General features: G+C 37.4%; 1 protein-coding gene across 3 annotated transcripts; it reads right to left on the minus strand.

The window, feature by feature from the left end:
• Positions 1-17,832: 17,832 nt before the first annotated feature.
• Positions 17,833-43,539, minus strand: LOC125692272 (uncharacterized). Of its 3 annotated transcripts, none has more exons than XM_048942666.1 (2): positions 43,385-43,539; positions 17,833-18,423 (listed from the first exon to the last, which is right to left on the minus strand). In XM_048942666.1, the coding sequence occupies exons 1-2, from the start codon at positions 43,516-43,518 to the stop codon at positions 17,859-17,861; spliced, it is 699 nt and encodes a 232-aa protein (XP_048798623.1). In that variant the 5' UTR covers positions 43,519-43,539; the 3' UTR covers positions 17,833-17,858. The 3 variants fall into 3 exon arrangements, 2 of the variants coding, with proteins under 2 accessions (XP_048798623.1, XP_048798544.1); XM_048942587.1 differs by having other exon boundaries at positions 17,833-18,339; positions 43,301-43,539; XR_007376608.1 differs by lacking the exon at positions 17,833-18,423 and adding an exon at positions 35,436-35,662.
• Between the last annotated feature and the right edge of the window lie 28,550 nt (positions 43,540-72,089).

The raw sequence follows: 72,089 nt of genomic DNA on the forward strand, positions 1-72,089 counted from the left end.
TTTTGCCTCAAAAGGAAGAAATTGTAATGTGAATTCAAGTGCATTTGGTTATACTATACAATTTATAACCATAATTTTGTTAAACGATACTTTGTGATATTTTCATCAGTAAGAAGAATTTCATTCTATTAATATGTCAATATTGTTGAATATTACCATACATAAAAATTATGTGCCAGCTAAGAAAAGGAACCATCGCATCTTACAAATATTGTCTTCTTTATGGAGACTAGTGATAGGACCTGAAGGAAAAACAGGAGTTTGTGTTGGGCTGGACATTAGGAAATGGCTCTTCACCAAGAAGGATGTCAGGCACAGGAACTGGATGCCTGAGGCAGTAGTCATGGCACCAACCCTTCTGGAGTTCAAGAAACATTTGGACAATGCTCTCAGACAGATGGTTTGATTTTGGGGCACTTCTGTGTAGTGTCAGGAGTTGGAATCAATGATTCTTGTGCGTCCCTTCCAGCCCAAGGTGTTATATGATACTGCAATTCTATGAAATATTGAGTTAAAAATGACTTTAGTTCACATTAACTGAATAGCTGCAATAAAAATACTATGATTTCTATGGATCTTTTTGAAACAGCAGAAAATCTGCATAAGTCACTGTGAAAGCAATGCCTCCTTATTTATATTGTATTTCCATGGAAACTACAACAAGGAACACAGTAACACTAATTGAAAAAGCAAATCTTCAGCTACAAAACATTGTTTTTCAACATAGTCACCATCACTGGCCAATTTGTGTGAATGAGCTGATAAAGATGTACTTCATTTTGTGATGTGCCAGCTGTGCATGGCCATGCTGAACATGGCTTATGTTCCTCACTGCTGTCACCACTGCTGAAACACACCACCCACTGCCTCACTGTGCTCACATCCACTGTTTGATCTTCATAACTTCTCAGTAATTGTCGATGAATGTCAGTGGGTGCAATTTTTCCCACATAGAATAACTCAGTGACACACCTTTGTTTCATGCATATGTCCATGTCAGATGCCCTTTTGTCAGACTGCCCTTCTGGTTCCACCTATTGCATGGCAACAAAATGCAATGGAATATTGGTGGAAAGGTTCAGCTTCTGCTGCCATACCTCCAACAACCACCTCTGATATCATGGGCCAGCATAATAAAACAGGAAACTGATTTTGGAGCAGCCCTCATATGTTTCTTACAAACAACACATCCAGTCTAATTCACTGCCACTAATTTCTTGATATTCTCATATCCAGTGCTTTATTCAAAACTTTTTCATTATCCCTGTAAAATATCTTAGTAGAGGCAGGTAGGTCTCAATCACACAGAGTAATTTCATTACATTACCAAGGGAAAGGTCAAATCAGAATAAATATTTGGGATGATTAGGAAGAAAAAGGGGACAAAAGGCAAGAAAATGGTTTGGGTCTTAACTGTAAACAGTTTGATTTTGTCTTTTATGAAAACTCTCTAGTTCCTCACCTGACTTGCCTCTGCAGTTGCTGTAGCTATTGTTACTTTGAGAAGCATTCTTCTTCTCAAAGAAAAACTGTGCAAGTTGAGCTTTGCAATTTTAAAAAATAATACCGAAAAGTTGCTGAGACACTTCATATTATATTTTATTTTAATGTGCACATGTGTGCATGTATGTGTGTAAAAGAAGAAGGAATCTAAATTAAATATAAAACTTGAAACACTTATTATGAGATGCCTCTTATTGGAGGAGCCAGTAGTTTTTGAGTAGTTTAAGATTGCAGCTTTGCAAAGATAGAAATGGAAAGATAACTGAAGGAGATCTTTAAAAGAAGATTGTTTGAAGGGTAAACTAATGTCCTAGAGGGAAGAGGTGACAAGACACAGAGTGGCAAAGTTATAAGGATAGTCTCAAACTGGAAGCAAGATCATTATTCTTTCAATCTCCCTCGACTTCCCTGATTTTGATTGTGACCTCAGGGTATGTTTGCAACATACACAGTAAATAATAAACAATGCAATAGGTCTTCAAGGCATTCTCTATTTCAGTAGAGCTCTTGACCTATGAACATCCTGGAAATAGTTTTCTTGGCACTGTCATAAATAAATTGGGTCATTTATTGCTGGAGGGGACCATTCTGGCAAGCTTTTTCAGGACATAAAATAGGCTATGGTTGTTGGCAGTGGTTCAAAATGCCATTTTGCATGCACTGAAAAGACATCAAAAACCCAAATGAATGGGACTGGGGGAAGAAAAAAAAAAAGAAAGAAAAAAAAAAAAAGCACATATTGAAAAAAAACAATATTTATATTCCTCTCATTCATCAAGTGTAGGAAGTATTCTAGAGAATTCTTCTGACTTAGAATCACACAGAATCACAGAATCACTGAATTGTAGGGGTTGGAAGGGACCTCCAGAGATCATCGAGTCCAACCCCTCTTCCAAAGCAGGTTCCCTACACCAGGTCGCACAGGTAGGCGTCCAGGCGAGACTTGAACATCTCCAGAGAAGGAGACTCCACCACCTCCCTGGGCAGCCTGTTCCAGTGCTCCGTCACCTCACTGTAAAGAAGTTCTTGCGCACATTTGTGCAGAACTTCCTATGCTGCGGCTTATGTCCGTTTCCCCCTGTCCTGTCCCCCCGTCCATGTACCACTGAAAAGGAAACCCATGCAACTTTGATTTGCACATTTCCTTCTTCAAATGCAAAAACTCCATATTGAGAACAAAAGTAGTTTATAGATTGCCCCACCCACTCATCTTGACTACTTGGCAGATTGAACTGAAGCTGGAGATCCAATAAACACCAGAAATCTCAGCTATCTGACAATTTATCAGAGCAGTTATTCAAAAATCACAGAATCCAAGGACTCCTGTAGTTGATGCAATAGTCTTCTCAACCAATCATGTAAAAAATTCAGAACTTTGTTCAGAAGAATGTTAGCCTGCCTCGATGTTTTCTAATGGAAAATTTTCATGAAATGACAATTCCCTGACATACACAAGTTCTGCAGGAGCATACAAATTTCAGTGCATGTTTACTTGTTACTGCAGCTAATATTTGTATTCCCTGACATGATTTCCAAAGAATGGAGGTACTCATCCAAGTAATCCCTTTTTTTTTTCTTGTCTAGGAATCCAACTAGTCACCCAACTTCAGATATGAAAGCTTGTATTTGCTTGCTTGGCTTAGACATACTATCTTTCTATGTGAAGGTCCTCTTTATTTGTGCAAGTGAGACTGGCCTCTTCATCCAAACTGTATTTTCCAAAAGTTCAAAAATCACTTGTTATAGCCTACAATACAGCAAAACACCAAAATCACATTGTTTGGCCATTCCTTTGAAAACCTAGCAGTAAGAACATGTGTCTCATGAAATTGATAGTGCTGCTCAGAAACATCCCCTTGAAACTTCTTTTAAAAATCCATAGATTCAGTATAATTAGAAAATTTGCAGGGTAGTCCAGCTTCACAGAGTACTTGCCAAGTCTCCTGCAGCAGTTTAGTTCAGAACTGGGGATTCCAAGCTTGCCAACGTACATGTCAGCTGGAAAAGATATAAATATAACATGTTGGGAAGGAGGATGGGAGAAAGTTGCTGCTCCTTTCTTGTGCATCCCTGCAGTGGCAAGCACACAGAAGTTTGTTTTTTTGGTTCTGTTTTTTGTTTTGTTTTGTTTTGTTGTTGATTTTTTTGTTTGTTTGTTTGTTTGTGCTATGCTTTCTAGGACTAAAGAAGTTTTGGTATTTATAGTAACAGAGCAGACAGCAAATATGAAATTGCATTCATCACATAATTAGGAACATTTATGTACAGCGTAAACTGAAATAAAAGTATTTCACTTGTGCACAACCTGGGTAATAAACCTACCATCAGTAGCAGTGAATTTAGACAATGTACAATGGCTAGATGAGGATTCAGAACTCTGCCAAGCACATTCTTCCTAATCAAAATATTCACTATTATTGGAATTTACTAAACTTTACCTGTTTTTACTGCAGCATTCAGTGCCAGGTATCTGCTCAAATCTGATTCATTTCAACGTTTCTGCAAAATTGGCATGGTCATTTCTGAGAATAATAGCAGAGGAGAGAACATATATTGACTATTTTGAAAACCTCTTACATCTCTTTCAAATAGAAGTAGCTCAAGCACACATTTTCTTGGTAAGTGATGCACAAAATAGAATAGGAGAATAGAAATGAGGAGGAAAGAAGAAGCAGACCTGGTGGAAGTGCTCACAACTATTTCCAATAATTTATAGTAAGTCTTGGTCAACCAGAAATGTTCCAGATGACTGGAAACTTGCCATTGTGATGCCTATCTACAGGAAGGGTCAGAAGGAGGATCTGGACAACTACAGACCTGTCAGCTGATCTCAGTATTGGGTAAGGTTATGGAGCAAACTATCTCGAGTGCAATCATTCAGCATGTGCAAGACAACCAGGAGATCAGGCTTAACCAGCATGAGTTCATGAAAGGCACGTTCTGCTTGACCAACTTTGTCTTCTTTGACCAGATGAGCTGATTAATGGATTTAATCTACCTTTTCTTCAGCAAAGAATTTTACACTGCCTTCCACAATATTCTCATGGTGGAGTTGACAGCCTGTGGCTTGGACAGGTGTACTCTTTCTTGGGTAAAAAAAACTGGCAGGATGTCCACGCCCAGAGTGTGGTGGTGAATAGAGTTAAATCCAGCTGGTGATCTGTCACTAGTGGTGTTCCCCGGTGATGAGTATTGGAGCCTGCCCTTCTTAATATCTTTACTGATGATCTGGATGAAGAGATTGAGTATACTCTCCGTAAGTTTGCATGAGACATCATACTGCAAAGAACTGTTCATCTGCTCAAGAGTAGAAAGGCCCTACAAATGGATTTGGACAGGCTGGATCAATGAGCTGAGGTCAGTTGTATGAATTTCAAAAAGCTCCAGCTTCTGCACCTTGGTCACAATGACCCCAGACATTGCTATAGGCTTGGAACGGAGTGGCTGAAAAGCTGCATGGAGGAAAAAGATGTGGAGGTGTTAGTCAACATCCATCTGAATATGAGCACTGAATAAAGCAGTGTGTTCAGGTGGCAAAGAAGGTCAGTGGCCTCATGGTTTGTATCAGAAATATTGTAGTCAGCAGGCCTAGAGAGGTGATTTTTCATCTGTACTTGTCACTGGTGAGGCAACACCAAGGGTAATGTGTCCAGTTTTGGGTCCCTCATACAAGAAAGACATTCAGGCCCTGGAAGGTGACCTGAAGGTCCCCAAATGTTCAAGAAACATGTGGTTGTGGCACTGAGGGGCATAGTTTAGTGAGCATGGTGCCGATGAGTGACAGATGGACTACATGTTCTTAGGGGTTTTTTACAACCTTAAAGGTTCTATTTTTCTACAAAGAGAAAATAGTAAAATAAAATCTATCTTCCTGTTCTAGATTATTCTTTTTATATATGGTATTCAATATGTTAATTCCCTAGAATCCATGGCATAAATTTATCAGATCTTACTTTAAATACTGTACAAGAAAACAACCTCCCCAAACTCTATTTTATTTTCAGGAAGATGTATTTTCACATTGTTTTCTGGTAGTATAAGAAAATTTGCGTGATGTGATCCTACTAGAAATAGTGTTATGATTTTATATGCCACTTGCATATTAGCCCAATACTTAACTGGTTGATAAACAGATATACTCACTAGTCATAGTGGACTGTGCCAAACTACCAGTGTTTGTTCTATAAACATACGCCGGCAATTAATAATGATGATTTAATACAAGTATCTATTGCAAGTACTTTTCAGTTGCCTTGAATTTGTACAAGGTGAGAAAGTACATTCATATTTTCAAGGTCTTCTGCATCCAAGAGAGAGGAAATGGACCAAAGAAACTGACATAATACGGGTGTTTTCCCTTTATCAAATGAAAAGAATGAAGAAAAAAAAACCAAGCAAACACAAGGAGATCTGTCCAGCTTTGGGATATATTGAGCCATACAATTTCTATGATAACAGCACTAAGAGACTGCATTAGCACAGTCAGAAAATACAAGGAGATAATCAAATGACAGTGAAAATGGCAGGGTGGATAAATCTGGTCCAACAGGGAGTCTTTATTCAGAGGGGCTGATGCTGCTCTGCCATGACGCAGTTCAGCGGGCTGCAGCAAGGCCAGCATGTGGCTTGGTGAGAACAATAGCGATTGACTACAGATGGGCACTTCCTCTCCAAGAACACTCCTTGCAGCTTGCTGGCAGTCAAGGATATGCAGACATACGCTCAAATCTCCATGGCAACGCCTTACTTTGGTGTGACATCAAGCCCAGATCAAAACTCCATAGGCGTCAGATAGTACATGCTGTTTCTTTTCTTGAATTAATAATATTGATTTAAAAGGCAGGTTCCATTAACTGTTTCCTCTCTACACTGGGGATAATTACTGTCTGTGGTGCCTGTATTATTCCAGTGATTTAAAAACAGGAAGTGCAGTTTCGAGTTAAATAATTCATGCTGTGCTGCTGCTCAGTCTGTTCTTAGAGGCAGAGTTATTGCCAGCTGGGCAAGGTAATTTCAGCGCAAGGGTGATAGGATTATGAAATGTCTAATTACCCTCTCATGTGATAAGATTACTTTTCTGAAAATGCTTTAATTCTTCCAAGCAGAGGCAAACAATCCAGATAAGTGACCAAACAAAAAAAGCCTTCATGCATATTGCTGAGATTTTCTTTCTGAATGCGAGGAAAATTGCATTCTAGGCTCCACTTTCCTTTACTCCCCTGAAAAAAAAAAAAAAAAAGCAGCGTGAAGAAGCTTTTTTGAAAGTAAACATTCAATCACGAGACTCGGGTGGTGAGGAAGTTCCTCATACTACTCCTTGTAGTACCCCTTCAGTCAGTTTTGAAATGTTATCAGTCACTGTGGGATTCTCAGTTAATATTTCAAAGCTACAATGTTGGTAGATGCAATACAGTGTCTCAGGATGGGCTTGCTTGTAACACTGGAGGAAAATGGAACAGAAATCCTCAGGTTTCTGATATGCGCAGAATGCCTCAAGGAAAAAAGCCTGAATAAACCAGGACATTATCACTTCTGAGCAACGGGTGGGAAGCAATGATCTTTTATTAACTAGGCAGAATATTTTTAGCAGCTGAACAAGTTTTTTTTTTGTTCACAAAGGGAAACAAACTGCTTTGAGGATATATTAGGAGGCTCAGTATGTGATAGCATTCAAGAATGTCAAAGTAACACACATCTGTCTGGAAAGCAGGTCAGCTACTCCTACTCTCTGTGAAAGGTGTTGATTAGCTAACTTACTTGGGAATCCTGAAGTAGAACAGATTTCTTGAAGGAGTTGGAGTCTTGTTTAATTCTAACCTTGCACTGGGAAAAGACATAACACAATGAACTTCCATGTCATGCTAGAAGGTGCATATAGAACTTAGATTCTTACAGGATAAGCAGTTAAAGAAGTCAAGAACATATGTATTGCTTCAAATCAACATTTCATCTAACCCACTACCCTGCTTACAAGAATATCCAGAAGCTTAAGTCAACAGAACAGAAGAAGAGGGCATGGGCAAGCACCCAACTGTAAAAACAGGGAGATAGCATTTTCCCCATTTTTTCCCACACAGATTTCTCTGCTGTGTGCTAATGGGGAGCTGTTAAGATTGAAATACTTTGTCTATTTAATAATTAATAATTTAATAATTAAAAAAGAATATTTATTTGTTCTGTACAGTTTCCTATTGTTTTTATCCAGAACATCCTTTGGCAATAAGTTTGTTAGAGTTAAATATTTATTGTAAGTAAAGACATTTTCTTTTGTCTTGCTTTGAAAGGGGCACATTCTAAATTCATTCAGGAGTCTGTATTTTCTAAATGGAGAAGCTGAAGAGCCAATCTCTGCAAACCCCTTCCATGTCATTAAGGAGCAGAGTTTCCATTCATGAATGGTGTGGGAAAAGGCAGTCTGAACTTCTTTTGCTGGGTTTCTGAGTACAAGTCATAGAATCATAGAATAATTTGAGTTGGCAGGGTTCTTTAAGATAGACTAGTTCCAGCCCTCCTGCTATATGTAGGGACACCTCCCACTAGACCAGGTTTCTCATAGCCCCACCCAGCCTGGTCTTGAATGCCTCCAGGGAGGGGGCATCCACATACAGAAGAAGTTTATGTAGGAAAAATTTGTTCAGTTCAAATAAAACTTTAAGTTTTATGTTATATATTGACCAACAGAGCTAGCAAGATGTATCTTTGTCGTAGAGGTTAGCAACCAGCCTTCACCATGGAGTTTGTTATGGTGGCTGTTGCTGTGGTGTTCTTTCAGATATCCTCTAATGATTCAGAAGTAATAAAAAAAAAAAGGTTAAGGATCTTGCTAAGAGCTTGTAAGAGCACAGTCGTATATACAGGACACAAGTAAAAAAGATTCTGCGTTGAGATTAAGAAATAAGACATTACAATTTATACATTTTTATTGTCTTTCCCTGTAACAGCATTGCAAAACTAGACAACCATATATAAGAAGCTCATGACCAAATACTTCAAACAAACAGGATTGATCTATGAAATGATACAGTAGGAATAGTTCCATTTATTTGAAAGGCAAGGAATAAAAATTTAAAAATTGAGCATTCTTAACTATGGAAAGCCAGGACCACTTTAAGAATCAGAATATGTTGAGACACTGGGTGCCATGTCTAATTTAAAGGCATTTCAGATTAATGTAATGTGATACCTCAATCTGTATTTCATGAATGATCTGGACTGTGCACACATGTAACATAGCATGTAACCTATCACGGTGTTTCCCCCCAGTTACGTGTAGCATGAGAAACTGTCTGAGCTGTTGGCATTGTGCCTGTTATGTGTTGGCAGCTGTTAGTCATGGCCATCTTTCAAATTCAGAATTTGGGTCTGAGCACTGTGAGGGGCTGTTTTCTGCATAACTCAGAGCAATTGGCATTTCTAAAAATGGATTGTTGAAATGTGCTAGTCATAACATTCTGTTTTCTTCTCCCCAATATCATGAAGCACATGCTTAAACCAGCCACTTAGTCTAAATGAATTTTGCTGTGAAGATCTGTGTCTTTCTCCCAGCTGTCTGTCAGCAGTACTAATTCTGTTTACACAGCTTTGGAATGAAAAATCAGAATAACAGTAACTGATCTCAAGGAAAAGTGAAGGATATCAAGTATATTTTTCTCCCTTACATACACAGAGGTATATATGCACACATATATCTTATGTATTTAATGTATATATAATAGCATAGAATGTGAATACACATATAATGTATATACCTATGTATATGTGTAGATATGCCTGAGAAAAAATGGATGAGAATTTTTCTATCTTTTAACAACTCTAGGGTTTTGATTTTATCCTATCTTTCTTTTTCTACTTTCACATGCTGTACTCATGGACTGATATATCTATCATAGACTAAACCCAGGCCTATTGTAATGAGCAATATGCAAACATGAGACAGAAAGATGGAGTGTAAAGAGATATTAATATATAAATAAAAATAAAAGTAGATGAGATAAAAAAGGAAACTAGAAAATTATTAATTAATTTTAAAGACAGTTTAAATACCAACATATCTTCTGACAGCCAGAAATACAAGAGAGAATCACAGAACCATAGAGTCATAGAGTTGAATAATAGGATATCCTGAGTTGGAAGAGACCCATAAAGATCACTGACACCAATTCCTGGCTCCACACAGGATAACCCAAAATTAAATCATATTTCTGTGAAAGTTGTCCAAATGCTTCTTGAACTCTGGCAGGTTCGGTGCCATGACCGTGACAGACTCTGGGGAGACTGCTCCAATGCCTGACCACCCTCTGGCAAAGAAGAACCTTCTCCTAATACTCAACCTGAATTCCCCTGTTGCAGCCCCATTCCATTCCTTCAGGTTGTATCACTGGTCACCAGAGAGCAGAGCTCAGTGCTGCCCTTCCATCACTCTCATGAGAAGCTGTAGTCCACCATGACTCCTCCCCTCAGCCTCCTCTTCAGTAGGCTGAACAAAAAAAGGGACATCAGCTGCTCCTCATATATGTTGCCCTCTAGACCCTCCACCATTCTTGTAGCCCTCTTTTGGATACTCTTTAATAGTTATATGTCCTCATATTCTGGTGCCTAAACCTCCACTGTTTGTTCAAGGTGAAGCTACACCACTGCAGAGAAGAGCAGGACAATCACTTCTGTCACCCAGTTGGCAATGCTGGACCTGATGTACCCCAGGGCTCACTGCTGATTCATGTTCCACTTGACATCAATCAGAACCCACAGACCTCCTTCCACAAAGGTGCTCTCTAACTTTTCATCCCTCAGTCTGTACGTATATCCTGCTGATGATTACCAAGCCTTCTAACAGACCCTGTCCCTTCCACACAAGCAACTTATCCAACGGGTAGGTTGCAATACAAGAGTGAGTGAAACTGCTTTTTCAAAAATATATGCATTGGGAGGAATATGAATTGGGAGGAAAGCTCAATAGCTGTTTTATTGTGAAATTTTCATTTTCAGAATAATTTTAAGTGGTGCAATAGCCATCCTAAGCTACATCCAACCTTGGAAATCAGGAAAACAGTTAACCTGTTTCCCCACACAGTGTAGCATAACTTAGAACTAGACTGCACAGACAGACATCAAACATTAGTGTTATAGCCAAAACAGTTTTAGATTTATGAGAAGAATAGTCTTTGTAGGAAGAAGCAAAATATTTTCTCAAACCATATTGTATATGGAAACCAAGCTAAGGAACATAAAACCTTTCAGAGCAGGTGAGCAGACTACACTGTCTTTATTCATATGGAGCTTCTCTTGTAAGATTTTTATAGCGCCTATAATTTCAGGCAGTTAGCTAATGAAATATTTATATAATGTTGATTAATAGCATATTAAAACAATATTAGCATAATAATATTATCATTGCCTTAAGTTAAGTGATCTGCAGTAGAAGATCTAGGAAGTGGATAAACTTTCATAAAACTGCATGAACAACAACAACAAAAAGCCATGGAAGTAATACCCCAAAACAAAAGATATTGAATATCTTTTCAAAACCAGATTGCTCAAATCTTTCCTCTCAGGTGTTTCAGGAATCATATAAAAAATGTATTTATATTCTTAGCAGCAATGTAGAATACACCGACAGTTAGGAAAAAGTCTCTTCCCTACATTCCCTTTTCAATCTGTATTTTGACATTGGTTTCACAAGGCTTATACCATTGATCTATTTTGGACATTTATTTGTCAGACTATCATATTTTCATTATAGATTAATTTTGAGCGCACTGGAGAGAAGATTTGAAGTCTCAAAGGTAATGAATTTCCTTCAAGTTTCATGAAGAGTGTTGGCTGACTAAAGGAGAGTACCAAGAAGGGAAAGACAGGCAGAATTTATCTGTTATACATCCTGTTTTGGCAGCAGAATACATGTACCTGTTGGTCAGCTAAGCATACTGACTAGAAAACAAAAATGTGCACAGCTTTGGGTAGTCACAGCTAATGACTAATTTCATCTGTTCTGTAGTTCATGGAAAAACCTACTCTTATAGCCTTAAATGCAGAAGTGTCGTAATACAAAAATTTAGCAAAATTGTCAGTAAAGAAATGTTTAAAACATATGTTATTCTCTACTGTCTGACTGATGTATCTTCACTTTACAGATAGACATGTAAATACGGGAGAGGTCCATTTTATATAGAGTGACATCTTTCTAAAAACATTGCTGACAGGCTACAAAGGTATATTCAAAATACAAATTTTACTTTTTCATTTCATCAAATGAAAACTAGGGCTCAGATCAATGGAGAATACAAGCAGTAATCATCCTGTGCCTTTACTTGGTGTGTTAGGAACACCGGAGTGCTGGAAAAGTACAAAAAGAAAAGTCTGAGGGTGCAGTTGCCTGATGCTGGAAGCTGATCTGAAATCTTTGATCCAGACTACTCTTCATCATGTTCCTGCACATTTTTCTGCTCTCTATCCCCAACTGTATCACCAAGCAATCAGACACGTCAGGGACTATTCTACTAAAATCAGTTCTCTTTCCTTTGTGGATGGCTTTTAATGGGATGAAATCTGTGATTTGGTTGAGAACCACACACTATGTGGAAGTTTTCATCTGGAAGGAAACAGAGAGGTGATCCAGATATAGCTAGTGAAACCATGTCTCTGACATACTTCACCAAACCACAGCTTGTGGTATTTGCCATGAGTGCTTTGCTGATGATAATTTGCCCTGAGTACCTTGTTAAAAAGGCATATTGGAAAGCTAGGACTCTAAAAGAGGTGCTAAGATAATTTATTTGCCCTGATTTATGATCAAACTAGAATCTGCATCTTATTCCCTGTGCAATAGTTGTCCTAAAGGGGCATTCAGTACAGCAAAGCATTTTACTAGTATATGAGAATGAGATTAATGCAGGAAGAATAATTCTTTCCCGGACAGAAAAATACTTTGAACACACATTTACTAATATCTCCATTGCAGCAGACAGGTGCAGTGATTTTGGAGTTATTTTTTGTTAGAAATCATAATTTGGCCCAAATGCTTCTTTGAAATATGCTAGAAGATGTGCTAACTTCATATACAATGTATAAAACACATATATATTAGTACTCATTTGACTGTATTAGTTATTCCTTTATATCTTAATTTATAATGTTGTGTATATGAATTCTAACGCTGCAATAACAAATTGTGGCACTATAAATACACTGACTTGCAAGCCCTGATTTTTTAAAAGCACAGTTCTATTCTGAACTGGAACAATATGCTGCCCTTGGAAGCCTATTTTGAAGCTTTTCTTTCAGTACAGGTTTTCTTCGCTCAATGTTTTTTCACCAGTGCTCATATTGACAGTGGCAGCAAGAGCAGAGAAGGCTTTTTGTGCAGAAGGGCTTTTTTGTTTGTTTATTTGTTTGTTTGTACAAGTAAATAGCACTGAATGCCTGCAATTTCCTTTAAAGGACAGCAAGAGGTCTTCAGCTCCTCACACAAAGTGCTATAAAATTGTTGTTCTTATAGCACGCGCCTGTCTGCCCACTTATCTCTTACTCATTTTTTCCTGTTTTTATTCAGATTCTGTTGTTACCGAGTAACAGTTTTCCCTGATGGAGGGAAAAAAAAAAAGAAAAAAAAAAAAAGAAAAAAAAAGAAGCTCTGCAGTGATTTATTAGCTCATCAGGATTATTAGATAATACTATTTTCCTTTAATTTCATACTACATGTCATTCTCAAACAATGTAAGCAATAAGAAAGAAAAAAAAAACACACCACAATTTAACAGAAAATCCCCCTCTTATGTACTGCATTTGCGTGAGGGTAGCCAGGACTTGTACAGCACAGAAGTCCCACGTGCGTGCAGTCAACATGCTTCCAGCTGGAGACATCCTGCTAGCCCTTTGGAAATGCCACCTGCATGTTAATGGGGCAGGCAGTCTCTGGAGGTTGCCTCTCCATCTAGGATTTTTACTTAACAAGAAGGGGGAGGGAAGGAAAAGCTCTGGATTATAAAAGCAGAACAGGAAGCCCCCGCAGTGACAAAACACTGAATTATTCATTGTGCAATTTCTAATTGTTCTTGAAGTTAGCTGAACCATTTGTAGCTAATTCAGCTCAATTTACTGTTTTCCCTTCCTCTTTTCTCTTCCTCAGGACTAGAGGAGAGAGATGGAAAGACATCCCTGAAAATGCTCCTATCAGTCCTAATGCAGCTACCCTCACATGCTGAGTAAGAACTGAGAATAAAATGCTCACTAAAAGTCAACTGTTGCCAGTTATTTATAGGTACAGTATAACCACAGTTCTTATACTTTAGATTTTCTCACTAAAGGTCATAGTAATTGCTGCTCTAGATCATACCAATCTAACACAGTGTCCTTCCAGTTTTTCACAGTGGATAGATAGCAGTAGTGCTTCAGGTACAGCAGCAAGAAACCAAGTGCTGAACAATTACAAAGTAAGCTGTCCATGAGGAAAATATTTTCTTATTCTTCATGAGCTAGTGGCTTGTCAGTGTCTACCTATACAGAGATGTGTAAAGAAGAAAATCAGCATTTACACACGTCACTATCCAGATTAACCTGCAGTTCCAGCTTGAAAGTGACTGAAGTTACATCAGACAACAGATAATTCCATAAGTATCCAGCATGTGAGGAAAATTACAATTTAAATGTGTTTTTATTTGTCTGTTGTTTTCTACATAAGTAGAACAGCTAATTAGGGACATCCAGTTGACATCAACTTTCCCTGTCATTAATACATACACATATTGAAACAACATTTCTCCATCTAATTTAACCATTACCAGCCTCTGAATCCCACGTTTCTGTTTTTGGGGGTTTTTGTTGGTTTGTTTCTTTTTTTTTTTTTTCTTTTGAATTATTTCTGTCATCTAGCTCTCAACTCCTTCTGGTTTTACTCTAACCTTTGAAACAGGAAGATTAGAACTCATTGATTCGTGTAATGGCATTATACACGCTAACATGTTGTTTCCTTTCTGACCACCAACGCGCAATGGCACAATGTGCAAAGGTCAATTAATCTGACACCACTGCTTATCCTTCCAATCAATATTGCTTCATTGTTTCCTTGTTCTTCCACATCTGCCTGTCTGTTGTTACACTTGGTTTGCAAGGCCTTTCAGGCTAGAGAGATTTTGCATTCTCTGTGCAACACATGAGCATGGTAGAGGCCTAATCTGCATCTGCAAACTCTGTTGCAATACAAACAGTTAATACAGCCATAGCAAATAATGAGTTCACATTTGTTCCCTAGTTTATATGTATATATATTATATACACACGCACACACTTTCTTAGATTACTCCAAATATAGCACCTCCTACATATTTTCATGGAAATTGCAAGAGATACTAAGAGCACAGTAGTACTATTTGGTAAAGTAAGTTCTCAACTGTTAGCTAAATACTATTTATTAACATGGTCACCACCACTAGCTGTGCTTTTTTGCCAGAAATGAACAAGAGCTTGCACGCTGCACTCATAAAAATCTGCACCAGTGGAGGTGAGACACTAGTTCACAGCTGCTATGATGGCATAGCTGCTTGGAAAATTTAGCCCATACAATCCATCCTTCATTGTCATCTGTCATGTAGCAACTTAATGTAGCAGATATTGATGGGAAGGTTCACCCTCTGCTGCCATCCCACTGATATCTGCCTATGATGTCATGGGCCAATATCACAAAGCACACATGTGTGTGTACATATATGTTATATATATATATATATATTCTTAGCAACTCCTCAACTGAAGGGTTCTATGGAAGACCAGGCAAGGTAAATAGCTGTTTAATTTCCTCTATCTCCAAGGCAGCTATACCAAAAGCCCACTAATACTGTTTTGGGTCCACAAAGTGCCGTCTTGAGATAATCTATACCAAGGATGCACAGGCCCTCTAGGTCAGTCTCAATGGGCTGCTTTTGCTTCTCATCTCCAGTTAGGCTCACTTCAGCCTCCTATACAATCACTCTTGGGATCTCCCTGTTACTCCAGAAATACTGTATTTGTATACATATATATGTGTGTGTGTGTATATTTCACACTTATTCCCTGATTTTATATATATAATTTCCCTCAGAGATGCTTCAGTTAATTTAGAACTCACTAATTTGTACAAATCAAATTATTTACAGGAATATATATTAGATAGCATTTACTGAATTTCACATGTCATCAAGCTGTACATCCAACTCATTAGATTCCCTGAATTTTTAATATGCATAGAAAGTCTTAATGTTTTCCTTTCTTCTTAGTATGGTCTTTTCCTAAAAGTTTGTTATCAAAATTAAGTTATTGGATGAAGATTTTTAACGATCAGATCCATCATAGCTGTTCTTGTGTTCTTCAGGGCTTTTCTAAGCTGATTAATTTGGGTAACTGCTGTACAGACAGACCTTAGAATCAGAGAATCATAGAATCCTTTGAGTTGGAAGGGACCCTGAAGGCCATCTAGTCCAACTCCCCTGCAGTGAACAGGAACATTCACAGCTAGATCAGGTTGTCCAGGGCCTGATCCAGCCTCACCTTTAAAGTCATCAAGGATGAAGGAACCATCTCTATGGACACCCTGTTCCAGTGTCACACCACTTACTGTAAAAGCCTAATTCCTTCTATCCAATCAAAATCTCCCCTCTTTTCATTTGAAAACGTTTCCCCTTGTCCTGTCATCCCTGGTGGACACTGCTTGTCACTGATCTCCATCCAGACACATCCAGTCACCTTGTTATTCCTTCCTGTTACATCAATGTGTTTAGCTCTATGTAAAAGAAATTAAAAGGTTAGGCAATTCAACTTTTTTTTTCTTTTTTCTTTTCCCCTTTCTTGATGAAGTTTGCATTTCTTTTCTATCTCTTACCAGAGCTTTAAATTATCACACTTTTACAGTAAACAGATCACTACTTAGCTTCCCTGAGCTCTTCCTTTGTAGTATCTGAAAACTAAATAAAGTGTTACAAGTCTTGCTTAGCTTAGTTTTTTATTCACTGGCAAATCTTTCAGACCAAGAATACACTGTACTCATGTGTGAAGTCCATATTTTTTATCTTGCTAATAGCAAGAAATTTTATAAGTTATATTTTAAATATTATTTCAACCAACATACCTGTTTTCCAAAGGGTACTTGTCATTGTTCAATGTCCAAGATCTCCCTCAAAACAATGTTATGTGGACATATAGATAAATTTCACTACCTGAAATACTCACACAGGTTTAAAGATTGAAAACTGAAGAAGACTTTAATGAGCCAGTGCAAACCCTTGTCATATATAACTGTCTTCAGTCTTAGGCTCAAGGACTCAGATACTTGTGCTCTTCAGTGCTGTTGCTTCTTGCCAGTTTATTAATTTTTCCAAGTGTCTATTTTTCTATATGTCTTTATTAGTTTTTGAGGGGTGATCTATAACAGTAGAAATCCTTTTTTTTTTTTTTTCTGCAGTATTCTTTTTAATTGCTATTCTCTGGTATTCATACAAACTTTCGAATTAACTCCCTAGAAGCCTTCTTCTTTACGGTTTAGTACAAAAGTATTATTTATTTTTCTCCACTCTGCTATTTGCTGTTTATAATCCATCTTATCTCTCTGACTTTTTATCTTGTGCTTTATGTGTGCCATTAATTTAGTTCCATATTATGAGAGATATCTGACTGGAGTAATCTTGATTTTCCTAGTACCCACGCTATTCAAAATGTAGGCACCCAAATTTTTGACCGTTTGCCAATGCTGTAGACTCTGCTGATTATTATCTGCAGTTACCGCACATGCAGGTTGATATTACAGTCTTCCAGGATACTAGAATCATTACTGTTCTATACACAAAAAATATATATTGACCATGGAAGAACGATCCATGCCGGCTATGCATTAGAACCATTTTCTAATACAAAATCATAGGTATCTTCTTCATTCTCTAACGTGTTATTCATGAAAATTCTTTAAAGCTGCGTCATTTTGAGGGCTACTCTTTCTCAGATGTAAAGAAACATCTGTTCCCAACACACGCTGCACCAACAACGTTCATTGGTTTCTGTCTGGAAGGGCTGTTCTATTTTATTGGTCCAAACAGTGGATAGCTTGAACAGAATCAGTAGATTTCATCAAATCAATGAGAATATCTCTAAATAAGCATATTCTGACTCTGCAGGTTGTCCACTAACTGATTCATTAATTAGAATAAGGCAGAGCACTACCTTCTGTTGCAAAGCAGAGTTTATTATGAGTGCAGATCATTAAATAGATAAGTATAAAATCACTCAGAGCACCATAAAAATCACAGAATCACAGAATCACAGAATCACAGAATTGTAGGGGTTGGAAGGGACCTCCAGAGATCAACGAGTCCAACCCCCCTGCCAAAGCAGGTTCCCTACAGCAGGTCGCACAGGTAGGCATCCAGGCAGGTCTTGAACATCTCCAGAGAAGGAGACTCCACCACCTCCCTGGGCAGCCTGTTCCAGTGCTCCGTCACCCTCACTGTAAAGAAGTTCTTGCGCATGTTTGTGCGGAACTTCCTATGCTCCAGTTTCTGGCCGTTTCCCCTTGTCCTGTCTCCACTCACCACTGAAAAGAGTCCGGCCTCGCCATTCTGCCCCCCACACCTTAGATATTTATAGACCTGGATCAGGTCCCCTCTCAGTCTCCTTTTCTCAAGGCTGAACAGACCCAGTTCACTCAGCCTTTCCTCATAGGGGAGATGCTCCAGGCCCTTCACCATCTTCGTGGCCCTCCGCTGGACTCTTTCCAAGAGATCCCTGTCTTTTTTGTACTGGGGAGCCCAGAACTGGACGCAGTACTCCAGATGAGGTCTTACCAGGGCAGAGTAGAGGGGGAGGATCACCTCCCTCGACCTGCTGGCCACGCTCTTTTTAATGCACCCCAGGATGCCATTGGCCCTCTTGGCCACAAGGGCACACTGCTGGCTCATGGCCAACCTGTCGTCCACCAGGACACCCAGGTCCCTTTCCACAGAGCTCCCCTCCAGCAGGTCATCCCCCTACCTGTATGCTTCCCTAGGGAGCTTCATTGCTGGATATCTTAAATCAGAAGGGCAAAGATTATTATTTCTAACCTCAACATTTTATTTTCAAGAAAATAAGCTTTTATGCAAATCTAGGAAAAAATGATTCAGAGTACAGGCAACATTAAGCTGAAAACGTTGTCTGCTGAAGACTTTTTTCTTCACATTTTTTTTGTGCTGGCCATAGCTCTACTGGCTGCATCTGCACCAGTAAATTAAATGATCCATGGATCTTTCTATGGACCTGAGACCAGCTGGCACTGCACTGCTCATATCAATTGAAAGAGCTAAGCTCTCTACCCTCCTAGAACAAGGTAGAACAGAATGGTCCAAATGGCCTATTAGGAATGATCTGCTGTCCCTGGTGGCCCCCCTAACTATGCCCAAACACAGTTTTGGCACAGATCAAAACCAAGTTAGGGATCATGCTAACAATTAACAGTATAGTCAGTCACAGTGAGTGCTTGAACCCATGCCTGAACTGTTCAGTTTCCCAGTACAAACACTACCATTGTGTTTCCAACAGGACTGAACAAATGATACTTTTAATATATTCACAGTTTCTTGAAGAAAAAAAAAAAAAGAAAATAGAAAAAGAAAAATATTCACTTAATTCTTCCTAGGAAAAAAAAGAAAAATCCAAAAAGAGAGAAAAGGAACAACTTATCTGGTGTTATATCAAACAGGTAAGCTATCAGTTTTTCCATAATTACTTACAAAGAGCAGGCAAAACACTACAAGAGTGGCAATTGCAAAGCATATATTTCCTGATCCACAGTGTATGTTTGTATATTTTCTGCTGCTGCTACCTACAACTTTGAAAAATCTAAATTCAAACAACATTTCAGCTGGAAACATTTTCAAGAATTTATGGGAATAACAGGTCTACTAGATGTAAAGTACATTACCAATCAATAGATGATCTGCCAAAAGCCAGTGGTTGTGGAGATCAGAGGTGGGGTTTGGTGCATCAAAACCACAACATCTCTGCCCAGAATTTGCACGGCTATGAACTGTCATCTCCAGTAGGACATTATTCAGTAAAGTGAGCCATGCTTTAGGGCTTCTCTCAATTTCCATGGGGATCTATGTAGGGCTCTCAGAGGTGATCAAAGTACTCCATTTCAGACTGGTAACACACAAAAACAAGCAGCTATGGGTCAGTTCTTACCAGGATGTGAAAGAATGGAATAAACCTGAATATTTCTCTAAATTTCATCATGTTTCAAGACCTTCAAGAAAAGAACTTTATATTAAGGACAAATAAAATACTTGATTGCAAATGGATCTGGATGGGAAACAGCTCTTCCAGTCTGTAAAACACTGAGATGGATCTTTTCTTTTTTTTCCAGTGTGAACAAAGTGCAAAACACATTACAAAGCTTTAGAGAGGACAAAGCCTATGCATAAAAGAGCTAATGAGTAGGGTACTTAGTCAAGATTTAAGAACATAATATGATTCTGACAGAAGGAATTTCAGCTTGCATATCATACCTTACGCATACATCACAACCACCAGACTACTGTTTTTTTCACATTTAGCCAAAATATGTTTCTCCATTTAAAAAAAAAAAAAAAAACAAACAAAAAAAAAAAAACTTTTTTCCCATGTAGCATTGAAAGTATTAAATTTCTGTTGTGAAATTTAATTTCTCTGAACTGGCACTTTTCAACCAGGAAAAATCTTGCCTTGTTCTAGTAATGGATCTTCATTATTTCAGATTGTTTGAAGAATTTCTCTATGTGAAGTATGTTACAGCTCATATTGTCTTCTGAAGTGGTGAAAAAAATGTGATTAACTATAAATGTCAACACAATTGATTACTAATTTCTCTAATGTTGTGCAATATGAAAATAATTAGAATCGTAAGGGAATTGTTAGTTCTCTTAGTGTTCCCCATGTGCTAAACGCTATCAAAGACTGTGAAAAGAGAAGCAATAAAAGACTTAGGCTCTATAGTTCAGTGGAAGAAACATTTTCAAAATTATTCATGTTCTTCCTTATTCAGATTTCAATTTCCTTATTTCCTTTTTTTACTCACTTCTGCTTGTTACTATTGTCTTAGATTTCTAACAATTTGAATTTGTTTCTACTGACTATTAATGCTTGATATTCTATCAGTGCTCTGATCTCTCCTTAACCTCACTTTTTTTTTCCTGTATCTATGATAGTCTTTCTCTGCTCATGATAGATGAAATCTTTGCCATCCCCTTCAGTAGAGGAAAGGAATAATCCTAAAACAATATCAATTCATAGTGAACTGCAAAGAGTCTTTGTTTCTGAGTTTAATAGTATATATCCTAGTTTCCCAGGGCTTGTTTAATAGAAAGCTCTGAATATGCCTTAGAAACCTTGGAAAGTAAAATGAAATGCTTTTAACAGTAACTATTTAAACATTTCTATGTCTATCAAACAGTAGCTGTCACTTACTTGAGACAAAAAGTATCAGTCCAAAGGAAAACATACATATATCTCTCAGGAATTTTACAAGATGTAGAGCTGGCTGTACTTACTTGCTTGACTGACTGACATAATAACAAGGTTAAAAAAAAAAAGAAAAAAAGAAAAAAAAAATGTGTTATTTTGTAAAGAAAGCAGTTTAAAAACATTTACTAGTAAGTGCATTTTTTAACTTTTCCCTAGTCTATGGGACAGTGTAATGATATCTCATCTTACACATTTAAAAAAAAAATAAATCCTAATTGAATAAAAACGTTTCAGATTTACATTTGAACCTGTGAATTTGAATTTGATAAAATTATTTACTTGGTCATGTTACTTACTTTTTAATAATATGAATGCTTTTTGTAATGATGAAACAAAATTAGTTGCTGAAGATGTGAAAAATAAACTCTCTTTCTTTCTGTTGCCAAATTGCTTTTTCCATAATGGCTCACTATTTCAAGCTGGAAAGCCTCGGATGCTGTGTTAAACAATTGTTTTCTTTAAAACACTTTGTATATGCCAGCCACTAGCATCGAACTGATGTCATTCAAGTGACAATCAATAGTATGTTAACAGTTCAAAAAGATATCCCATGAAGATTTTACAATGTAATTGTTCTTTCAAAACTTACAGAATTTTTTGTGGGTTTTTTGTCACTGTTTAAACCAATAACCTTGACCAATCTGTCTGTACTAAATGCATTATGTACCATTTCTACTCTATACCTACATTTATGCCCTGGGACAGGTTGCCCAAGGAGGTTGTGGATGTCCCACCCTTGAAGGCATTCAAGGCCAGATTGGATGTGGCTCTGGGCAGCCTGGTCTAGTTGTTGGCAACCCTGCACATAGCAGGGGGGTTGAAACTCGATGATCAATGTTGTCCTTTTCGACCCAGGACATTCTATGATTTTCTGATTCTATGATTTAGTAGTTAGTGCTCCTGTTTGCAATATTTCCAGCATTACCAATGTCATCACATTTTTCATGTCAGTTATGCTGAGAGATAATGACCTCAATTAAGCAAATGAGGAAACATGAAAAGAATATCATAATTAGATTAAGTAACAGTAGTAAGTGAGTGAGTGGATGAGCATCCAACAGCTAAACCAAAGGTTTCTGACAGAATCAAGCATGAAAGACCAGCTGCGAATAAATATAACATGCTCAGTGCAAAGGCAGGTATGCTTTATAAAAAAATACTTGAAAGTGTCAATTTTAATCAGTACAAGCTCACTATCATTTCTCCAGCAATGTATGTTATCATCTGATTGAGAATTTTTAAAAATTGAATTAAATACTAAAAGGGAAATGAGATAACTTTTTGTTTGAATTTTTATTATGCCATGTAAAGACTTACATCTCATGTTTTCTTTTGGGCTCTTTTGTTTATAGTTTCGTGATTCTCTTCCCCTAAAATTCATGTTTTCTTTTCAAAATTGTGTATCCCTGTAGTTCAGATACATCTAAATAAGCTTTCTAAAATGACATCAAGTCATTTTAGGGAGCATCCAAAAGTTGTCAGTGTATCATTTAATTTAACACATATTCTAACTCCTTGAATTTTAAATAGACCTGAATATTACCGTTCAATGCCCATGAAAATATACATTTTTTGCTAGCGCTGAATAAGTCTTCAGTCTCACAAGTGTGACATATTAAGCAAGGTCTTTAATATCTGCTGGGCACCTGGCCAGTTTACTTCACTGTAATTACAGTTTAGGCAATTTTTTGACACAACTATGCAACCAGCTTAGATCTGGCATATAGTAAAGCTTCACGTTGTGTAAATTATTGTTAGTGATCAGCACTTCAGTAGCTCTTCAAAATCCTTCATAAACATTAAAAGATTAGTATACAGTATTTGCATTGGAGTATAATGTTTTCACAGTAAAATCACGATGCGCTGCTAGAAAGTTGCACTATAATTATGTAGTGCTCATTTATATTTTTTATTTAACATGAACATCTGTTTTTCCCAACTGTTCCAAAACATAGTCAACACTTACTTGATATATTTGCAAAGCCACAAATAAAGAATAATCAATTTCTTCTATTTAAAGTAATTAATGTTAAATTCTTACAAACACAAGCAAATGAAAAAAAACTGCTACTGACTTTGAACAGTCTACATTTTTTCTCTAGGATTCCTTCTGGGTGTAGTCTCAGGAAAAAAACACCAATTTTTTTTGCCTATTTTATCAAAAATTTCAGCCAGAATGTTTATCAAGTAGACTTTCCTGAAGGAATAAAACACTTTGTAACTGGACAGGTCGATTTATTTCTCTAATTTTCTTTAAGACTTCAAATCTAAAATATGATATTTTCTTCTTTTCTATGACTGCATATTTCTATAGTAATAGATGACATTTGCAAACAAAACAAGAAATGCAAAATCTTACAGACATGTCTATGTGCATACAACACCTGCAAAACAGATGCTAAAAAATTAGCATGATAACTGCAAATCTTTCCAACTCTAAGCAATGCTGTAACTAAGGCTGCTATGCATTCATAATTCACCTCTCCTTCGTATGTGAACATTTAGCTACAGTTAGTAAAATATTTTTCTATTAAACCAGATGGAGACACAAAATGGAAAGTGTTCACTTAATGAGTAGCTATTTAATATTTTGCTTTTTCTTCTTGACATTCATGAAAACCTGTGCTCTGTTTACTGCTGGCCATTAAAATTATCCTCAGTAGAAAGGCATCATGAGCTTTTCTAGCGATATCACCACTGCTGTATTTGAAAGTTGGTTAATATCTGTATACTTCAACCCAATACTGTGATCTAAATGGAGGGTTTATTATTATAAATAAGGAACTAAGATAGTGAGAGATCAAACTAAAAGTGTCAGCTAATTCTGCTTGAGAAGTCATGGATGGACAGGGCTATAGCTGCTCAAAATCTATTTTCCGATAACTTTCAAGTAAAAGAATGCAGAATAAATATATTAATACAATTCCTTAGCAATTCAAAGAAATTTTATGGCATTGCCAAGTACTTCTGTAGCTCCTATTCTTGAAGATAACATTTAGCTTTATTACTCATAGGACTGTTTTGCAAAGGCCCTGACCACACTTTCTACATATGAATTTCTGCTATGAATGACACAGCATTCTGCAGGCAACAGTATAACTCATTATTCAGCTTTGATTTGTCCATGAATTTCCAGCTTGCACACTGCATGAAAGCCTGGTAGAAAGCTAGCTTTACAGCTTTAGAAACTTTGGTTAAGATCCATGTATTTCAAAATTATGTTGTAGGCAAAATAAGATTATCTGAGTATACAGTTTTACTTCCATCTGTGAATTTGATGGATATTATGAAAATATTTCATTTACAATAATTGCATGTTAAAAAAAAAATTAAAATTTTACCTTTGGAATCAAAATTTTGTTGCATTATCTTTCAATAATCGTATCTGGAAACCGAAAAAAACACGCAGCAAATTAATTCAGTTTCCTTAAAAATTTATTGCTAACTATTCCATAATATAATCTCTGTACATGGTCATACATGTAACAGTCAGTTGGATTATTTGTCAGAATATGGGAAAAGTTTAAGATCATTTCTACAAGCAAAGTATTTCTTAACAGCCTTGCACTCCATAAGACAATTTCTTTTCAATGTCGCCAGTCACCTGAAAGTAAAAAAGAACAAAATGGAGGAGGGAAAACTGTTTAAGTCTGTTTAGCTTTTAACAATGAATTTCAGGTAGCTTATGGTTGGTTAAATAATACTTTTTCATCAACTTTTTCTTTCATAAAAACATATGTGAATAAAAAATTAATATACATGATCCTAATCTTCTTGGCTTTTGTTACTTTTCTCTTTTATATTTCAGCCAAACCTAAAATGAAACCTGTTCTATGATCACAGATCGTACCTCTGCCGTAAAGAGAACGAGTAAAGAAATTTCTCTCAAGTACCCTCACTCTAATAATCAGTCTTAAACCCTGTGATGTGCACACACAAAAAAAATATATATAAATAAACATAACAATAAAATCCCAATGCTGTTTCTAAGCATGCAAATAAAATGTCATGCAAGTGAAGTACTGAATGCATTTAAATTAAAGCACTCCCAGAAGGACGAATCTATAAGAATATTTTATGTATTTCATTCAGACAAAAATATATACTGGCAATCTGGACATAAAATATTTGTGTATTTGAATTAAATTTAGAAGAGCTAGGTTTCATGTTTTTTTCCTCATTTGACTCCAAGTAGACTACAAGTTGAAACTGCCTAATTTCTGAAATATTTCTCCAGTTTAGGAAAGGAAAAAAACTACTGAAATCAGTTAATTTTGAGAATAGTTCTTCATTTTAAGCATATGCTTATGAAAACAGTTTCTCTGAGATTTTTTTTACATCCAAACCATCACTTGCAAATAGAATCATAGAATCATTTTGTATCAGAGGAGGTTTAGATTAGACATAAGGAAGAACTTTTTCTCTCAGAGAGTGGTCAGGCACTGGAATGGCTGCCCAGGGAGGTGGTGGTCCCCGGCAGTGTTCAGGAGGCATCTGGATGACGTGCTGCATGATGTGGTTTAGTGCTAGTGGTGGCAATGGTGATGAGGAGACAGTTGGACTAAATGATCTTGTAGGTCGTTTCCAACCTTGTGATTCTATGATTCTGTGATTTGAGTTCAAAGGAACTCTTGAAGGCCATCTAGTCCAACTCCCTTGCAATGAACAGGGACACTACAGTGTCTTTGAATGTCTCCAGGGCTGGGGCTTCCACCACATCTCTGGACAACCTGTTCCAGTGCTTCACTATCTTTCCTGTGAAAAAGCTTTTTTCTTATATCCAATCTAAATCTTCCCTCTTTTCTTTAGAGACCATTTCCCCTTTTCCTGTCACAATGGATCCTGCAAAAAAGCCTGTCCCCTTCTTTATTACAACCTCTCTTTAGATACGAAAGGCCATTCTCAGGTCTTCCTGAAGCCTTCTATTCCCCAGTCTGAACAACTCCAGGTCTCTCAGTCTGTCCTCACAGGAGAGATTGTTCCATCCCTTGGATCATTTTTTGCGGTCCTCCTCTGGATGCAATCCAACCGGTCCATGTCTCTCTTGTACCGAGGACTCCACATCTGGATTCAGTACTCCAGGTGAGGCCTCACATACCCAGGATAGATGATCAGGATCATGTCCTGTGCCCTGCTGGTCATGTTTCTTTTGATGCAGCCCAGCTTACAATTGGCCTTCAGGGCTGTGAAGGACACTGCTGGCTCACATCCAGCTTGCCATCCGCCAAAACATGGGGGTGGGAAGAGAAAAGATATCAAAAGCTTTGGGATATTTTCATGAGTTTGGCATTTCATTTTATACAATGGCAGTAGTAGCTGAGGGTCCCTAAGCTTTTTAAGGTTCTGAGTATGGTCTATATATAGATTGAAGATTCTGTAATTCTACAATAATTGAGAAATCTGTGTAAAAAGACATTGTTAATAGAACAACCACCTGTTATGATCTTTTCTCTGTGGTTTCTGTAGTCTACCCTGTAGTGTATTTGCACTTGTGTGCAATATTTTACACCCTGGGTATACAACAGATTATTAATTTTCTAGTTATTAGCCACAATTGCCAGTAAGACCTACAAAAATTATAAATGAGTCATGAAAAACTCATGAGTCATCATTTTGTGCTATTGAATTTGTAGTGCTAAAAATTTCCTGCACTATGAACAATGTCAGATTGAGACTGAGAGCTGTGGTGCAGCTCTGCAGCAAAGGACAGTATGGTAGATAGAAAGCTGTCCATGAGCCTGCAGTGCCCTGGCAGCAAGAAGGGGTAACAATTTCCTGGGCTGCATTAGGAGGAGCAGAGCCACTACATTTGAGGAACGGATTATCATCCTCCACTCAACCCTTGTCAGACCATCAGACCACAGCTAGAGTACCATGGTCTTTTTTTTAACTCCCCCTGTATGACAAATATGAATAAACTGGAGTAAATTCAGTGGAGAGCTACCAGAATATTCAGGGGCTGGACAACCTGCTGTGTGATGAGAGGCTGAGTGAGTTTGACTTGATAATTATGGAGGAACAGCCTATAACTTTAGGACTTTCTTACTCTTTGGATAGGTAGGGACTAGAATGGATTGCCTAGGATGTTTGTGGGATTTCCAAAGAGTTAGATGAGAAAAGGAGGAGTTTGGAAAACAAAAATCTGCCAAGAATGAGGTGGATGGTTTTGTGCTGTGACTGGGGCATAGACCGCATGAGTCATATAATTATTATTCTATTTGCCAAGTAGAATCCTGTAAAGTTAGGAATTCTATGACAAATATCTGACTAAAACGACATTAAGGACAAAATCCTCCATCAATTTAAATCGCAAAATTTTCTTCTTCCTTAGAAGCCTGCAGAATCTATTCAATGGGTTGACCCTTTCCTTGCTTTTTCACAGTTTTTTAATCATATTTCAAATAAAATGTACACAATCGTGATTCTCAGCCTCCTATCCATATACTGCTCAAAGTGCATAAAATACCAGAAGGTAATCCACAAAAGTTAGCAAAGATGTCTATATCTAAGCACACATATATATGTGTGCACGCATTCATATATGTATGGGCAAACCTACAATCTCTTTTGAGGAATGCACATTGTCACTGCCTGGCCCAGCATACCTGAGTGCTTCCTCCAACCTGCTGTCTCAATCTGCAGGCAGGCACAGTAAGATAAACATGCAGGTCACATTAAATGCTTTTCAAAATCAATATTTTCAGCTGAAACACTTGCAACAACAGCGATTGTATTTTGACACTGAAAATAATAGAGAAGACATTTTCCTAAATGCTAAGCGTTTTATTCATCATTCCTTCCATATCTGCTGATTCATTAAATAATTCTCAGATGCAGTATAGTTTGCAGACGTGTTTCATAATATTTAGACAAAACTAAGAAATGTTGACGCATTTCTGTGCCATCTTAAGAAATGACTTTGAGGGCATTATCAATTTGTGATGCATCATATTACCATTGCACTTACTAAAAATATTGTGTATCACTGCACAAATTGTTGTGTTTACGCTTTCAAACTAAAACAGTTATCAACAGAAGACAAATACACATCATGAGCTGTCCTTTGCTGTCTTGAATTCTTGAGGAAGCATCAACCGTTTTGGAGTCAGAAAGCACAAGATCTGAGTGGGTATTTTTACTTGCTTTGATTTGCATAAGAGGATGGTTTTTTGAGTAGTGTATTTACAGTTTGCATGAGGGTTTTTTTGCTTTCTGTTTTTTAATTATTATTATTTGTTTATTTAAGTGACAAGGAGATTTCTTCTCTTTGCTTTCAAACTGACAGTTTTTCCTTCTGTATGTTTGATACAGAAAGAATTGTGCACTATGCACCAACTTTCTCAGTTGCTTTTATCCTTTGTGAAAGTTACAAACATTAGATTTAGCATTGTAACTGTAGTAGAACATGTAGTATGTTATTCAGCTGGGATTCTTGAAGCCAAGTTGGTTAGAGTTCTCTTGCGCACTTATAGTCTCAGCCCATAGGTTTGTTTATGCTGAAAGTAATTCTATTGCTGCGCCATAGGCTTCTACATAAGACTCAGCATTGCAACAAGTTGAGTCAGTGGTATTGGCAATCAGCCAGATGTCATTACTGCCTCAGGATTTCCAGCATCTACGTAGAGTGCCGGTCAGGTTGCTATAAAAGATATATAAAAGGAAATCTGTCTTATTTTCAAATATGGTTTATTAAAGACAATATTTGCTCAGAATGTTAGATGAATATTTACCTTCATAACTAAAGTCATTGCCTACATATTAAAGTAAGAAATCCTTAATTTAGATGCCTCAGTGAAAACTCACATATGGATTTTTTCCTCATTGCTAAAGCTAAGAAAGGAAAAAAATAGGAAATGAAAAATGTAAGATTCATTTCTAAGCTTCCTAATTATTGATTCCTTCTCTGTAGAATAAAAGTTTGTGAGGAATCTCTAGTCTTGATATTATCACTGACTGTGATGGAATGTCTCTTACAGGTTCACTGTGCCTAAGTTTTTCCCTTAAGTTTAATAATGCTCATGCACTTCTACATATTAGTGATTCCTACCAATTATATGAGCACCCTCCACATTCACCTTCCTCGATGTTTCAGTCGATCTGAAAATTGTGACACTTCTCCCAGCAAAAAAAGAGGTGCTAGCACACTGTCTCTCACAGTGGTATTTGAAGCAAGAAGTTCAGGTTTCTGCCATCAAAGATTTCTTAAGCATTTTTAAACTGTTTTAGGTATGTTTTAAACAGCTAGCAGTTTAAGAGTTAAGAGGAAAGCCTTGATATAATCTTCAAGTCTTTGAAATTTGAAAAATAAGACATTTGAAAAACAAGTCAAACTAATTAAAAAATACATATGTAAAAATCACCATTTCTTGGATCAAACCATGCTGGAGAGAGAATTAAATGTTTTCCTGAATCTCTGGTACATTCCAAATCAATTGAAGTGTACAAAGTGTTCGTATGCATGTAACAGAAACGTTCCAACTGTTGTGAGGCTGATTGCCTCATAGGACTTTGACTCTTCTACTGACCAAATATCTCTTTTGGGAAATCACAAGATGTGTATTAGGCAAAGTACTGCTTGAACTACAGACCAACTTATCTCAGGAAATTGAGAGGGCAAGTGGGAGACAGAAGGGGTTACCTAGTTCTCAGTGTTGTTTAAATTGCATCTCCCTACAAAACACATACAAATTTCCATCTTTTCTTGTACTTCCTTTCATTTTCCAAATGCTACATGTTTTAAGAACTTTTTCTTACACGAAAGCACACATATAAAGCACATACTAGCTCTGATGATTTTAAATTAACAGAGGCGTAATAATGCTAAAAAATAAATACTCGGGGGAAAAAAAGTTAAAAAATTAACCCTTAAGAGCCAAAGGTATTTACACTTTAGTTATAAGAAGACACATGCAAAGATGTACTCCTGATAGATTTTAATGTGTTTGTTACCCTCCTATGTGCCTGTTTCAGATAAGAGACAAAAAGAGTATTGTTGGCTACTTTTGTTTGGAAAGTCTGTAAAGCATTGTTCCCACTGACATTTCATCACAGATCTGTGTTAATAAATAGCTGGGGTGAATTTTTCCAAAAAGGAGTCCTACTGTGTTCTTTCCAGTTATAGCTGTGAAGTACAGTTTCATTTCAGGAATGGCGTGTTCCTTAAGTACGATGTGTTCATAAATATTCAAATATAAATATATTCATCAGCAAAGGAATGCACAACAAACCATGTTAGGAACTACCTAAAACTTGGCAAGCAAAGTGATGCTGACAAAGGATGCCACTGCCGGGATGCAGTTAAGAAGCTGATCAGGATGGGGTTATGAGGAGTATCTCAGTGCTACACTGTACTGCCATAGGACAGTGGCATCTGTGAGGCCTTAAAGTGTGCTTAAGGAACATTGTACTCAAAGAAGGTAAGAAATCTTCAAGTCTGGAAGCCATGTGAATTGTAGTGAGCACTCTGATATATTTATTAGTCAAGAAGTGTCTTCTTTCTGCTTTCTTCCCAATCCATCACCCTTAGCTTCTTCAGTGTGCTTATTCCTGAATCTAAGAAAGAGGGAGGAAAAACAGAATAAAAAAACCCTGAATAGACATCTTCAACATCACAAAGCAATATCCAACAGCCAAAACACAAAGTGCAGATTAATCCATGCTAATTATTTGCTTTGTGAAAGTCTAATTGAGACCAGGAATGTCTGAGAAAGCTATTAACCATCGTGATGCATGGCCTGCAGTTATTGTCAGTGTCATTAATTAAACTTTCTGACACTTTTTTCTCTTTTGGTTGACTACTTCTTCGTGTTTCACATACAGTTTAAGCAGATAATGATGAGATGTGAACTGTCTGCTATTTTTGCAAAGGATGACATAATCACATTCTGCTTACTGAGCCAGTTTTGTTGCCCTTTAGCTAAATTTCAGACACTCTGGAGTATTCGTAACTATCAATCCAGAAAGGCACAGATCTCCATAGGTTCTGTGACAAACCAGTTATATAGATATTTAATAATATTTCAAATGGCACTGTAAATAAGCAGCAGAAAGAAGCCCTCTATATTCAAATTTGATAATAAAGTTCCTAAACTGAAGCTAATCTTTCAAATTATCTTCTGTTATCTTACCATATACAGTAGGAACTTCTGTACTTCTGAATAGACCTTGTGACATGAATCCCATCCAAATCCTACTGCTTTATAGCAGCACAGAGGACTTCATTTCTCCAGGCAGAGAATTACAAATACCTGAAGGGATCCCCCGAGAAACATGCATCTTTATTCAGATTAATCTTAGAATTAACATAGGTTAGCCCAACGTACTCACTGTGATTAGGAATAAATTTGGGTTTGCAGTATATTTGCATGCTTTTGAAAATTAAGAGGTGAATTTGAAGTGGACAGAAATCCTGCAATTTTAATACAAGCGGAAATTCTGCCTAGTTTACATACCAAAATTAAATCAAGACATTTGCCTAAGATTAGCATAATCTAATTTCTGCTACTGAAAAAAATAGTATGCCTATAAACAGCAGCTCATATAGTCTCCCTCTGTTAAATGAAACAGAAAGAAAAGGAGCTGGTTTGTATTGAAAGCAATCCATCTCACCCGAGACATATTTTATTCGAGAAAAATCACTATCTGAAGACTCTTTTTTTAGCTCTTAGCTACAGAGGAAACCTAGACAAATAGTTCAGGTTAGACATCAAACCTCAAGATGGCTGAAGATAGATGAGATGAAACTGCTCCTGTGTGTTTCATCTAGATGAGCATAGTTCCACACAAACAACAGCTAAAAAACCTGCCTCTAGCACAGTTGTTAAAAGGGAGAGAGTGAATATATTAAACTCAGGTAGAAGCTTTTAATCCAGTATGTGATTGTGTGGGTGAATTGGTCAGTGAATGACAGGGGAATATTCACCATTGCAGTAAAAACGTAATCATCTTTCAAGGTCATTCCACTTCTCCTCTGTATATATCTGCATAGTTTTATTAAAATAAGGTCATAGAAAACAAATGACACTGTTTGGAATGCATGATAATACCACACCTATTTCAAAAGTTAGAGAAGCATACATCTTGAATTCACTTTTTATCTATATTAATAAAGTATGAGCCATTATGGGAAAGGTGAAAAAAAGTCTACCTAATTAAAACAAAATTCATAATTTGCAAGGAGTCCAAAATAAGCTTACTTATAAGGTCAAAGACTTAATAAGATTCATATTTTTCTGGGATATTCAGATTTGAGGTATTTAAACATTCTTAACTTCCAATATCTATATGTTAAACTATGTCTACCTTCAAAGCCACTGAGGTTGAGATTCAAGTGGCCAACCCATAGAATCCTATTGTAAAATAAAATACTTCATGAAATTAGACACATCTGTTTAGAGATAGCACATAATAGAGGAATATGACTCTTGTAATTCTAGAGGAGCTGGGTACTTCATCACTCAACTCAATTTCAATATAAGCTGTCGAAAAACTATGACTGCAATGTATTTGAGCAAGAGCCTCAGAGATTCTAATTTCTATTTAAAGATAACCTAAAATCTGTTTTCAATTATACTACAACATAAGGAAAAATAAAACTTGAATCTATCTATTTTTCTTCTTCTTTTTTTTTTCTGGAAAAGTAAAAGAAAAGAAAGAAAAAATAAAACTGATTTTCTCAGTTCTTTAAATATGTTGTAATTTACCATCTAACAGTTCAGAAAGAGATGTTATAAACCAAAGCCTACAATTTTACAGTCCTTTCTCATAAGGAATGGAGATCATTATCTGTGAAAGGAAGCCTATACAATGCACACTGCCAAAAGCTACAGTGAAGTCAGAATGTAAATAGAGTTTACGATTCTGTGTGGTTTTTAAGATGACTGCAGAGAATCTTCAAGCTAAAAAGGGGACAAAAAAAGGAAGACTTTCTAATCCCATTGGAATAGCCAAACACTTCTGCCTGTACAAAAACATGTCTAGAATAAGAGGATGTTCTGGAGAAAGATATAATTTCCATAAATTTTTATCATTATTAAGAGTATCTATGAATGAATTTTGACTGTGTGGTTACAAAACCATTGCTACAGAATTCGAGCAGGAATAATAAAGCAATAGAATATATGAGGAATATGCCATCAAAAAAACAAAGAAATCCAACTTATTAGATACCAAGTGTCAATTATACTTTTGCTCTAGACTTAGCAGTATGGACCTCCTGACAAGGCAAAATATCTACCAGCCTTAGGAAATGAGGGAGGAAAATTCTGAATTTCTGCAAGCTGATTGAAGTGATGGAGAGATACAGCACTGTCATGCTTTTATGATTTTTGCTTATTGGTATTCCACAACATAACATCATGTAGTGCACTGGGAGTTAAAGAGTTAATGCTCCATGTCTAGGTACCTGTCCTGAAAGAGAAGAACTACATTTCCCAGAGGACTGTTCAATGTGCTGTTATTATTTCTACTCAGGGGGAACTGATAAAAGTCACCTTAACTACCCTTTTTTCCAATCGTCTGGCTCATCTGTTGCGGGTACTGTCTCATCTCAGCATTAGAGCAAGGCTTTGAGCCTTCAGACACTCTCTCTCATTTTCTTTATTAGCTCCAATTCTAATTATATTGAATTGTATTGTAGCATGTTGTCTTGAAGGTATCTTATTTAGTAAACTAGTTTGTTTCTCCTCAGATCACTGCTGCTGTTTTGTTTTAGGCCCATCTCTCTATCCTATTCCGTTATCTCTTTTCAGGGCACAGATCGTGTCCCTCCACTCCACTAGTCATAGAATCAGGACAAACAAGCCCATAAAACATTGACAAGCACACAACAATTTCAAAAAGACCATGGATTAGAAGTTTAAAAAAAAGTTTGGATGAGAAAGTTTAGTACTTGCTGTATAATTTTTTCACTCAGATGGTGTTTATTTTGGCAAATAAAACATATTTCAGGCAGAATTATTCTGAATCAGATGAGAAATACTGTGAGATTCTGAGACTGATCACAATATTGTGTTACATCACAATAAAAAATAAGAAAGTGAGAGAGAGGACAAATAATTGGAATAGAAAAGAGATCACTTAGAAGAAAGACAAAGAGGCAGGACTAGAGTTTTATGGTAGTTATGGTTAAAAAAGTACATAAAGAATAAGGTGTTACAAAGACAGAATTGAGATCGGGGAAAAAATGACAAAGCTCTGAGAGACAAAAGGAGATTCTTAGGAAATTCTAGAGGAAGACTTAATGGTACTTATTTAAACCCTTTTGATGAATCTTACAAAGATCTTTACACTGTTTGTAACAGATTGGAGGTCATCCAGGATATGATAGCTTTGTATACACTCAAATTATTCTTTGGAACTTTAAAGGTATAAGAATGATATGAACAGATACAAAAGGAAATAATTTCTGAATCAACAGCTACTGTAAGTTACACAGTATGTTGTCAATTGGACTGTGAGATTGTAATTGGACAGACCGATATTTCCCTACCCTGTATACCATCAACTTTTAGTGGTTCATTTATTGCTCTTTTGAGAAATGAAGCTATATGAAATGGAAAAAAAATGCCAATCTTGTAGCAGGGGATAAAAAACATATTGAGCTTTGCCCAAGAAACATGGGCTATGTTTACACTGCCTATTTAGCCTGGGTTCTCAAAACTTAAACTCCCCTCACAGCCATATTGCACAGATAGAATGTCATGCATGATTGAGGAAATCTCAAAATACACCATGACTTGATTTGCAGTGTAAGTAGACCTTACATACCTAACACAATCTATCCCATCTATACTTTGCTATTAATTTGTCCAACATCAGGTAAAACAAGTTCTTCTGTTGTTGCTGCAGAAGTATCATTAAAAAACAAATTGCTCCTAAAGTTTGAAATCAATGTTAGTTTAGTTGGTTTTTGTATAGGAGACATATTTCACCAAGCAACAAGTGTTCTGCTTCCTCATAATTCATCTGTATGGTCCTGGGTGATAGACTGCTTCAGGGCTTAGCCTACCCTTTCACAGAATCACAGAACCACAGAATTGTAGGGGTTGGAAGGGACCTCCAGAGATCATCGAGTCCAACCCCCTTGCCAAAGCAGGTTCCCTACACCAGGTCGCACAGGTAGGCGTCCAGGCAGGTCTTGAACATCTCCAGAGAAGGAGACTCCACCACCTCCCTGGGCAGCCTGTTCCAGTGCTCCGTCACCCTCACTGTAAAGAAGTTCTTGCGCATGTTTGTGCGGAACTTCCTATGCTCCAGTTTCCAGCCATTTCCCCTTGTCCTGTCTCCACTCACCACTGAAAAGTGTCCAGCTTCGCCATTCTGCCCCCCATACCTTAGATACTTATAGACCTGGATCAGGTCCCCTCTCAGTCTTCTTTTCTCGAGGCTGAACAGACCCAGTTCACGCAGCCTTTCCTCATAGGGGAGATGCTCCAGGCCCTTCACCATCTTCGTGGCCCTCCGCTGGACTCTTTCCAAGAGATCCCTGTCTTTTTTGTACTGGGGAGCCCAGAACTGGACGCAGTACTCCAGATGAGGTCTTACCAGGGCAGAGTAGAGGGGGAGGATCACCTCCCTCGACCTGCTGGCCACACTCTTTTTAATGCATCCCAGGATGCCATTGGCCCTCTTGGCCATAAGGGCACACTGCTGGCTCATGGCCAACCTGTCATCCACCAGGACGCCCAGGTCCCTCTCTGCAGAGCTCCCCTCCAGCAGCTCATCCCCCAACCTGTACTGGTGCATGCAATTATTCCTCCCCAGATGCAAGACTCTACACTTGCTTTTGTTAAACCTCATCCGGTTTCTTACTGCCCAGCTCTCCAGCCTGTCCAGGTCTTGCTGAATGGCAGCACAGCCTTCAGGCGTGTCAGCCAATCCTCCCAACTTTATATCATCAGCAAACTTGCTGAGGGTGGCCATTATCCCCTCATCAAGGTCCTTGATGAAGATGTTGAACAAGACCGGACCCAGCACAGACCCCTGGGGACACCGCTGATTACAGGTCTCCAGCCAGACTCTGCACCACCAATGATGACCCTCTGCGCTCTGCCAGTCAGCCAGTTCTCAACCCACCTCACTGTCCACTCATCTATCCCACACTTCCTCAGCTTTGTTATAAGGATGTCGTGGGAGACAGTATCAAATGCCTTGCTGAAATCAAGGTAGACTACATCCACTGCTCTCCCCCCATCCACCCCGCCAGAGACAACATCATAGAAGGCTACCAGGTTGGTCAAGCACAACCTCCCCCTGGTGAACCTGTGCTGACTACTCCTGATAACCTCTTTTTCTCCCAGTTGTCTGGAGATGACATCCAGCACCAGCTGTTCCATCACCTTTCCAGGGACAGAGGTGAGGCTGACTGGCCTATAATTGCCTGGGTCTTCCTTCTTGCCCTTTTTGAAGACCAGAGTGACATTGGCTATCCTCCAGTCTTCAGGCACCTCCCCCGTCTTCCAAGACCTCTCAAAGATGACAGAAAGTGGTTCAGCAATCACCTCTGCCAGCTCCCTCAGCTCCCGTGGATGAATCCCATCGGGTCCCATGAATTTGTGAACATTGGTGTTGCCTAGGCGCTCTTGGACCACCTCTTCCCTGACTGAAGGGAGGTCTTCCATTCCCCAGATCCTCTCACTAACCTCCAGGGTCTCAGATTTCCGAGGGGGAACTTTTTCACTGAAGACAGAAGCAAAGAAGGTATTCAGTATCTCCGCCTTCTCAGCATCCCCTTACCAGAACACCGCTGTCACTTAGCAGGGGAGCCACATTCTCCTTAGTCTTCCTTTTACTGTTAACGTACTTTAAAAAGCCTTTTTTATTATCCTTTATCCATTTTGCCAGATTTAATTTCAGGCGGGCTTTAGCCTTCCTCGTCGCATCCCTGCAGACCCTGACAACATTCCTGTATTCTTCCCAAGTAGTCAGACCTTTTTTCCACATTTCATGGGCCTTCTTCTTTCCTTTGAGTTTGTGCACGAGCTCCTTGCTCATCCACACAGGTCTCCTGCCACCCTTTCCCGATTTCTTCCTCACAGGGACGCACCGATCCTGAGCTTGGAAGAAGAGCTGCTTAAATGCCGACCAGCTCTCACAGGCCCCCTTACCTTCTGACACCCAAGCCCATGAGACAGCTCCAAGTAGGTCCTGGAAGAGATCGAAGTTGGCTCTCCTAAAGTCCAGGATAGCAATCCTACTTTTTGCTTTACTTCTTCCACTCAGGATCTTGAACTCCACCATCTCCTGGTCACTACAACCCAAGCTGCCCCCAACCTTTACTTCCCTGACAAGCCCTTCTTTATTAGTGAGAATAAGGTCCAGCAGTACCCCTCTCCTCATCGATTCCTCATTTCATTCACTTACAGAATAAGTCAAGTAATAGTTCATACCTAGTTGACTCAGGAAAGGTCACAGACGTTTTTACACTGGGGCTATCTCCTGACTGAGAAATGGCACATTCCTTTGATTAATGATATTATCTGTAGTTAGCTGTTGAAAGAACCAAATGTTACCGAGAATGGATCTTTTATTTAATTTATGAATTCAAGGAGTAAGAAAGCATTCTATCTACAAGAATCATGGAATGGCCCGGGTTGAAAAGGATTTCAAAGACCATCTAGTTTCAAGTCCCTGCCATGGACAGGGTCACCAGCCACTAGACCAGGCTGCCCAGAGCCACATTCAGACTTAAAATCTAGAAGTAAATCATTGGAATTAGCCAAAGAAAATTGAAACCAAACACTTGCAATTTTTCATGCTAATTTTACTCTTCAGCACATCTCCATCTGAACCTTTTCACATATATATACACATGCATACATACACATTGAGACAACAGAATAGGAGAGGGACATCAGATAGATAAACCAAACGATAGGCAAGACTGTGTAGTTTGTGAAGCTGCTTTGCACTTGTAGTCCCTTAAATCTGAGTTGGAGATGCAGCATATCCAGCTTCAAGAGGACTGCTGAGTATTTTAGATCTTATTAAGTAAAATCATCCATGAGTACAGGAGGAGCTTTGGGAAAAACTATAGACTAGTTTTTAAGACAACTGAGATAGATAGGAAATCCATATGGAGGCTGTAGTTATAAAACTCAGAAATTGCTGGCGTGACCCAAAATTTCAGTAAAAAACACATCTAGAATCTACTAAAAATGAAACTGCATTTATCTACAAAAGGTTTCTATGGAAACCAAACAAGTAAGATAAGTGATAGGAATAATTACTCCTGTTGCAAGGAGTGCTAGAATATGACTTGGAGCTCTGTTTTCATATACTATGTTTGCTCAAATGACTATTTATATATGATTAAATTCTAACAATACTTCTGTGATATTTTGGTACAAAGATCCAGTACAGTAATTACAGCTAAAGCGCATGTATAAGTGTACAGTTTACGCAGGCAAGAGAGATATGTAATGTCTTTGCATAATTAGAAACATGCATAATTTCCTTTTAGCAATTGAAGTGCGGTCAAGAAGTGATGATGTACAAACTCCAGTTTAGCATACAATTCTAAAAGCAAGACAAGTGAACAAAAATACATTAGAACTGTTGTAGCCATGTGTCAACACAAATAGAAGCAATCAAGTTTCTCAGGATATATACTACTCCATTCTTCAGCGATGGCATGAAGACATATTTGGTACAGGAAAAAAAAAGCAATTACATTGATGGCTGCTTTGAAGAAATAGGATTCACTTCTTTCCAAAGGGTAAATAAAATGTTTAAAAATCATAATCTAGAAACTGAAGAGGTTTGGGGGAAGATTTTTAGCACTTAATCTCCCTCAGAAATACCTCCCACAGTCATAACTGAGCACTTAAAAATGTTTGGAAGTCCAACTAAAAAGCAGTACCGCATCTATGCTTCTCACCTCTTCCTGGAAATTGAAAGAACAGTTTCATATGCTGGAAAAATCCCCTTCGATTTTTTTTTTCCTATTGCCACTCCTTTCAACTCAAAACTTTCCTTATTTCCTCCTTAAAAATGAAAAAAAGTAGTGTAGATTTTTCTAAAGGAGTGTGAGTTTTCTGGTGAGGGTAACTTCTAGTACTGGAGGGCTAGAATTAAGAGGCTGTGCTTAGCCTAAAAATGAGCTGAAAGGAGAACATTTAACTCTTTTCCTTCACCTTTGTTCTGAAGAAAAGTGAGAGCAAGTTAACTCACTAGATATGAAGTATAGCTAATCTCTTCTACATTTTGAAAGCAGGAGCATAGATTCTAGGTTTCTTGTTCTTTCTTCAGCTGTTGCTTTGCAGAAGGACATGTTAGATGAACAACTTCTCTTATGAATAATGCACACTGAGTAGCCCTTGTTTAGCTAAGGATAGCACTGACATGTTATTACAGACTTTTCTCACAGCAAAGAATGCGAGTATAAGAGCATGTCAGCATGTCAATAGTTTTCTCTGAAGCATATCTTTTTAAGTATGAGTACGCATTAAGAATTTTATATAGTAAGCAAAAGAATTCCTGTTCCTAAAAATAGCTTTAGTTAAAGGTCCAAAAATTTTCCTGGCTCCCCTCTAGTACTATTTTAAAATGCAGGATTTATTTTCTTCCTCTTTTGTAATTCTTCCCTCCAGCAAAACAGAAAAACTTCTGACAATAGAAATATGAGGTCATTTCAAACATTAAACAGCTCCATGGTAATGCTTCTCTAACAACATCTGTGCTCTGATACTAATAAGCTATAGTTAGAGAGCACTGAGAACTGTGAGCAAATTAATGATGCTTAATTTGGAAACAATAATCTTCACTGAGGCCTGTAGGAATTTAAAGTATAGCATTGTATGACAGCTCTTATATATGCAGTGTCCATTCAGTCTGAGCAAGCCATGGTACTCATTTTGAGTTCTCAGCAGACAGCCTGTAACAGCCCCACTGCAACTTTGATCCATTCACAATTATATGCCAGAAAAAATGCATGACCGTTAGCTGGAGGCTGATTCTCAGGACTCAGTCTCACAAAAGAATTTATATCCTTCTAGATAGAATCAAGATGACTGAAAAAATGCATATACTCTTCATCTATGCAGAAGCAAAGGAAATAACAATTATTTCTGCTAAGATATTTTACATCATATATATGTATAAGAGCGGATACGTCCTGATTTGACTTCCTTCTTGTTTTATTTTTCTAATTCTCAGGTTGTGTTATTTTTCTTGAGAAGCAGAGGAAGAGTTACATTCATCTTGTGTGACATATAAAAATACTGCACACAGTACAATCAATTCTATTTAAATAGTGAAAACATGCAGAATTCTAATATAATGTTTGAATTATACTTTTCAAATTGGCTTTCTGCTTTCTCTAACATAATAAGTTTGAAAAAATAAATGTGTTATAATCTGCAATAACTTCAGCTGTTTTCATTTTGTGAAAGAAAGAATGTCTCACCAGCTATTTACTCTGCAAATGCAATGGCAAACTGATTATTGGAAATTTTGCGTTTCTTTGTAGAAGATAATACTGTATTGGGCATTGTCACATAGGTGAGACATAAAAAAGACAATACTAATTTCAATGTCTCTTGTGTCAGCACTGCTAAGATTGCTTGAAACCAGTACATTTGGGATGGCTAAAGGTCAGAAAAGATAAAGCGAAATCAAGATATATGCAGGAAACAATTACAAGAATGAATGAAGAAAATGGAGAGAAGCTTGATGTCAGAAGACTTGAAGTATTTACGCTTATACAAGCGGGGTACTTAGTGAAAGAACTATATGGCAATTTTATATGCTATACAAATAGATTTAGTAAATGTGAATAAGAATTTCCAATTCAAAGAAAGGTAGATTTACAGAAAAGAACATGAACTATGCATGTATTACATATCACACATATGCACACAAATTGGTGCCTCAATCAATTCCCAGATCCCGCTGTCTCTCCAGCAGCTGGCTTGTACTTCCAGCAGGCAGCTCCTCTGCAGATGCACATATCTGGCCTAGCCTTGCAACTTCAGTACCTGGCTCACAGGCTACTTAACCTTATCATTACCTAGTCCAGTTTGATATTTGCTGGCAGTTCCAGTTTACACATATCCAGTCCCACTTAACCTCTTTTCCCTTTATTTTCCAGAATTAATCCTCACCAAATCGTCTTGACCCTTTTTCTCACCCTTGATTCCTTCACATAAACAAGTCATGATTAGTTTTTAACAATTCCTACATGTTCTTCCCTGTATTCCATAATGCCACTTAGCTTGCACACTCCTCTTGAGATCTGCTCTCATTGATTCATCTTGGCAGGTTTCACACTTAGGCAGTGGGTCTGATAGTTTCCTGTGACAGCTCTGGAAGGAGCTGGGGCAGGATGTTCTTACCTGTGATTGGGCTATTATAAAAGTTCTGCCTGCCAGTGCACGTGTGTGCTCCTTCAACTTCATGTGGGTGAGCCTTTTATGGTCTCATAACCCTCCTGCAATAGCTCAGGGATACAATTGCTGGGACAACAATAGATTAGCTTGATTAAAACTTTAGGACAATGTTTAAATTCTCTACTTTAAAAATCATCTCCAAAATAAAAATACCTATTCCTATTTGTTCAATACTTACAGCAAACAGATTTTTCTGCAAATTTAGAACATTATTCTGATAGGGATACAAAAAAAGCTATTTAAGTTTTAACAAAAAAAAAAAGTTCTAGGACTCAAATTGTGCTGCTGGAAAACCAAAGTGATTAAGAGAGCAGATGTGTCAAGTATATGTAGTTATTCACTTACTTCCACGTAAACAGAACTCTGCACCTCTTAAAAGTCATTCACATAAGTTTGTAGATAGGGGCTGGATGCAAGCACAGTAACACCAGTGCACTGCAGTAGAAGATACTACATCTTTATCAGAAATGTATAGAAACATAAAATCTTAGAATCACCAAGCTTGATAAAGACATTTAAGATCATCCACTCCAACCATTCACCTATCACCAATAGCTCCCACTAAACAACATCTAAACATTTCTTGAACACCTCCAGGGTTGGTAACTCCATCACCTCCCTGGGTAGCCCATTCTCAGAGAAATAATTCCTAACATCCAACCTAAATCTCCCCTGGTGCAACTTGAGACTATTCCCTCTCATCCTGTCACAAATTACATGGGAAAAGAGATCATCTCCCACATCACCACAACCTCCTTTCAGGTAGTTGTAAAAAGCAATAAAGCCTCCCCTGAGCCTCCTCTTCTCCAGACTAAATAATCCCAGCCTTTTCAGCTGCTTCTCATAAGACTTGTGCTCCAGATCCCTCACGGTTTCGTTGCTCTCCTCTGAACATGCTCCAGGGCCTCAATGTCTTCTTCTTGTGAGGAGTGTAAAGTAGAACACAGTACTCAAGGTGCAGCCTCACCAGTGCTGAGTATGGAATTTCTATTTTTAGATGAATGTTGTACCTGTTGTGCTTGATATACATCTACCTTCAATGAAAACCCTAAATTCATTCCATAGTTCATCTAGAACTTAATATTTGAATCACTTTCCTCATTAAAGGCCACGCATGATATGCAATCTGAGGAAACAGGTAAACTTTTCAAACTCTACTTCACAAACTTCTACTTCATTGTTGCCTCTTGCCACACTCATATCTTCTTACATTCACAGTTTTTCCATATAGAGATTTATTCCAAGCATCAGGAAGTGTTTATTGTTATACTTTTCCAGAATAGAAAGCCAGTAGCTATTATAAATGATAGTAAAATACAAACAATTCGTAGTAACTTGTAACTACAATCACAGAATCACAGAATCACAGAATTGTAGGGGTTGGAAGGGACCTCCAGAGATCATCGAGTCCAACCCCCCTGCCAAAGCAGGTTCCCTACACCAGGTAGCACAGGTAGGCATCCAGGCAGGTCTTGAACATCTCCAGAGAAGGAGACTCCACCACCTCCCTGGGCAGCCTGTTCCAGTGCTCCGTCACCCTCACTGTAAAGAAGTTCTTGCGCATGTTTGTGCGGAACTTCCTATGCTCCAGTTTCCAGCCATTTCCCCTTGTCCTGTCTCCACTCACCACTGAAAAGAGTCCGGCCTCGCCATTCTGCCCCCCACACCTTAGATATTTATAGACCTGGATCAGGTCCCCTCTCAGTCTCCTTTTCTCAAGGCTGAACAGACCCAGTTCACTCAGGCTTTCCTCATACGAGAGATGCTCCAGGCCCTTCACCATCTTCGTGGCCCTCCGCTGGACTCTTTCCAAGAGATCCCTGTCTTTTTTGTACTGGGGAGCCCAGAACTGGACGCAGTACTCCAGATGAGGTCTTACCAGGGCAGAGTAGAGGGGGAGGATCACCTCCTTTGACCTGCTGGCCACGCTCTTTTTAATGCACCCCAGGATGCCATTGGCCTTTTTGGCCACAAGGGCACACTGCTGGCTCATGGCCAACCTGTCGTCCACCAGGACACCCAGGTCCCTTTCCGCAGAGCTCCCCTCCAGCAGCTCATCCCCCAACCTGTACTGGTGCATGCAATTATTCCTCCCCAGATGCAAGACTCTACACTTGCTTTTGTTAAACCTCATCCGGTTTCTTACTGCCCAGCTCTCCAGCCTATCCAGGTCTTGCTGAATGGCAGCACAGCCTTCAGGTGTGTCAGCCAATCCTCCCAACTTCGTATCATCGGCAAACTTGCTGAGGGTGGCCATTATCCCCTCATCAAGGTCATTGATGAAGATGTTGAACAAGACCGGACCCAGCACAGACCCCTGAGGAACACCGCTAGTTACAGGCCTCCAACCGGACTCTGCACCACCAACAACGACCCTCTGTGCTCTGCCAGTCAGCCAGTTCTCAACCCACCTCACTGTCCACTCACCTATCCCACACTTCCTCAGCTTTGTTATAAGGACGTCATGGGGGACAGTATCAAATGCCTTGCTGAAATCAAGGTAGACTACATCCACTGCTCTCCCCCTATCCACCCAGCCAGAGACAACATCATAGAAAATAAAAAAGCCATACCTGAAAAACAAAATTGTCTTCAAGCTATGCAAATATTAATCCAAATTGCATACAAAGTCATCCATTACACTATTACAGATTGGATTTATTTTCAAATCTCAGTGCTAAAAGAAAGACTCATGCTATACCTTTTTCCTTAATTTAATACTTTAAACAGTCACAGTTTGCTTTGCTAACTAAACAGAGATAAGTTCCAGCCCAGCATAAATTTTACACTAGTCACACTAAACTTAATAAAAATTCTATTGACTTTACACACACAGAGAGAAATATTCCTCAAGTATCTAATTATGCCACATTTCAGTCTGGAGGATGAAGTACCTTGAGGAAGAACAACTGCTTTTGGCTACTGCTATGAATGCAGTAAGATCTCATAAAACTGAAAGACCATCTGATACTACCTTACATAACACTCATAAATGAGATTATTATCCACACCAAGGGGTTTTGAGCTTATTTGTCCAATATTAAAATTGTGATATATAATGTTCAGCATAATAGGCCATGTCACAGTGCTCCAGAAGGTTAGTGGCTATCATGTTTTCACTGGAAATTTTTCTTTAAAAATCTAAAATTGGTGATAAACTTCTGAGGAATTTCCTCCTAAGTGTGAGATACACTGGAGCAAAAAAAAAAACGCAGGAAGTTTGGTTTGTGAATATGTATTTTTTGGAAATAGATATTTTTTTTTGCCGTCATAGTTGGAGGGTGTTTCATTTATTCAGTGCCCAGGAACACATTTGGGTTTATTGAAATTTCTAATATAGTATATATATGTATTAAATACCCTTCCATGGTCTTAGGAACTTTAGCTTAAAAGTTATCCAAGCTGCCATCAGAATTGAACCTATATACGGAGGATGGTGTAAACAAGAGGATGGAACAGGAATTGTCCTAGTTGTGATAACACTTTATGGCTGAGGAAAGTGATGATATGTGCATAGCCTGAGTTTAAGAAACTAAATAAAACTAAACTTGACACATTCAAAATCTAATGATGCTTGTTACAAGAGTTCTGAGGTTTATACACTGACATTTCTATTTTAGCAGAAGGTCTATCAAAGTCAAGCATCTCCTAAAGAGTCATAGACCAGATTTATGTTCAGTTTTCCATGTCTTTGAAATGCAAGCTTTTTTGCTCTCGCAATTCTAAAGCAGAAAACATAGCTGTTTTTCTTTAACATTTTGGTTATGTAGACAGTGAGGAAAACCAGAACTTTTTACTAATGATATTGAGGTAAAAATTTCAGAGAACACGTAATACAATAAAACAAACCTTCTCCTTTCTGTCTGCCCTCCAACTCTCTCATATTTGCTGGACTATTCCCACACCTTTCATACTTTAGTCTTCCTTCATATGACCTGAATATTCTGGAAAACACTGGAAGTTCTTGAATTCTAAAGACAGATTCCTTTCTTACATGATATATCAGCAGTGCAATGCTACATGGTACCACCCAGTGCCTGTTTCCAACCTTTGGAGAGATGAGAATTCATGAGAAGTTCAGATAGCCTCTAATACATGACTGACTTTCATTTTTAGGAACTTTTAATTTTTTTTTCTCAAATAACATCACAGTTTCCCCAAACTAAGAAGTGAAAGGCAGGATTTTTCCACATGCCAGCTTTTTAATAATCAATTCAGGCAACGGGAGTTCTGTCATCTGCACCTGATCCAGTGACAGAATAGCACTCTAGTACGGAAGCATCTTCAGTTTGCAATTGTCTGAGTCACATATACTAGAGAATGTGAACAGAGAAAATGTAATGAAATAACAAGATAAAGTCACAGATGTCAAAAGAAGCAGGAGTGGATGGTTCTTGTCCAGCAGGAAAGCATTCTGAGGTGTTTCACCAGAATGAAATAAACATTCAGATTTTCAATTTCAGTTAAGAAGTAACTGCAGACAGAATAAAAGCCCTCATTTACAAAGGCTGCACATACAAATTCAAATTCATTTGTTCAGATTTGATACCAAAGCTAAACACGAAGTTAATGTAGCCTGAAGAGAACATTTAGAAAAAAAATGAATAGATAAAGACTGTCTACTTTGGAGAGAATTAGGGTGAATTAAAGACAAGAGAACACACTCTATAATTAAATTTATGTGGTGGGTTAAGTTACTGGTACCTGCACGTCTTGATACTGATTCATGGATACTGCCAATCAACAGCCCCTGGCTGTTAGATGGTCAAAACAACTTAAAGGTACTGACACCTGGAGAAAAATTGCATCTAGATACCATGTGGGTCCTTATTATGTTATTTTAAAAGTTATAAAGTAAAATATTTGGATCCCTTCTCCAATCAGTTACTTTAAAGACAGACCAAAGATAGCTTGGAAACAAAAAAAAAAAGAAGTCAGCAGTGATCAACAGAAATTTAGTATATTTAAAGCACATACATTTCTCTTTGGAAAGGACACATGGATTTGCAAATTCCGAAAAAAAATAATAATAATAAAAATAAAAATAAAATAAACATGGATAATGAATAAAAATCATCCATATGTTGTTAACCTTGTGCAGTATACAGGTAATATTTGCCAGTAATTATCATCTTCCCATTAGTGTTCAGATAAGAGTGCCCTAAGATAAGCAAGCTATTCAAAATACCTGCATTTTCTTGACAGATCATATCAAAGTTCCATGGATTAGGATTCTGTTCAAATGGTTTCCCTATTTTCACTGTACCTTAGATGAGAACTCACTGACTACAATACAAGCAGTCTCTCTTCAATAGGATCAGGTTCCAGCTAGTTACAACAAGATCATGAATTCTGTTTCAGGGTTAAGCAATACACAGGTTCATAACCTTTAATATCTAATTTTATGCCACCTAACATTCCAATTACAAGATCTATCAGTGTCTAATTTTTGTTTTCTGAAATTTTATGGACTCATTATTAAGACAAATATCTGAATAGCAGACTACATATTGAAACAAGAAAATAAAAGACTGATTTTCTAGAAATTGACCTTTTATTTTAACTCGGCAAAATTATTTCTTGTGAGCATAGAACATTGTTTGTTTGTTTGTTTGTTTGTTTTTTAAAAAACAAGATGTTAGAGATGTGAAAAACAGGTTTCGCACTCCAGAAATTCTCTACTCCAGAAAACTCTTTGCACATTCATATCAAAGTTGTGAATGATTTATACACATGAGATAATCAACCATCCAGAAGAATATTATAGGAGATATCACTATTGTTCTCCATGGGGTTGGGAATACTGGCATTTGATAAGAGTCTATTTTATTTTCCCACTATTTTTATAGAACTGTTGAAGATTCTGAAACTATTATTTTAAAAGCATTTTTTTCACTCTCTTTAAAGATACTACATGAGTTAAATTTACGAAGTGTATTGTCTCTGAAAACAAAGTTAATCGAGTACTACCATTCCTGGATGCATTTAAAAATTGTTTGGATGTGGTGCAGGGACATGATTTTTTGTTTTATTCAGGGTTGTTAAAGTTAGGGTGGTATGGCTAGGTTGCTGTTGGACTTGATGATCTTTAAGGTCTTCTCCAACCTGAGAAATTCTACGATTCTATGAAATCACACTTCATCTGTCACACATAAATCTATTAGGGAGACAGTGATAATGCTGATTATGAACATAATAGTCCTCTAAAATATTACTTTAGTATTAGATAAATCGAAAGAATGCAATTTTTGCTTGTCAGCTACAAACAGCAGCACTACAGCTAAGTTCAGCCATAGGAATTCTAGTCCTGCTGCAAATTGTACAGTTCTTAATCGGAAGACCTTGTAGCTATATGAAGTGAGAAACTGTTTTTCAGAGGAAAGCAACAAAATAAAATGCCCTTTTCAAGCAGTGTGACAAACTTTAGAAGTTCAACTACATGATTTAATATAATGGTTATGTTTGGCACCAAGACTTTTTCTACCTTTTCCCTTCATCTCAAAAGCTAATGTTGCTCAAGTTTTCCACCATCATATCGTTTTAAGTAGCAAATGAGTCTACACTGAAGCTAATCTTAAGTCACTTTGAAGTACAATTAATAATGCCCATACAAATGTTCTTTTGCTTGCAATCCAAATCCCACAATGAAGTCTTGATTTTAGGATCCTTCAAGATATTTTTGCTGCCAACAGAAATTCAAAAAAAAGAGAAAAGGGATAGGAAAACCTCTATATTTCACTCATCCCTAAGGAAAATGTTTTAACTGTTTTCTGATACAGAAAATATATTGCCAGATGATATAAGTATGGTGGATTTAGGTTTTGTTTTGTTTTATTTGTTTTGTTTATTTCTTTGTTTTTGTGTCAGCCCATAAGGGAAAAATCTGTCAACTATCTGACAATTGTCAGAGATCAAGGATCCTTCTTCTACAGCAGTTTTGAGGTCTGTCAGTCATTGAAAATTTAACAATTGCAAAGGATGAGAAAGAAAGGATGTCTGTGTTCAAGAACTACCTTTCTGGGGAGAAAGATCTGTTTACCTTATACCTGATTGACTGTGTAAACAGAATATGCAGTCATATCTGTCTGGAAGTCAGTAGCTTGAGCTACAGCAGTTATTGAGGGAAAACTCTTGTCTTCAAATGATATTTTTCTTTTGGGATATGTTATCTACTTGCCTATACTGCTTTTCCCATATCTCAAGAGATGCTGACTAGGACTCTCCAGTGATGTGAGTTACGTGCATAGACACATTTTCCCAGAGATGCTAGAGATTAAAGCACAGTGGAAAAGAAGAATAAATTAATCTTGATGTTTAGTTGAATGGGTCAGCCTGACCTTAGAGAAGACAGTTATAGGAGAAACCTGAGTACAAAAATAGCTGAGAAAATCAAAGAACAGTGAATGAACTCAAAATTGTGAGAAACAGAATGTGTAACAGAGAAAGGAACAGTGCCAGACAATTGCAATAGTTCTCCTATAGGTGAAGGCTGAGCCCAACTAAAAAGCACACCTGCATGGGGAAGGAGCAAGCAGATAGCTGAAGAAGTGAAAGTAGCAAATTCCTTTCCTCAGAAATATATGTATAATATATTTGGATTTTCATCTTTTATTTACAGGAAAACTCTTTTTATATATGCTATATAAATATTTTGTACTTCTAACAAGTATTTGATTCGTTTTTCATTATTTCTGACCACGTTGCTTTCAGTATCAAAACGTTCAGTATGGGTATATGAAGCTAATGTTAAAAACTGCTTCATAAACAGTTTGGAGTACTATTATTATAATGCAAAATGTAGATCTTTACCTTTTTGCAATTATTTGGCTTATGCAAAGAGAAATATTAGATTTCTCATAGGGAAACTGTTGATTTTGTGTATACTTAATACATTCCATTTTATGATTCTATGATTCTATGATTTCTCTGACACATTTTAAATGCTTGTGGTAATTGTACTGACTGCTTTCCCGACACTTTACTGATTTATGTGGTTTAAAAATAATATTTCACATGCATTAGATAATTCCAAAAAATGAAATGTTCATTTTGAGGACCAAAATCAATAGCTAGAAAAGACCATCCAGAATATTACATTTTCTCAATCATCATAAAGCATACAATTGTTGTTGATAGACAAATGGAAGTTGCAAGAAGTGTTAAGTGATTTTAAATCATGCCCTAGAATTTAATTTACAAACAAAGCTTCCTACTTTTTTTTCTTATTATTACTATTCTTAGCAACCTCATGCTTGTTTCCTGCGTCCTGCAGTCTGCAATGTTTTCTAAAGTAAGCTCATCACAACCAACATTTAGTTTCTGTAATATCTTGAACAATTAAGTTATTGCTGGCCTCCAGCTACCGTGTTCTAATTGCTCAAATGATGATACTATAATTAAAAACAGAAGGGAGAGAATGTAAAAACAATGTACGGTCACTCTATAAAACATAACTTCAGTAACAACTGGAGTCACATGGTTATAATCAAAGGAAATTAATAAAAATCTAAAAATAGTTATGTTCATTTCCTGTGCATTGCACATTGCACATCACTGATAAATTATTTTCACACTGTGTTGCAGGTCACTGATAAATTAGCTACAAACATTCTGTCCTTTTGAATAAATTAGTTTATCTAAATAAATGTTTTCCATGTGATTCTTAATCAGGAGCTAAGAAAACTATATTCAGGAGTTATCACATTTAATACAATGTATTCAATCAGTGTTACAAAATCATTATGAAAGAAGATAGTGAATGTTTCATTCTTATAAATCATAATCTGAGCAAGGAGTGTAAACAGAATAATGCCAAAAAGAAGTATTTTCTAAATCATTCCTCCTGACACCATTGAAAAAGAAAATCTTAACAGTGATAACGCTAATAAAGCTTTATGCTTTTTATGAAAGAGCAATAAAGTCAATAAAAAGACTAACTAATATTGTAATGAGTCATAAACTCAACTAGAATGCAAAAAAGCAGTGGTACCTGCTTTTACTGTTTACCTGCTTTACTGAGGTTCCCAGTAGCAGCTCCAGTGATTAGACAACTCATGGCTCCCTTTTTATGACTGAGTAATGACTGTTAACCAAACTATCATTATTATGATATCATTATTAATAACAATTAATAATTATTATATTATAATAAATATTTCTATTGTATTATATTATAATGATTATTATAGTTAATTAGTAATTATCAATTTTCATTATTATTATCATATATTAATTTAATATGTTTGGTAAAAAGAATTGCCTCACAAAGCACATAAATGTTGTCCATTAAAATAATTTCTGGCATGGGGTCCAATAGAATTCCCCTGACAATCTATCAATCTTGCACAATGGAAAGAATCTTCAGCAGAACTATCTGACAACATTTCTCAAAATTTTTCAATAAACTGGAATCTACACATCTTTAAGGAAAGAAGTTTTTCATTTTCAAGGGACTGGGAAGAGTTAAATTAGTAGCCATTTTCCTTTATCCAAACTCTTACCTGTCCCTTTGTAGCAAGTAGTACCAGAGCATGAAGAAAGATCAGAAGTCCAGTCTTACCTGGATATGTGGTTCCCTAGGTTTGCTTGCCTATGCATAAACTCCAACTTCTGGTTGCAAGAGGGCCGGGACCAGAAAACCATTTTGAACTTATAATTATGGGATTAAATTACTCAGTGGTTAGATAAATGATTCGTATATGTTATCTGACAAAAGAGAAGCGAGTTGGGATTTCTAAGAATGAGGATGTTAAAGTTTTGATAGCAATTCATTACACTCTTCAGATAAGTGTCTCTGTGCAAATCACCATACTCTTCTCATAATTAACAAAATTGGCATTCCTTAGATTTTTTTCTTTAAGGAATAAGTTAAGATCTGGGAAAAGCTGAGTGAGTGCAAGGAACAGATAGTGATAGTTCTGCAGAGACCTAAGCCCACTTAAGTAGTTTATTGAAGTCCAGAAATTAATGAAGCCAGGCCAAAGTGACTTGAGAAGAATGTATCCAGAAAGGAGGCCATACTGCTTCGTACTGTGCAACTGCTAGAATTTTTCTTTCATGGAAAAAAAAAAAAAAAAAAAAGAATATAGAAAAAAATGTGAAAACGAATGTGTTTCTTTCTCTAATTTCATTATGTATTGCATAAGAAAGAAAGAAAGAAAGAAAGAAAGAAAGAAAGAATAGATGTTACAAAATGTTACATTTTGATCAATTGCTTTTCTCTCTGGTTTCATAATCTTTATGTTTCAAAGACATAAAATACATTATTAAAATCTACAATTGATGCAGAAGTGTATAAAAGTCAAACTTTAACTATGTTTCAATGCAGATCTAGTTTTGCTTTGCAAAACATAAATAAGGAGAATTTAGGGACACATTTTCTCCCTACCAGCACCAAAACTAGATACCCTCACTGACAGTACCTTTGTTTGCAAAAGAATGCAAAAGATTTTGATCCCTAGACTAAAACAGTATAAGTGAATCCAATTTTCTTCTATTCCATGTAGAAATGTTTCTCAATACTTCTCCTATACTTTCATTTCATGTTTAGAAATATATGCAATAGCCAAAGATTTTCAAAGCAAGAGTACATAATTATGTCCACAAGCATGCTTTTCCTACTTGTACTGAAAAAATGAGCCTTTGGAATAGCACTTACTAAAATATGTGACAGTAAGGAAGATGAAAAACTTCTCTGAACTCTAAACCAGACAATGTTTGCCTTATAGACTATTCTAAGAAAGAATTAGATCCTTCAATTTCTCTAGGATTAGGCATTTTGAATTCTGTTTAATTTTTCTGAAGAGTAGATAAATGGGAGAACAAATTAATAAGGAAAATTTTAAGGCTTGAATATTCTGATTCATAGACTCCATTAAAAATTGCGCTAAAAACTTTTCTAATCAAACTCCCTTGTCAAAGGTAGCTTTAACAGCATCAAAGAAGTCATCAAGAGCAGCAGAAATTACCATCAATAATTCATCCTTAATACTAAAATACTGCATTTTTGTAATAGTTCAGTTCCCATTAGCAGACTGTATTCATTTCTCAATTAGATGCATTAAAATAGGTAACTTTGGGTTAAAGAACTGTTCTTTCTAACGACTCTTTCATATTCACACAAAGATACAAGTATACAAGCAGGTCTTCCTCCTCTTAGAAAAAAAAAAGTGAAATAATAACCTCCTTTTTCTCACTTAACCTCTATAGATGAGAATACTGTAGGGGTCAACGTAAAAACTAAAATCGGGTTTGAAGCAGTAATGAATGGCAGCTGTCCACCCCTCCTGCCAGGTGGTAGAAATGCACAAGACAGAGATAAAGGCCTATATTCTAAGTATTACTGAGAGGTGATCCTCACGGGAGTTAGAATGACAAAGTCATGATCTGATTAAAGAACATCTCCTACTTGTCACTCAAAATACTTCTTTCTTGGTAGTAATACTAGTATAAATTTTAAAATTTCAGTTTGGAAAATCCTGCCGCAAAGAGGTACTATCTCTAAACCCTTTAAGATAACTAACTGGAATACTAAGACTATCATTTTAAGGTACGATCTCTACAGTTTAAGGGACAAATTAGCTGCTAATCTTGGTAGTAAGACTAGAGACACAATATCGTGTTATACTGTGTCATGACTCTAAAATCTGTGTGCATTAAATAAAAAAAAATTCCTGAAGCAGCCTTGCATTTACTACATTTCAAAACCAAAACCTATTTAAACTTTGCAATCTACAATGTTAGTTGTTTTGTACCCACTCCCCAAATTTGAACGTAGTAGTGAACAGCTTCTTTTTCTTCAAAGCTATGTGAGAATGTCACATTATGGCTGCTTTTACCAAGTGACTACTTAGTAACATGGATATTAAGGATTTCCAGTGAAATGAAGGTAAACAGTGGAGCTGTAGGTCCATAGTCATCATAACTCACTGCAATTTGGTACTGCAAACAAAACTATATATCTCTCATACTTTAGTTAAGCAAAACTATTTGTCTAGGTGCAGTGTGGACCATATAAAAACCAGATCATGCTAATCCAGGTGAAAAGGTTCTACTAATGATAAAGTAATTTGTACTAGCTGACAAATAACTTTTCAGAGAAAGAAAGTGTAAGCATGTCAATCTTACCAAATGCAGTTAGTGTACTCACACTGCTAATTAAGATAAGCTTATGTGGTGTGGACTCTGCTGTGTAGCTCATCATTACATCTGTAATTTTTGATCTAATTTGTTTCATTAGCACTCTACAGTCACAGTAAATAATATGGATTGACAGGGACTTTTCCCTTTTTCCACTTCTCCTACTCTGAATATTTCTCTGGATATTTTTTTAAATTAGAAATTAAAATGGAGAAATTAATGCATAGATTCTGAAAGGCTGTTCTCCCAGAACTCTTGGATATGATCGTAAAAAATGCACACAGTCAACGAAATGTAAAAGACTTACACTATTTGTAACAGTAAAGTGAGCTCAAGGAGAATTTTGGCTAATCAGTGGAATTGAAAATTAGATGTCATATATAATTTTTATTGCTAAAAAACAAACAACTCTCTTGCCAGCCAACTGTAAAGCAATCTTTCATTTATTATCACTAGTCTTGCTAATTCAGACTCCAAATTTCCAATAAATTAAAATATCATTACATGCCAACATGAAACTACTACTGTGTGACTTACATCATAGAGTGAGGACTCGTGTATGAGGAAAGATGGAAGACTTCATTGATTTTCTAGATAAAAGCAGAGTCACACTTTGGGGTGACTATGGATACCAGCAGTGGAGAGAAGGTCTGAAATCAGCTAGGTAAAATTTGAAAAAGAATCTTCATCACACCATTCTTGGAGTTTACACAGTATGTTCCATAGGACGAGACACAAGGAATAAATATAGAATAAAAAAAAGCAAGAATAAAAATGACTTCCACTAGAAATTTTCCAACTACTGCATTTAATTGCAAGAAACATCATCCTGCTTTCAACTACAAGCCTGAAGTGCCAGCTTTGAGACTGGTACTCAGTTCACTATGGATCAATGGGGAAAATAAAAAAAAAATATTTGCAAACAAATCAAATTGCAATCTATGACACAGACTAGTTATTATCTTCCAAGAATGATGCTGTGATGTATTATTTCTGAAGGAGTCAGTAATTGCAGATCAATTGCTTTCCTACATATGTAATATCCGTTAGCTCAACCTACAGAAATAAAGTAAATAACTGGTTCAAGAGAAAAAGAAGGAAGAAAACAAGCTAAACACTTTAAATGTTGCATATTGCTTGCTTTGTAATTTTTCAGTTTAGTACACAATGCTTAAGCAACTGCTGGACTAAGGAAGGGAAAGTAAGATCTTCCCAAACACTGACATTGTGATTTATTGGTGTTTTGTCATTATTTGATATTTATTTGATATTTTATAATGCTGGAAACATATCATTCATAAGTAGGATACATTTTTTTTCACACACATTCTTCACCAGGTTTTCTTGTTGTCCACTTATGTTTCCAAAAGGAGATTCCTATCCATCAACACACAGAGAGCTTTAATTAGTTTAATCACTTCAATCACAAAATCACAAAATCTTAGAATAGGGGGGTTGGAAGATCATCTAACCATCACTGCTCTGATTCCACTGGCTCTGATTTTCATTTAATAAATATCGCTGCCCACTTGTCTGTGAGCCACAATTTCTTTTTTAAGGAGCTTCTTAGAATAAGCATACTCAGATATTTACATTTTCTCATCATATAAGGCAGTTTAAAAAGAAAATAGATAACAAATCAGCTGATCTATCAGAGAAGGGCAGAAAAAGAAATCTTCACACTAGATTTGTTAGATATCCTCCTTTTTACCCCTGAGCAGGTTGATTATACTTCTTAAAATGAGTCCCTTTTCTTTATCTCATTGATTCTTTTTACCTTGTTTAACAAATGACTAAATATATGAAAGTCATTGGAGTAAGTTAAAAAATGACATTCTTACATCTCACTTTTTAGCCATTTTCAATAACCTTGTAGTTATTAAATGATGGAAGTGTTGATGTATGGCTCAGATACATGAATGAGCCACCATTCAGTGGACCCTTGGATGAAACACGCCTAGTTCACCACCTTTAAGAGATCATTTTTTGCTTTCTCATCCCCTGCACATTCGTAATGCTGTGCAAACTTTATCATTCACTTTCCTTTCCAGAAGATGACTGTACCATTTGCCAGGTTATAGAAAAACCTCAAAGCCAGGAAATCAAATAACCTCACTGCAGAAATGTCCTCAGAATTCCGATGTTTTACTGACACTTTTTAAAGAGCAAATATAGAAAGTCTATACTGTTAGCCTATTTTGCCTTGTCTTGGACCTCACTGAAAGAGTGTAACTCCTTTTGATTTGTAAGTTGTCACTAGCTAACAGTGATAAAGTTGAAGTGAAAATTCTTGTTCTGTGTTCACTGTTGTGTCTGTATTAAAGCCTTTGAAAAGAATGCAGATTTTTGTTTGGTTTTTGCTGACACAAGTTTCTCTTGTCACTAATTTTTATGAGGCTAAAGGTTTGGTTTTGCTCCACTACACGTGGAAGAACAAGTTAATCCTCTCGACTCAATGTGGTGAGACATACTTTGCATAGAAAAAGTTACTTGTGGCCCAGTACAGAGAGGCTTTGTCCAGCGTAGGTCTCCAGGGCTACGCTTAAATTTTCCTTATTCAAGCACACTGGGACCACACAGATGTCCAATTAAAAAAAGAGATCTATTTTAATAGCAGTAGAGCTGACCTTAGACTGTGGTTATATGCTGATAAATCATAGAATCATAGAATCACAAGGTTGGAAACGACCTATAAGATCATCTAGTCCAACTGTCTCCTCATCACTATTGCCACCACTAGCACTAAACGATATCACACTGCACGATGTCCAGATGCCTCTTGAACACTGCCAGGGACGGTGACTCCACCACCTCTCTGGGCAGCCATTCCAGTGCCTGACCACTCTCTGAGAGAAAAAGTTCCTCCTTATGTCTAATCTAAACCTCCTCTGATACAACTTGCAGCCATTTCCCCGTGTCCTGCTCATTGCCTGGGAGAAGAGGCCAAATTCCTCTTCACCACAACCTCCCTTCAAGAAGTTGTAGAGTGCAATGAGGTCTCCCCTGAGCCTCCTCTTCTCCAGACTGAACAATCCCAGCTCCCTCAGCCGCTCCTCATAAGACTTGTGTTCCAGATCCCTTCACCAGTTTCGTTGCTCTTCTCTGGACACGTTCCAGCATCAACATCTTTCCCGTAGTGACGAAGCTCAAAACTGAACACAGTACTCAAGGTGAGGCCTCACCAGTGCTGAGTATAGGGGGATGATCACCTCCCTGCTCCTGCTGGCCACACTACTTCTAATGCAGGACAGGATGCTGTTGGAATATTCTAGTCTGTAGCTGAACATCACACTGGTTAAATATCAGCATAGACCCCAGCATAGTTTTGAATCATCTACTACTCTTTCAGATTATTTTTGGGAGTCACTTGAATGTGTTGTACAAGTCATGAACTATTCCTAGAGTCACGTGATCACTATATTTGGGAAAAGGAGAAGTTCAGGTATGTGAGAAACAACACAGTCTGGGAGCCAAAAAAAAAAAAAAAAAGAAAAGAAAAGAAAACCAGCACCAAGCAGTCCCTGCTCTGCTTTATTTACGAATAATCAGTACTTCAACTTAATCAGATTTAAAAGTGCCTGTTGGGCTGTTGATATATAAGATACTCAAGATCCTTATCCTATGACCACAATGATGTGGATAAGGTCACTAGAAAACTCAGCAGTGCTCATCCCACTCATGATCCCTTCTAGAATATGGATCCAGAGTGAACAGCAACTCCTAAGACACAAGCTGACACAGAAAGATAAAAAAGAGCTTCAGCTAGTGCAGTCAAGAAATCTGGGTCAGATGAAGGTTCATGTCTTCTCAGAACTTACTTTTACACAGCTAAGGGAGTCTGGCACCATGGCTTTAGTAGGTGACAGTGAGGCTCTCACAGCAATATTTTACAAGAGACACAAATTATCCCCAAGAGGTAATGGTTTATATCAACAGTGTTCTTGTTTGCTGACACTTTGCAGAGACAATACATTCCTTAGTAAAACAGATTCAAAATCAAATAACTTCTACATTACTGCTATAAGATGGACCATGGAAAAATGTTAGTCCACTGCTACTTTTGTTCTAATTCACACGAGACATTTATGATGTCTTGATAAACTAAAGGAGGGAAGATTTAGATTAGATGTCCAGGAGAAATTTTTCACTGAGAAAGTGTTGAAGTGCTGGAACAGGTTGCCCAGAAAGGTTGTGGATTCCCCATTCCTGAAGATGCTTAAAGCCAGGTTGGGTGGACAATCTGATCTAGTACTTGATCTAGTGGTTTGCAGCCCTGCCTACAAGACAAGGAGGCTGGAACTTATTCTCAAGGTCCCTTCTAACCGAAGCCATTCTATGATTCTATGAATCTATTGTAATAAAACAAAGCATCTTTCAGTCCATGCTACTATGATGCACTAAATGTGTCTGTCAGGGGCACACATTTATATGCCAGATCTATTGCCACTTGCAAAAGCATTAAATTAACATTCTGATTTAAAACACCCACTGTAGATACATAAGCATTCAGACATTATGAGTAGATTTTTTTAAAAAACAGAGTAACACTTGAAATAGTGTGAACATTCTAATAGAAAAAATGTAATTGCTTTTCTCTGTTATTAAGGCAGGTTTCTAGTTGACGCTGAAAGTACAAAAATATTTTTGGATCTACTGTTCAATCTATTGTCCTGAAGATTTGAGCATATAAATTGTGTATGCTAGCATTTTCCCTAATTTAAAACAATCCAGTTTTTCATTTAGGGACATCTCCTTAGAAAATTCTCATACAACACTGTGATCTTCAGTCCTTGTTCAGCTTCAGCTAATTTGCATTCTACTAACAACTTAAGAAAAAAGATCCAGTACAAATGTAATGATATTTAGGACATGAATAAAGGACATTGCAATGCAATTACATATAGTAGACTAAATGAAGTGTTCCTTACTCATGTTTTTACTTGTGGGTACAAAAAATATACCTGCTGCTTTGCCTGTGCTCGTGTTCTTAGGAACTAGACTCTGGAGCTCTTCAAAGACAGTAAGTACAAGAGAAAGAAGAAATATCTTTATAGCTACATATTATTGAATTTTTTAGCTCATAATCATAATCTCACGTTTCCTAGTCTTATAGATCTAGTCATTATCACATTTATTGGTGATCTATACTGTGTAGTCATAATAACAACCACAAAGAGCTTTCATCAGTGTTCAGTGGTTACAGAACATTATACTAAGTGCATCTTATTCTTGTGTAAATTTCACCTTGGAGTTTTTCTACAGTTGAATGTCTTCCAAATAATATTCTAAAACTGCAAACATAAAAAAGGATAAGACTGCAAAATTTTGTGTATGCAGACATGGATTTCAAAAAGAACACTGTGAACAGTAACAGAAAAAATTTGCTATACTACATGATTTTTAGTTCTGGAACATAACTTCCAAGAAGGACGATTTATTTATCAGTAAATGCTAATCTAGTTTCACTTTTTTTTTTTTTTTTTTTCTTTTTTAAGAAAGACTAACACGAAGTCTAGGTGTTAATTCTAGAAAATTATATCAACATTTCCTTTATAAATATGCCTTATGTGTCCATTTGGGATGTCTTCATCTATTTGGGTTATGACCATAAGCGAGGCAATCTTTCAAAACTTTGCCAGGCTAGAATTCCAAATTGCTCAACCAGAGATTTCTAAGAAAATTCACTTTGCATTTCATGCACATAGAAATGTGACAGAACATAAGGGGCAAAGCTGCAGCTGATAATGTGTCTCCAGAAAGAACTTACTGAATTACACATAGCATTTTACCCCCTCCGTTAGCAGAAAAGTATCTAGTTATTTTCACAAACTTTTCTTAGTTCCATCTAAAAATCTGTCGTATTTCTTTAGAACACTACTATTACTTGTGAGTATGATTCCTGTTCTAGCAGGAAGAAAATCTCTCATCTCATCATCCTAAGTTCAATTTTACTTGCTCTTAAAACCACATTCCCTTCACTCACATTTTTTCTCCACAATAGTATTAGCCTACCAATGTTTTAATCTTTTCAACATGTCTTACAGTTTATTTTCCCAGCTGAACTTTCAATCTCATCTCATAGTGGAAAGGTTATACCTTACCCAGTCATTTCTCCTCAACATCATATGCCATTCAGAGGGACCTCGACAGGCTGGAGGGCTGGGCTCGGGTGAACCTAATGAGGTTCAACACGGCAAAGTGCAAGGTTTTGCATTTGGGCCGGAGGAACCCCAGGCACCTGTACAGGCTGGGAGGAGTGGTCCTTGAGAGCAGCTCGGCAGAGAAGGACCTGGGGGTCCTGATGGACGAGAGACTGAACATGAGCCAGCAGTGCGCTCTGGCAGCTCGAAAGGCAAATGGGATCCTGGGCTCCATCAGGAGAGGGGTGGCCAGCAGGGACAGGGAGGTGATTGTCCCTCTCTACTCGGCTCTTGTGAGGCCCCATCTGGAGTACTGTGTCCAGGTGTGGAGCCCTCAGTACAAGAAAGACATAGAGATTTTGGAAAGGGTCCAGAGGAGGGCGACTAAGATGATCAGGGGGCTGGAGCACCTCCCCTATGAGGACAGGCTGAGGGAGTTGGGCTTGTTCAGCCTGGAGAAGAGAAGGCTGCGGGGTGACCTCATTGCAGCCTATCAATACCTGAAGGGAACCTACACCCAGGAGGGGAGTAAACTCTTCAAAAGGGCTGACAATAGCAGGCCTAGGGGAAATGGATCCAAGTTGAAGGAGGGAAGATTTAGGTTGGATGTTAGGGGGAAGTTCTTTACTAGGAGAGTGGTTAGGCCCTGGAATGGGCTGCCCAGGGAGGTTGTGGATGCCCCGTCCTTGGACGTGTTCAAAGCCAGGTTGGACGGGGTCCTGGGCAACCTGATCTGAATGTGTATGTTTGGTGGCCCTGCTAGGCAGGGGGGTTGGAACTACATGATCCTTGGGGTCCCTTCCAACCCGGGTGATTCTGTGATTCTGTGATTCTGTGATTCTGTGATTCTGTGATTCTGTGATCATTGTAGCTGTTTATAGTTCCTTTCTTTTTTTGGATGTGAATGACAGGATGATCAGGGTGGTCTTATGTGAACTCTACATGATGCCAATTTTCACTTCGTCTCTGACAGAATATCTTCTCTTTATACATATAAGAATTTCAGTTTCCTACAGATTTATTACACTCACATGTTACTCACTAGAGATCTGTGCTTTTGACTACTGTTTACAGAGCTCTCATCTGCAGAGATCTTCAGTCTCTGTTCAGAATCATGGAGTTATTCAAGTTTGAAAGGGACTTTTCTTTACAAAACCATCTCGTCCAGCTCCCCTGCAATGAACAGGGACATGTACAGATAGACCAGGCTGATCAGAGCCCAGACCAGCCTGAACTTGAATAAAAAATCTACACCTAAACAGTGTGCATTAGTCTCCCTCTAAAAGTGTACATCTTCAGATGATTTGAGATCCTCTTCAGGAAAAGGCAATACAAAAATATTGAGATTTTAGACCCATAGATGGGGAGAATAACCTATTCTGAGACCTTATGAACTGAACTGTTTAATGTAAAACTTCCCACAGTAATTAGGGTCATGTTTTTATTTAGCATGGCAGCCTCAAGTCTTTACAGAAATCAGGCTTGCACTTCAACAACTGAAAATCCTAAAAATACTCCAGAAGGAACACTTATTTCACAACAGTAAAATTGAGTGTCTTGTACTAGTTTTTGCCTATATGCAAAAAGAAAAGCTTGTTTCTATTACTGATAACAGAGAAAAATGAAAATGATTCTTGGGGAAGAGTAAGTATTAACTGTTATTTGCTGGCAGAAGTTCAAACTTATCTCTTTTTCTTGCTCAAGAAAAGCACCTGTAGAATAACTGACAAAATGTGGTGCACTATCATAGAATCACATAATAATAGAATTTCCAATGTTGTAAAAGGATCATCGAGTCCAAACATCCACCCATCACCAATAGATCTCACTAAACCTTGTTCCTCAACACAACATCCAAACCACAGGCTGCCAGCTTCTGCAGGAAAATACTTTGGGAGACAGAGCCAAAGGCTTTGCTGAAGTCTAGGTAGACCACATCAACAGCCTTTCCCTCATCCACCAGGCGGGTCACCAAATCATAGAAGGAGATCAGGCTGGTCAAACAGGATCTGCCCTTTGTGAATTCATGCTGGCTAGGCCTGATCCCCTGGTTGTCCCGCACAAGCCATGTGTTCTCCCTCAAGACAGTCTCCATAACCTTCCCTGGCACCTAGGTCGAGCTAACAGGCCTGTAGTTCCCCAGATCCTCCTTACAACCCTTCTTGTAGTTGTCACATTGGCAAGCTTCCAGTCTTCTGGGACCTCACCAGTCAAGAAGGAGAGCTGATAGTGGATGGCTATCACCTCTGCCAGTTCCCTCAGCACTTTCAGGTGTATCTCATCTGGCCCCAAATGAAATAGATAGTCATCCCTGACTCTTGATTCTTTGGCTCTCAGTTCATCTTAACTGAAGGTAGTCCTGCTTTCATTTATTGAGAAACTAGTAATATCTGACTATGTACTGTATGAGTTTTAATAGAGCCAAGTGCCGAGTCGTGCACTTTGGCCACAACAATCCCAGGCAATGCTACAGGCTTGGGGCAGAGTGGCTGGAAGACAGTGTAGAGGAAGTGGACCATAGGGTATTGATTGATGCTTGGCTGAACATGAACCAGCAGTGTGCCCAGGTGGCCAAGAAGGCCAGTGGCATCCTGGCTTGTATCAGAAATGGTGTGGTGAGCAGGACTATGGAGGTAATCCTGCTCCTGTGCTTGTCACTGGTGAGGCCCCACCTTGAGTTCTGTGTTCAATTTTGGGCACCTCTGCACAGAAAGGACATTGAGGTGCTGGAGAAGGTCCAAAGAAGCGCAACAAGGCTTGTGAAGAGTTTGGAGAATATGCCCTACAAGGAGAAACTGAAGGAATTGGGGCTGTTTAGTCTGGGGAAGAGGAGGCTGAGGAGAGACGTTATTGCTCCAAATAGTTGCAAGGTGCTTACAGCAAGAGCAGGTTTGGTCTCTTCTCACTGGTGACAGGTGACAGGATGAGGGTAAATGGTCTGAAGTTGACCCAGGGGAGGTTTAGGTTAGCTATCAGGAAAAACTTCTTTATGGAAAGGGTTGTTAAGCTCTGAAATAGGCAGTGTGGGAACTAGAACCTCCTTAACTTTCATAGGTTATCAACATCAGTCTCGCCACAGGCCTGGAATGAATCTAAATTCCAATAGGGTGTGTACATATTTTTGTGATCTCTGGGTCTACATATTTTGCAGGTTTTTTTAATTGTATCTTAAGAATTTCAGCTAAAAAGACAAGTGCACACACACACAAAAACATAACACAACAAAACAAAACAAAAAAAACTCACCAAACTGTAGTATTGCCAAATGGCTTCTGCATCTTTTGCATCCCAGTTATGGTATATCAGATCAATGAACTTTGCTTTCTTGATCAAAAATCAAGAACAGATAATTCCCTTTTCAGCAGTCATTCCTCTTTTTCTAACTATTTCAACTGACAGCAAGGATTGTCCAAGATCTCAGACAGTACTGAAAGATTAAAAAAAAGAAAAGTGATGGGAATAGTATCATTTTCACTAGATGGCATTTCTCAACTTTTTACTGAAGAGACCATCTAATTATCTTGCAAACAGAAATTCACCAGGTATTTTGTAATCCAGTGTTGCCTGGAATCTTGTGGAACATGTAAAATTTACTTAAATTTGTTCACGTGTTTGTAGTTGCAGAAGCTATATTTTCAATAGCAACTTGGTTGTAACTATTCCTCAGAGAAGCTAATAACCAGTGTGCGTGGTACGCCTAGGATTTTGAAGAGCTTGGCTCACATTTTTGCTAGCATGTAAAACACCAATTTCTATGAACAGACTGACTAAATCAATAACCCTTCTATAGAAAGAAGGCTTTGGGTTTTGAAATTAGAGATTCTGAAGGTGTAGCTACCAGGGCAAATTGTGGCTTCAGAGTTCATTGCGAGGAGACAAGTCAAGTAAGCTAATTAGTACATCACATTCAGTTGTTCCAGGCACAGATGAAGACTCTGAATAATACAGGGAGATGAAAGGGATGGTCTCCTACCTGAAAGTTACAATTTCATTCTTCATTAGCATAAGTGCCTCATGACTCTCAGAACTCAATATGTGCTGTCCAGAATAAAAAATGTGTGTAGGGGTGTCCTCCTCCTCTTTTTAAGCAGAGTTGCTGTAGAGATGTTGTTCTCTCAACGGAAACAACTCATGTTGGATTTTTTCCTACTATCTAAGAAGTTCTCATAATAAGTTCACAAATACAGTTTTTGAGGCATAGCCTTGAACTGTGACCACTGAATTAGAAAATTAAGTTTAGGTAGGATTAAAAGCTTTTGTGGCATTCACCCAATTTTCAAAGCTATACACATGTGAACACTCATATAGATACATGAGTGTAGAAAACCTTTTGATAGATTCACTAAATTCAAGCTGCCTCATTTTATGCAAGCACACAAACACTGAATAAACTCAGTGTTGAATCCTTACTAGAGAGTTTATGTAGCAACTTAACGACAAAGCCAATAGCAGTAAACGTACATCCCCAGTCAAAAGGTTCCTTAAAAGCAGCAGTACTGTACATTGGAAGGATGAATTATGGTTCTTTTCCCCGGCCTCTACCAAATACAGGACGACAGGGCAATGTACTGCCTCAAGTAGAAAGCATGTCAATCAATACAGTCACTGATCCTTAGTAGCAGAGAAGAAAACATCAAGGCAAAAAAATTCTTCAAGAATTTCAGAAGATGTGCAGACCACCCTTGCTGTACATGTCAAAGTAGCAAAGCACTGAGTTCCCAGAAAGATTAAAAGAAAATCAAACATCAGATTTTGTTTGGGATCTTGGTTCCTTTTATTGGATTACTTTAAAGGCCTTTGAGCTTTATATGTATAATTTCTTTGCTTAGTCACTACAAGTTCAAATGTCTGGATTCTTGAAGATTTGGCATACATCACATTAGCAGGCATGTAAACTCGGTATTGCAGTTTCAACATCGATTGCATTTTCTGGTCCAAATACCAGCTTCCATGTTGCTTTCCTGTGGTTTATTAGTTTCAGGCTAATACACAATGTGTGACAGACCAAATGGCCACAGGAGAACATCAAAGAGAGTGCTTTGCTTTTTCATATGTACGTAGGTAAGACCAGAAGGGGTCACAACAATAATTCAGCCTATCATAAATAATTACTTTCAGACAGTTATTCCTACCTCTACGTAGTAACTGCAGCAACCTTTAAAAGAATTGTTGCCCAGTTTTAAAGGCTGCATGCCTAAGAATCACTTTACCCTCTGTGCCTGATGACTGTTTAACCTCACTAGTGACACGAAATTTTAATAATTTTACAACTTTTTTTATATTAGATTAAGTCCTTTCAATAATTTAATGAAAAGATACAATGAAAAAAATATACCTATTCCCCAAAAATAATACTAAAATATTATTTTACGAAAATATCATTTTTGTACATTCATATAGCTATGAGAAATTTAGATGTTAGGAAAAAATAAGAACTGTAGCAGATTTGAAAGCTGTGTGTATTCTAATATGAATTTAACAGTGTCAAATGAGTCAGATTTTGCTGTCAACAACAAAGAATTATCATCACATAATTTAATAGAGTAAGAGCATATTTACTGGTTATATTTAATGGGAAAGCACAGTTGAATAAACACAGATAAGCAAACACTGCAGAGAGTGTAGCCATTCAGGAGCTTAATGGTTTCTGCATTCCTCAGAACAAAACACATTGGAGCCATGAGATGTGACTGAGAAGAGAAGCTTTGAATATAATACACAGACATTTGAACACAAGAAGCATAGCAGTGTTGTCTGTGTAAATGACAGAGATGTTCTTCATAGTGACAAATAAAATACAATTGAATGAGAATATCTGGATCAGTTCCTTGGGCTAAATTGATATTAAACCATACTCACAGGCAGTGATAATACATTAAGTTTGTATTAAAAAGCCCTCTTAAATAGAGAGTGACTATGAGGTGATAAGGGAAGAAGTGAAAGACGAGTGTAAAAATTAACAGATGGCAAATGAGAATAAGCACATGTCTAGTGGACAGACTATAACATATGATTGCTTATTGATTCTGGGAATTGACAGGATGCTGTAATATAAGTGTCGACTGTCTTGAATGGCCTTTGTTTTAGTACAGTGAGAGATGAAAAAAAATTAGAACTAAACAACTATTTGCAAACCATCACAGCAAGAGCAAGACAAAGGGTCCATTATTCACAGTTTATTTCCTTGAATCCTTTAGTATATAATATATGTGTTCCACCAAAATTAAGGGATCAGTTGAGCAATCTGTGCTCTGTTCCAAGACTGGAGCTGGTGGATAGGAACATTTGCTTTGAAAGTGTCTCATGCTTCCAAGAAGAATTATAGCTGGGAGTAAGCCTGGTTCTGCTGGCAAGATTTATTCTTGGACTGTATGAGAGAGGTGTTGCAGGAAAAGAGTTTGACTAAAATTTCCACTAAAAGTCATTGTTTTTATGAATATTAAATATTTATAATATTAACAGAGCTCAGTAATACAGGGGATTTTTTTTTTTTTGCAAAGATTGTCTTTTTTTTTTCCCCTTTCCTTTGACACAGTGTTCAAGCCCACATGTTATGCTTTCATGCATATAATCTTAAAGATTTAGTTCCATCACTGTTACCTCAAAGCTCTGCAATTTTCTGACTTTTAATATTTGTTAATCAAGACAGCTGTCAAACTAGCAGGAAGTAAATAAGCTTAAAGTCTCAGGCTACAGAGCTCATCATTAAGTTATTATTGCTTATTTACAAATAATATCTGAAGGCCTTATATAGAGTTCTTTCTGCCACTAAAACAAAGTGAAAGATATACAAACCATCAAGGTTGATGCTGTCCTCTTGAACTTTTGTGACGCAAAATATTTGCAGACTAGAATACACCCAAATATATTTCACCACCAGCTTTATAAACTAATATTCTATATGCTGTGCCCACTTTTGAAGCTGCTTTTCTTTCTTCATATCAGAAAATGTTTGGGATTTTCCTGTGCTTCAGAAACCCATAATCAATTTCTGTAGTATATTAAAGAGATAATGATTGGTTCAGCTGTCTCCTAATAAGCTGACTGAGTATTTCGGTTAGGTGCATTTTACTTAACAGCTTTATTTGAGGACTGAACAATCAGATTTGAATTTCAGCAATAATAGTAATAATAAACACAGCAGTTATTCCGGCCTTTTTTCAAGTTCTGAAACGACTTCCTGCTCTGAGGTAGAAGAATGAGTTGTCATGGTCTATACTAATACATGTTTTATGTAAGTATGCTCCTATATATTCTTGGCTTTCAAAACAATGTATTTACACCCATGCCATAATTTGGAGTTTAAAGAGAAATATAATTCTAAAGGAGAGTGAAGAATTTTAAATGCCTTACATTTCATTTCTTAAAGTTCTGATTCTTTTGCATCTACTCAGTAACCAGTGATGTAATTCAGCAAAAAGAACAGAACCAGCCGTTCTCAATAAGCACATCAATGTATATCACCAACTCATGTTACATGATTTTAATTCCATATGTGTTACAAGGAAATATTTTGATAATTCATGGGTTCCCTCTACATCTATGTGAGTAAAAATTCACTCCTGTGGAGTTTTCTGTGCTTTCTGTTCTCTCTTATGATTCCCTTCTACATAGGGAAAACAAGATGATTTACAGAGGAAAAGAAACTGACCGCAGACTACTGGTTGAATGTCAAGTTGTTACCTGCTATGTTATAATTATACTTACCACCACACTTTCAAGTAAAAGTAATGCACAGTTTGAACAAATGTGGAAGGATTGATGGGATCTATAAAGGCAGTAGGAAACAATTCATGTTACTTTTATTCCTTTCCATCTCCCCAGTCTCCATTTTCACCTGTACAATTCTGAGAAAAAGAGATTTGGTGTTGGAAAATATGCTGTTTTACAAATCACACACGGCAATGTCTGGGGTGCAAATAAATATCTCGGGTCAAATCATATAGTTTCAGCAGCCTGATCAGATATTAATGGTTATTGTCAAATTTTCCAAGCAGTAAAGTTTATTCTATTTCACAAGAAGGTTGAATTAAAGTCTGACATAAGTAGTACTGCTGCACTTTGAGGTTTTATAGACCCTGGAATGTCTCTGTTCCATTTATCAGAGTACTGTAACAAAATAAATCCTGTCTCCAAGTGGAGGAACATCTAATACCATAGAAACACTCCCAGTGAACAACGGATGTGTTCCTACTACTTTTACTCACTTATGAAGGGCTTTACTCCTTTAATAGGAATCATTTTGCCAAGCTCAAACTTGTAGGAGTAAATGAGGCAGCATCTGGACTGTTATAAACTATTTGTTACCTCTGAAACTACAGTTACATTTTCCAGGATATGGCTAACAACAAAACATTCTGGCAGAGACATTTGAAGTTTAAATACTTGTTATTCCAGCTTGGTATTTGTGGGGATTACTTGGGTGTATAACCTTTAAAAGTGGAAAAAAGCCAACATTTTCAAGTTGTTTGGATCGTAAATATTTAGAGATTACACGCTCGTGTAACAGAAAAAGAACTTTGTTCCGTTTACATAATCAGTCACTAAGCATGCTATAAAGAAATATCTTCAAGTTAATATTGTGCAGGCTTAAAAATAACTGCAGTGTTACACACGCTGTGTTGGTTTTTATAACAAGTGCTAAATGCCTTCAGGCACTGCACTGCATAGGAAGGTCCAAGTAGCAGCACCTCCACAAGGAAAACCCAGAGGACAAATACACGGCTTTAAAAGTTGCTACTATTCCTTCTCTGTTCCTTTTATTCCTGAGTATATAAACAGCAGTAGGAATTAGCTGACCTTGGAGTCCCCAAAATATCTCAATGTTGTGCCATTTATTGGGCCATTTCTCAGATTCCTACTGTCCAAGATTGCAAAAATACAAATCACAGGGGCAGTGAAACACATAAACGAGGCACTAGGTTTCTGTAAGGAAAAAAGTTAATCAGAATCAATATACCTTGGAATAATTTCCACTGGATGCTAAATAAAGAAAGTCTGGAAAGGATTTAGAATTACAGAGCATACATTGTCTTTAATGGATTAATATTAACAATTTCAGTGAATGTGTGGCTTAAATGGTAAAGCATCATGCTCCAAGAAGGAGCTTTATATGTTCAATCTACCAGATGTTCCCATCTGTGTTATTAGGACCAAATTAAAACCTGCTGGATCTAAGTATTAGACAAGTTAAAAATCCGATAGCATTGCAGAAAAGAACTGTTCATTTGTTGTTTAAATATTTTTATTGCAAAAAGTTAAAGTTAACCATAGATTGAACCTGTGTTCAATATTGCAAGCACAAATCCAGTAAATAGATCATTATAAATGTAAAGGCACTTCTTTGTTTCCAAATTTATGCGTTAACTCAGTCAAGCTGACCAGAACATACGGTGGATGTGTTTTGCTCTTTATGTTCTGCTCAACTCAATGCCATGTGGCTGAGATGGTGCAAAGTTATGGGCACCCAATAAAAAGCAAGATCACTGCAGTGCAAGCTGCTGGAACAAAGAGTGTGAGTATGCATGTGCACATCTGACTGCATGTGCATGAGTACATAGCCTCACTGTTGTACTGGCTCAAAGCACAAAGGGCTGATCCCTCAGCACAGCGTGCATAGCATCAATTAGTTTTATGATGTGTAGGGAAAGATCACTTCATTCATTTACACATTTAAAGACTTGAAAGAGCGTCTTCTTCATTTTCATCAAGGGAATTTTACCCAAGATGAAGGGATGCTGTAACTTTAGACATATTACCACATACTATATCACGTTAAAAATTAGACTTTGCATATAGACTGTTAATATTTCACAATATTAACATGAACTGTAATTAACATGCTGGGTTCTGTCAGTTAGATACCTATTGTGAGCATGAATGTCATTTGCCCTAGGAGTTAGTTATGAATTGGAGTCAAACTGCAGAACAGTAAATTTACAGCACACAGTAGGATTGCAGCGTCTGGAACTCTCCATCAAGAGAAGAATCACTGAAATTATTTAACTTAAGGAAACTGGGCATGCAACATGATCCTGGGGAGCTATGCAATTAATGTTCTGTCTGCCACATTAAAGATTTACCACTGAGATGGTTCATTTGCATACAACATACCACCAGTGCCAGGAAAAGCTTCACTCACTTTTACCACCCAGTAAGGCACCAGACAGCAATAGCGAGATGCTGTTTTGATTCAGTTACTGCTCAGCTGTATATCAAACATGTTATAGAAACAGGCCTTGACTTCAACATGTTTGGTTTGGATCAGTGAATTGAGCACTTGCTGAGCTCTGGAATACAAATGATCAACCTATCTGTCTGAGAAGTTCCCCTGTTGGTGCCATCCTCTTGCTGCCTATTGCTAATGCAGTAATATGTATGCAGTGCACAGCATCCTGTGTGGCTGCCACTTGACAAAATGTGCCAGCTCATCATTGTCTCCAGACGAGACAGATTTATTATAATTCAATATGTTCCTCGTGAGCACTTTTTTCTGTCTTATGTTACAGTCTGCATAGCATTCAGAATAATAACTACATGCTCTTATGACATTGCAGCACTGAATTCTTGCAGCTGAAAAAATCATTTCCTTGGCTCTGACAGAAATTCACCCACAGCAGTACCTTCTTTTTGGAAAGTAACAAGGGATTTCCCCGTCCCATCCCAAAATAAGCAGTATGTGAGGTAAAACTAAGTGGAATGATTTTTACAATAAAATTTCTTCCATATTCAAAAACCAAAATGACATCAACTTGATTGTGTTGTGATGAAGAAAGCACTGCAGATAAAAACCCATTGCAAAAATTGATGAAATCCTGAGATTTCTTAATGCACCTCTTCCCAGTCTCAAAGTCAAATAAGGTATAGCAATGATCAGTGAGATCTGGGCAGGACCAACACCTGTTCTCAGAGTTAAAGCAACGCTATGTATTGGGATTGTCACCTGGTAATGGAAACAGAAATGTTTACAAGTGATCCATTCACACTACTCGAAAATGCACAGGTTTCACACTTTTTCTAAGAAAAAGTTCTTTTACAGTGAATCAGTTATTTTGTTGACTTCAGCTGCCGGGACGACCTTTACAAAGTGGTAAAGACAATAACATTGAATACACAATTCGCCAAACATGAATATGGGCACATTTTGGATCATGAATATTTACCACCAAGACTGCTGCTGGCAGCATCTCAGCAGTCCTAATCTGCAGCCTGGCAACTATTCAGGTTTCCCACTTTCCCAGACACAAGGAAATTCCAACCCTCCTGGACAAGAGGCTGAAAAAGATCCTGGTGGCCCAATTTGATTTGTACTCTATGTGTAATAATAATAATAATAATTCTCTATTAAGAAGTAATAATGAAACTAGATTTCTAGCAGGCACCAGGCCCAGGATCACCCTGGGCAAAATGTGCAAGTACTGTAGCAAACATTACAATATGAGGCAAAAAAGGGACTTTGCATCCTCTGCAAACATCAACCATACCTTGAATGGACCGTACAGCATTTTTGGAGGGAATGATCAAATATATTCTCTGCATTCCAGATCTATACATTTACTGTATACACATCTGCCTGAAGGTCACGCTTGGCTGTTGTGCTGATACTTGATTTTGGTTTCCTGTGCCCACCACACGTAACATTCAACTTCTTATTAATCATGGTTCTTAGTCTGGAACTGATGAGACTCCTACTTGAATGGACATTAAGGCAAATAAAATCTGTGATTAGTTAATTAGATAATTATTAGCCCTTACATGCAAAGCCCTTGACCTCCTCTGATTTTTATTTATATATTTTTTAATTTTTAGGAGTTTGGGTTCTTCTTTTTGTTTATGGTGAGATTTTGGTTAGTTTGCTTTTGTTTTACTCTGCTGTCTTACCTTTCTTTCCCTACACCCTTCTCACTATTTTAACCTTTCTTCATGTGCTATGTTTCCTCTGTTCTTTTTGCATTCATGTCCAAGCCTTGATATATCACTTGAAGCTACACTTGTTTAGCGGGAAAATTACCTGCTGGTAATTTTTTATTGATTTATTCCAGCAAGGTATTTGACTTTTTGAGAAAACACTGCATTAATTTGAAGCTGTGAGCTCAGGCCTAAAGATAATTTTCTGCAGCACAGCTAATTAACCAGTTATTCTCTATTTTGTTATATTTTACCAAGAAAAGGATAATTCCACATTGTTCTTTGTTGTAATCCCACTTATTACAAATCCTTCCTCAGATTTATCAAGAACTTTTTGAAATCTAAACTTGTATCTGTCTACTCTCAGATTATTGTAACAATATTTAACTTCATATTAAAATTTAAAGTATAATTTCTTTTACATCATTCATATTACCATCATGATCAAGTAAAGTACAGACTAGCAATAAATACATCCAAATGCTCACAATCTTTCTTTTCATTTTTTGGCAAAAATTAA

Source organism: Lagopus muta, chromosome 1 (genome assembly GCF_023343835.1).
Source record: "Lagopus muta isolate bLagMut1 chromosome 1, bLagMut1 primary, whole genome shotgun sequence".
Taxonomy (NCBI): Eukaryota; Metazoa; Chordata; class Aves; order Galliformes; family Phasianidae; genus Lagopus; species Lagopus muta.

Coding starts and splice junctions, on each gene's coding strand:
- LOC125692272 (XM_048942666.1), bottom strand. CDS start 43,518: ATGAGGTTTAACAAAAGCAAGTGTAGAGTCTTGCATCTGGGGAGGAAT. Junction 18,424..43,384: donor GGTGTCCTGGTGGACGACAG/GTTGGCCATGAG, acceptor GGTGGACGACAG/GTTGGCCATGAGCCAGCAGT.